The 68,995-nt window shown below is 60.8% G+C and overlaps 1 protein-coding gene across 1 annotated transcript; it reads left to right on the forward strand.

Annotated features, from left to right (window-relative positions):
- The first annotated feature begins 33,340 nt into the window (after window positions 1-33,340).
- Window positions 33,341-60,290, forward strand: CARD11 (caspase recruitment domain family member 11). The gene is made up of 23 exons (XM_090288676.1): window positions 33,341-33,553; window positions 35,159-35,296; window positions 36,261-36,586; window positions 39,378-39,557; window positions 40,349-40,501; window positions 40,906-41,031; window positions 41,548-41,745; window positions 42,982-43,158; window positions 43,903-43,954; window positions 45,502-45,587; window positions 46,567-46,667; window positions 47,595-47,647; window positions 49,288-49,420; window positions 49,879-50,080; window positions 50,327-50,453; window positions 52,574-52,814; window positions 53,316-53,412; window positions 53,674-53,769; window positions 55,181-55,316; window positions 56,135-56,314; window positions 56,828-56,952; window positions 58,137-58,252; window positions 59,622-60,290. The coding sequence occupies exons 1-23, from the start codon at window positions 33,355-33,357 to the stop codon at window positions 59,824-59,826; spliced, it is 3,447 nt and encodes a 1,148-aa protein (XP_090144802.1). The 5' UTR covers window positions 33,341-33,354; the 3' UTR covers window positions 59,827-60,290.
- Window positions 60,291-68,995: the final 8,705 nt, after the last annotated feature.

The raw sequence follows: 68,995 nt of genomic DNA on the forward strand, positions 1-68,995 counted from the left end.
TCCGACCACAGCCAGGTCCCAGTTAGAGAAACCCCGGGGCCTCGGCTCGCGCTGAAAAGCAAACCTGATCGGTGGACGAGAGGGTTTCCTGCATCGAGACACGCTTCCCGGGCCTGACGTGTTCCATGATGCAGCCCCTGCCCGCACCCCACCCGCCCTGGAGGCTCATAGAAGTGGAATCGCACGCGTGCTTCTCCCGTCTCAGGCTTGAGTTTCCTTCCCGTGGTGGGTGGCAGTCATTTTCGGGGGGTTTCATTGCTGCAATTTTGCGTTGTACGGATTTCCGGTTTATTTACCCACCCTACCGCTGGAGAGCGTGTGTGGTTCGCCGTGGGGGCTCTGCTGGCATGGCGGCTGCGGCTGTTCCTGGGGGGTCCGGGGTCAGGCCCCGCGTGCTCGTCGGAGGTCAGGCAGAAGCCCGGCCGGGCCAGCTCCGTTTGAGGTTCAGTAGATGCTCATCGTGTCCGTGGACAGATGTTGGTTACCGACACCGGTGCTTCGTCCCCTGCCCCTGAGGGAGGATGGTGCGGTTCACTGGCGTTTTCTCAGAAGAAACGGCCTGTTTCTTTGTTTTTGTTTGTTTGCTTGTTTATTTATTTATTTGTTTTTAGAGAGAGGGGAAAGGAGAAAGAGAGGGAGAGAAGCATCACTGTGTGGGTGCCTCTCACACGCCCCCAACTGGGGACCTGACGTGCAACCCAGTCATGTGCCCTGACTGGGGATCGAACCAGCGGCCTGTGTTTTTGAAGGGATTCGAGGAGTATGGTTCGTTCAGGGGAGAACGCTCGGGTGAATAGTAATGACACCTCACACTTCTCTCCCAGCCACCCCCTCTTCCATCCTCAGACGGTTTTTGAAAGCCGACTTGTTGGCCCCCTTGGGGCCTAGGGAGCAGAGCACCAGGGCACCCCTGCCTGCCGGTGAAAGATGGAGGCGCGCGGGGATCCTTCTCAGTCTTTGAAAGCACATCTCCCCCTACTCTCAGGGGAGGGCCTCCCCCAGGGCCCCGCAGACACGTGGGTGCAGCTCGGGGAGGCTGCAGGTCTCGAAGCAAGGTGGCTTTGGCCGGAGGGTGGGCTTCGGTAACTGCTCTGAGTCGGGAGACCCCCCACTGCAGCAGAGACGGGGGCTGCTCCCAGCCGAGAGCACTTGCTTTTCCTTCTCACGTTAGCGTAGTGAAGGCGTTAAAGCTGTGTCTCCAACTCCGGTCACATCGGAGGTCCTGGGCTTAGGGCTCCAACATGTGAACTTGGGGGGACACGGGCCAGCCCATCACAGCATCCCGGCTTTTCTCTGAGAATGTCATCTACCCCCTCGGGCCCCCCTTGACGGCCTCCACGGCCCAGCCCAGTGGCCCGCCCCTAGTCCTTACAGGACCTGACCTTGCAGCGTCACGGGGCACCGTCTGCCCCTCCCTCCTGCAGAAACATGGGGATCCCTCCCGCCTTTGTTTCTTCTCATATCTGTGCACACTCCCCCGGTCTCTCTTTTCTGACTCCCACGCGTCCTTGACCTCTCAGGTCAAAGCGCCTTGGGTCCCTTCTTTCTTTGCTCTCCTTCCCGGGTGACACCGTCCAGTCTCACTGCTTTGGAAGTCACCCCTGTTCTCATGACCCCCAGGTTTGTGTGTGTCCCCTGCCCAGACGCCCCTCTGGAACTCCAGGCTTTCATAGCCAACGGTCCTGACCCGTCTCCCAGGACACAGGCCACCCAAGGCCAAAGCGCTCTTCTCCACCCCTGCGTCCTCTCTTCCCTGCTGCCCGGAGCGCAGCTTCGAGCCGTGGCCGGCCCCTTGATGCCTGTCCCCCGAGTAAGACCGGGTTCTCGTGCTCAGCCCAGAAAGCCCACGGGCCCTGGCTCGGCGGGGAGGAGTCGCTGCGTCTTGCCGCGGGGACTTGCTTACCCTGCAGGTGGGGCACACGGGGAGGCATGGGCCTGTGTGGCCGCGTCCCTTCTCCCCTCTGATCACGGCTTCCTTGTCTGTGAGGCGTGACGCGGAGTTGGGGCAAACGGCAGGCGGCAAACTGGTTTTGTCCTGAGGGCCAGCCCCAGGCCGGAGGGATGCCGGCTGGGAGGAGAGGCCATGATCGACCGCCTGGGCCCGCCGTGGGCGTGGAGCTGAGCGCGGCAGCCTCGGCTCTGATCAGTCATCCCTCCCGTGCTGGGCAGGACCGAGAACCTTCTGCTTTAAAAACCCATGATTGCGCTGTGACCTTGAGCAAATCACTGCCCCAGGGTTTCATTTCTTCGGGAGCAGCTGGAGAGAAATAACTCCCGCTTCCTCCCGCACAAAATGGCTCTGGGGAGCAGAGGGGTTAGTGGGTGAAAAACTGCTTTGGAAATAACAAAATGTTTTATAAACGTGAGGTTTTATTGTTATTAATTGGCCTCGCCGGTCATGAATTCCCATTAGTCACGCCTTCCTCTGAAGCATCTCACGGGGCTGGGCCAAAGCTTTCCCTCCGCTCTGCCCTCCCTCGCGAGGCAATGGCGTCTGGCTGCTCTGGGGCCGGTGAGAAAGAGGGTCACGGTGGAGGCTGGGTGTGGGGTGCATTTTTTAATGACCGCCACCGGGCAGGGAAAAGGCCAGCGCGTCCCAGCCTGTCAGCGTGTGCACCTCGCAGCCTCTGCCATCGCCCTCACCACTCCGTGACGCCTCTGCCCGAGGGGTCGGGGGATATCTACCCAAAGGAAGTTTTCACCTCCCTTTCGGGGCTGTCCTTATTACCCACTGCCACGGAGTTCCGCGGATTCTCCGGGCGGGCGGTGAAGAGCGGCAGGTCCCCCAGAGTGCGGCTCAGTGCATTTCTGGTTACGTTCTGGGGCAGGTGCGTGGGAACCCAGTGGAGGTATCCAGATGCATCTATTTTTGTTACCTACTGAAAACAACCCCCGCGCCTCAACCGGGGAGTCTCCCTTCTTCCACCTGGAACGCTGTTAACACCCGTGTTTTCTGCCAAAGTCCCAAGCAGTCTGTTTGCAGCCTCCTCGCGACGTGAACTTTTCCCAGAGACCCAGGGGGGACATCTGTCCTCGTACGACTTGGTGGAAGCAACGCTGTGGGGCATTTCTTCTCGCCAGTGGTGTATTCTGAGTGGGATTCATGGCTCGGGCGCTTGTTTATTAGCGAGTATGTTTCATGGTAATGCACTTCATTTCCTCTTCTTTCACTCGGGGCTTTATTCCGCGGCCTTTGTCATGAACGATGTTTGGTGCAGGGTGAAATGAGAAGCATTTAAAACTCTTCTAAGACATAAAGGGTTTTTTTTATACTTTGATTGGTTTGGTTTGGTTTGGTTTGGTTTTTTTCCTAGTAGCAGAGGAATAAAGGACTTGAGTTTCCTGTAGGACTGGAAACAGTGAATCAGATATTTGTTTTGCTTCAAATCTGAAAATCTCAGGGAAGAGTTGAGCTCTGTGTTTTCGGGGTCTGGGGTGCAGCCCCTTGCAGACAGGGCATCCCACGGGAGAGGGGGCGGCCGCCCACGGCCACTGAGCTCAGAGGCGCGGAAGGGCTGCCTGAGTCAGAGCTCAGCGCAGGGCCCAGCGGGCTCTGACACCTCCCCCGTCACCTTTCCTGCTCACGGGCCTCTCCGTGACTCAACACCCGGTGTTACTCACAGAACGGCGGCGCAATGGGCGTGGGCTCTGCCTCCTGCCAGCCACACGACCTTGGACGGGCCGTTGAACTTGTCTGCTCCTTCCTCCTCACCTGTGAAGTGTGGATAACAGCCCTTCCCACGGGAAATTAAACTAGCTGCCATCCAGCGAGTGCCCAGCACGTGCCGTGAGCATGTCATTCAGGGACACACACACACAACAAGTAGTTAACACCCGTGTCCTGGGCACAGGCCGCTCGTTAGCACAGTGACCTAGAGCGAGTTCTGAAGGGTCCCCTCCAAATCTAAAATCTGGCGTGAACCCTCTGCCAAGCGTTTGCTTGTATTGCTTTGTCTGATCCCCGTACGTCAACATCCATCACAACCATTATCCGTGTATTCACGGATCCCACGTCTGCCGGTCACGGGCACTCCGCTAGGCACTGGGGCAGGAAGATGAAAAACCAGCTCCCCACCCCGGCGAGGCTATAGCCTGGTGAGGAGAGTCAGCTGCAAAGGGACGCGTTTGTGATCAGGGAGGCACGCAGTGAAGGCCGGAGGGACCCCCCGGAGCCCGGCAGCCGGAGGGAGGCTGGGAACTGAGCTGGGTTCCTTGCAGGCAGAGCAGAACGGAGGCCTTCTGAGCAGAGACACGGCACAGTGCCGAGCGTGGAGGCATGCTGTGTGTCCGTGTTGGCAGAAGTCCTGCAGGTGTGGGGCCGGGCGGAGGAGAGGCCCCCGAGAGCCCCCAGACGTGGCACGAAGGAGGCAGAGTCTGTCCTGAGGGTGAGGGCCAGCACTGGGGGTGTGAGCAGGACCTCCAGCCAGGACGGGGGTGTGGAGTGGGAAGATCGTGGACCGCAGTGAGGAGAGCCTACGGGAAACCCAAGGCAAGAGGCAGGGCCCTCCTTTCACGGGACACGGGCCAGGGCTGGTTTTACCATTTTAAACAAGCTTCATATTGAAGTGTAACACAGGGAAGCTCAGTGGCTTTTCAGTGTCACCTGCCCACAGATCAAGCAACATCACGTGGCCACTTAGGCAATGGGCGTGGCTAATCATCATAATGACTTCAACACAGAAGTCATTTCTGGTGTAAGGATGTCCCCAGTATTGCATGGGACATTCAGTATCGGAGGTTTAGTCAAAATGCCAACCTGAGTGGCCGGCCCGTGTTGTCTGGCCTCATCCCCGTGGTCACCTATGACCCTCGTTCTTCCGTGCTTTTATTGCCAGGAAGTCTGTTTTGTAAATATTTCACATCTTACCCACATGCCGGCCAGTGTCTGGTGAGGCTGCCACCCGTTGGGGCCCCTGTGAACAAGGCCGCGGTGAGCGTCCTTACGCTCACTGCTGGGAGACCCTTGTCTGTGACTCCACCCATGAGTACGCGCAGCTCCGCCAGACTCCGCCAGACTCCGCCAGACTCTGCCAGACTCCGCAGGGCCATATTCCGGGAACCTGCAGCGCTTCCACCCCAGCGGTGGCGGCGGCGGCGCGTTCCGGGCGCCCTGCGTCTTTGCCCGCAGCCGGTACTGTCTGTCCCCTCACTGTAGCCGCTCCGGCGGGCGGGCAGTCGGAACAAACAGCTCTGAGGGTCACGTCTGCATCTTGCCCGTGACTGGGCCGCGTACCCCCGCACGTGTTTGCTGGCCGTTTTGGATCTTCTCCAGGAAGCGCCTGTGCCGGTGTCCGGCCCGTTTTCCTCTGGGGTTGCCCGGTTTTCCCTGAATCGCAGCAGCTCTTTACTGTGATGGGTAGGAGTCCTTTGTCGGGCAGACGCCTGACGGGTACTTCTCTTCGCAGGCTCGCCTTTGAGCTTCCTTAACAGAGTCTGCGGAGGAACAGAAGTTTTCATTCTAAGATGCGTTTTCTTCCCTTACAGTTACCTCTTTAGTTTCTAAGTCCCGTTTAACAAAGACAGGCCCACCCCAAGGTTCGTGTTTCCTTCTGAAAGCTCGATGCTTTCACCGTTCACATGGAGACCTATACTTCATCTAGAATGGGTGTTTCCTTTTAAATCTACCTTCTTAAAGTATCATTTACATACGTGAAATGTACCCACTTTCAGTAATGTCGTCCCGTGGGTTCTGACAGGTGTACGTACCCGGGTAGCCACACCCCCGTCACTCTGGACTGTCTCCGCCCCCCAGGGACGTGGCCTCCCGCCCCTGGGATGCGGGCTGTGGGCCTCACCTGGGCGCTGGTGGAACTTGCAGGTTCTGGGCCACCCCCCCAGACCTGCTGAATTAGAATCTGCATTTTAACAGGGTCCCCAGGTACTTCCTAGCACACTGAAGGTGTAGATACAACCTGAGTTCCTTTGGAGGAAGACGACCAACCAAAAATGCTATAAATACTATAAATAGCATGGCCTGCAGTGAGGAAAGGAAGGATGGGTTATCGAGTCTGGGAAAATGTGGCAGCGGAAGGACTGAGCCGGGAACGGGCACCGAAGTCATCGCAGGGGCACGTGCCGCCGCCTCTGCCCCCCGTCCCCCTCGTGGCCTGAGGACGGTGTGCTGGGTCCTGGCCCTGCGCCCCAGCTGGTCCCCCACGTCTTTCCCCCAGGGGGTCCCCACAGTGCCCTCGCTGGCTGAACTCAGGCTCCAGTGACACCGTCACCAAAGGAGCCGGGTCACTTGGTCCAGGGCCCTAGTGGGACCCAGGACTGATGTGGGAAGAAACTCCACTCCCTCCTGTCCTCCTCCCAGACTCTCTGTCTCGCTCTTCCACTGTCCTGTTTGACCCGAAAGGTCGGAGGACCCCCCCACCCCCCACCCACCGTGCGTCCTGGTTTTACCTTTTTTGAAGACCCGCACCCTAAAACAACAAGGGAAGGCGGGTGTTCTCAGAGCGCAGCTTGCTGGGCCCCCCCCCCTTTCTCCTCCGTGGACCGGACGGGTCTCCTGTGTTCCCAGAGATGCTGTGAGCTTTCATTAAAGGGGCCGCAAGGTGGTGTGGGCACGGCCGGCGTGCCGTCGCTCAGGCTGCTGTCTTAAGTCACGGAAGCTGGGCACGCGGACAGACATCCCCGGGCGGGCTCTGGAGCCGAGTCCAAAAGCAGAGCCAGCCCCGAGGACCTGCCTGCGCCGGTGTGGGAGCCACGCCTGAGTGAAGCCCCTCGACAGGTGTCATGGGCTGAATTATTTCCCCAAAACTTCATATGTGCACGTCCTACCTCCCAGAATCTAAGAATGTGGCAGTACTCGGGGACAGTGTCTTTAAAGAGGCATTTAGCTAAAATGAGGTCATTGGAATGGCGTCCAAGCCCATGGGACTGGTGTGTTTATAAGAAGAGATTAGAACACAGACAGGCACAGAGGGACGACCATGTAAGGACACAGGGAGAAGGTCATCTAGAAGTCAAGGTCATCTAGAAGTCAAGGTCATGAGAGGCCTCAGGAGAACCCCACCGTCCTGACACCTTGAGCCTGGGGATTGAGAAAAAATACATTTCTGTGGCTGAGCCGCCTAGTTGGTGGTGTCGCGTGGGGCAGCCGGAGAGACCCACATAGGGTCCTACCTGCCCCCTGCCTGTGCTGGACATGCCCCCGCCCCCCGAAAGTGTGGAGAGGCGTTCAGTCCTGCGCCGACTGCGGGCGGGCCCCGGTCGAGCCGGAGGGCTGGCAGGAGCTGCATGCTGTCCCCGCTCTTCCTCGCTGCCCCTCCCACCGTGGCGGAGTGCCCCGTGGACATGGCGCTGACTCGTCTGTGGGGGGCTGGCTCGGCCCGGCCCACCGTGGGAACTGCCAGAGTTCATTTCAAAGTCAGAGGGAGAGGAGGCGGGAGCTGGCCGGGTCCCCGCTCCAGCGGCACTCAGGACCCAGCTCCGTGTCCTCCCGCCTGGCACACGTCCTTTATGACAGCTGGAGGCAGACGGAGGACGACCTGGGCGCGTGGCTCTGCCGTGGAGGGTCAGCACAAAGGAACGACCCCGCTGCGAGGCCCGCTGTCCCCGCGCCGGCCTGCTGCCTCTCACCGCAGACTTCCCGTTCCCCACCTAGAGGCAGAGGGGCCCGGGGGTCAGGACTGGGGCCCCCGCCCAAGGCCACCCTCGCTCCAGGGCCCGCATGCTGCAGACCAAATGCGTCAACCTCCCACGATGAGTGTGCGCTGAGCTGGGCCGTCACGTGACCAAGGCGACCTGCTCCCACCCCAAGGCGTCCGGCTGCCCTCCCTACCGTCATGTGGTGCCCCCGGTCCTGCGATCCCGCGCGAGCCCCACGTGCCCCCCTCTCAGGTCGATTCCCTCAGCACGCGTCTCCCTTCTGAACTCCTCTGCACTTCGTAAGGAAAGGCGAGGTCGTGGTGGGAACGCAAAAGGCTGCAGCCACCGAGGAGAGCGGCTTGGTGGCCCGGCGGACCCGCCCAGTGCGACCCAGCACTTCCACGCCTGAGGGAGTCCCGGGGGATGCGCAGCCAGGTGTTCAGACAGCGCTGGGACCCAGCTGTGCACAACGACGCTTTTCACTGCTCTGACTGTCCGTAGCTGTCCCTTCTGGAGGGCTGTCTGGAGTCTCTTACGGTGACAATGCCTTTGCCGGCTCCTTCCTGCCTGTCCCGCGGTTTGGCCCCCGAGCATCCGAGCCGGGCGGTGAGGGACACAGACTTTAGTGGGGGTGCTGGTCCCCTTTCGCCGCGTGAAAATCGCCATCGTCCCCTCTGGTGTCCCTTCAGTCCCCGTCTCCTGCTGACCCTTTTAGATTTGCTGCCGTTCCTGACACATCGGACCGACGTTTAAGATGCTTCCTCATCGGGGTCTGTGTCTCTCACCATCCTCAGCCCCCCGCCTTCCCTAGAATCGATCACGCTCTCTTCGTTCTGCTTTTCCCATAACGATTTGCTCGCCACTGCTCCTCATTGACCTCCTGCCTGGTTGCTCTGCTCATCATTGAAAGGGGGTTCCTGAAGCACCCGATAATTATCAGAGAGCAATTTCCCCTCCTAACCCCGTCCACGGCCGCATCAGATCCTCGGAGCCCTGCTGTTAGGCGCGTCTGTGTTTGTCATTGTTATACTTAACCGATGTATTGACCCTTTTATCAATACATAACGTCCTCTGTGCCATAGTAATTTCTGCTTAACACCTATTTTGTCTGATCAAGTGCAGCCACCCAGCCCTCCTGGTTGCTGTCTGCATGGAACGTCTGTCTCCGCTCTTTGTTCAGACCCCTTCGAACGACCCCCTCTTAACTTAGGCCCCCCATCAAAGGCCCGATCTTCAAGTACGTTCACGGTACATTCTGCGGGGCAGGGGTTGGGGTGTCAACCTGAATTGGGGGGACACATCCAGACCCCAGCAGGCAGGTGCCGTTGTTTCTGACATGGTTTCTTCACCTGGAGAGTTATTTCCTTTAGGCTGATGTACATAGTTTGGTGGCTGCTTCGTGGCAGGTCTGTGGATGATAAACATTTTGAGTCCTTACATGTGTAAATATATATATATATATGTTTTTCCCTTTTTACCCTGGAATCCCTGTTTAACTGAACATAGAATTTTAGTATAGGCTTCTCCGCCGGGCATGGCTGTTGGCCGGCCTGATCCCGTCTCTCCGGGGGCAGCAGGTCCTGCCAGCCTTCAGGATTTTCCCCGGGAGCCTGGTCGTCTCAAACTGGGTCCCAGTGTGAAGAGATGTGCTCTCTCCTCCGGCATTGTCCTGGAGCTCCGTGGGTCCTTTTCGGCGGGAGACTCCTGTCTCGTGTCTGGGTTCTGTCCTTCCGGACCACCCATAGAGAGGCATGTTGGAGCACCTAGACCAGCTTTCCGCTTCTCTTCCTCTTCTTCCATCCCGTCCAGCCTTCTCTCTGGATCCTGGGAGAATTCCCCAGCTCAGCAATCCGGTCAGGAGCTCCGTCCATGCGCACACTCGGCACGCCGCTGGTCGCGGTCCCAGGGACGTGGCAGATCTCTGCAGGCCGGGCGGTGTCTCCGGCGTCTTTCTGAGGACCTTCCATGTGCCAGCCAGTTCAAGTGACTTGCTCTGCTGCCCTGTGGACAGATCCCTGGTGGAGGGCCTGTTTGTTGCACTTGGTTGTTTCTCTCACGGGTCTGGTGTCTCTCGGTGAGGGGACAGAATCTGCCCTGGGCATTCCCTACAGCCCATCTGCCATGGCGGCCCCTGGTCCTGGCGGCCTTTTGAGAGGGAGAATTCTGGGTGTGCTGTCGAGAAAGAGGCTTTCCTTGGCGCAGAGGCCTCCCGTGCCCGCAGGTCTTGCCTGCACCCCCCGCCTTCACCCCGACGCTGCCCTGTCTCTCTGACCACCAGGCCGTGGTCACAGCTCCTGCCTGTGGGAACCCAGCCCGAGGTGTGCTGCTCCCGCCCCTGGTGGGCCTCTGGCTGCCACCCTAGCGTCATACCTGTGTCTGGCACTTTGAAGGCTGGAACTGGCCCTTTCTGTAGCTGTGTGTGTAGGCTTCTCTCTCTTTCAGTCTTAACAAAAGATCCCCCCGGGTTGGGGGCGGGGGGGGAGAATTGCCTCATGCCCAGTTGCCTTCCTTCTTATGAGCACCTTACATTACGGCTCTGAGCACCTGCGTCACATTATTGGGTCACGAGACTTTCTTTTCTCTTTCCTTCTTTCCCTCAGGCCTGGGCCACGCCGATTCTCCCCTCTCCTGTCCTTGCAGACTTTTCTTAAAGCAGATTTCAAGCACTTTCTTTCAATTTTTATTGAATTCCATCTGTGGTTTGGGCTTTACATTCTTGCCTGTCAAATCTCTTTGAATAATGATGAGGGCATTTATCATATTCACTATCTCTTCCAACTTCGTGGGACGTGACGTGCTGATAAGAGTCTCCTTTATGTCTTTGCTGACAACATCGCCAGGAATGGTGAGCGCAGCGGGCCCGGCCGAGGGCTCTTGGCCTCACGCTAGAGACCCGGCCCGGTTTGATTTATTTATTCAGCGAGCGCCACGGAAACAGCGCTGCCGCCGCCACCCTTCGGACGGTGAAGTTCCACAGCTTGCGAGTTCACCTGTCAGGAAAGACAGTCTCCCAAACCGGACCCTCTCGTCCGCGAGGAAGCGCACACACACAGCACGTACGCGGAGCCCCGCCCGGCCTCCGGGCTGCTCTGTCCCTCCACCTCCCCCGCCGGAGTTCCTGGGGCAGGGAACCGGGGTGGGGTCCTGGGGGCGGGGGTGCAGTTTTGCACATACCCTCGCTCTCACCAGGAGGCGTTTGCGTTCGACGCTTTGTGACTCTGACTCAGCACCTGGCGGGGGAGGAGAGGGGAGGTTTTGACCTCGAAGACAGAGAAGTCAGCACCCCACCTAAGTTGTCCAGCTGCTGTGGTGGGTCTGTCAGATGGTCGGACCCAAGCCCAGGCGCCTGCATGGCACATGCGCCCTGCCGGAGCGTGGCCCCACCCCCACCGCTGTCAGGAACGGGCTCCGAAAATGCCGCCCTCGGAAATTCCACCCGCCATGAATGGAGGGGAAATGAGCAACGTGGCCCCAAGCATGGATCACCCACCCCAAACGAAGAAAGGAGCTGGGCTGCAGGCATGACCGGCTCCTTCCCACACCCCCTCAATAGCCCCGAGCCCCCAGGTCACCAGGCGCAGCGCGCCGTTCACCGTGACGAGGGCTCGGCGAGGGAAGGACCGCATTCTTCCCGATGAGCAAGGCTTGGCCGCCTGCTTTTTCTCTGCATTGTCCTGGGAGGGCGTGACCCGATGCTCCAGACAAGTCCCCACTTTCAGGACAAGCACAGAAAGTCCCGCGGTGGACCCGAGACCACAGCCCCTCTCCCGGCTGAAGGACACAGGTCCTGAGACGGGGCTTCGCAAGGTATCGGGTCCTCCAAAGAGTCCGTGGGGTTTTTTCTGGAAAACAAAAGACACGGTTTTCATTTTCACCAATAACGTTACTGATTTGGATAGTTTGAGTATGTCGGCCACCTCCCGCATGGTAGAGTATTGAATGTTCTCAATTAATGTCTCGATTTGATCGCTATCAACTTCAGCTGGTCTTCCCGACCATGGAGCATCATCCAGAGAGGAATCTCCAGCACAAAACTTCGCAACCCATCTCTGACACATTCAATCAGTCACAGCCCCTTCTCCACACACCGCACAAATCTCTTTCTGCGTCTCAGCTGTTTCTACCTTTCTTGAAATAATAAAGCGTAATCTGCTGAAAATGTTGCCTGTCTTCTTCCATCCTCGATATTAAAATGGCTACACAAACATTCACCAATTTCGATAAGTTTTTTTTTTAACGCAAGCTGATAGGACAGCTGTTACAATACAGTCTAAAAAAATTGTTTCCAAGTGAAGTTAAAGACAGCTAAGCGCTACTAGAGCCGTCTTACGGGAAAAAACTACGGAGCTTTTTGGCCAACCCAGTATATGCCCGCGAGTTGCTTCGTGAAACAAGGGTTCGGTGCTTGGACGCCTGGGAAAGGCTGCCTGCTGCCCCCCACCCCCACCCCCGACGGGGAAGGGTGGTGTGGGAAGGCTCAGCGAGGTCCTGCAGGCTTCTGGTTGATCTCACCATGTCACACGCCCAGCACGGCACTTCTTTCTCCCTCTAGACACACTTGGAGGGGAATTCTGGCCATAGAAGCCTAAAATAAGTAAATGCACAGGCGTGGTGCGGAGGGACCGGGTCTGCATGGAGGCGAACGTGAACCGCGCCCTCGCCGCCGCCCTCAGGGTCCGCCCGGTAGTGCCGCACGCTGGGGCCGAGGGACGTCGCCGCGGGTCGTTCGTTTGTGCACCTGCCAACACGCCGGGCAGTTTGCCAGGTGCCATGGCGCTGCTCCGGGCATCACAGACGGGGTCCCTGGCCTCTGCCATCCTGCAGAGAAGCGACGAGGCTGTGACCTGGGGGCAGGGCTTCCTCACCTTGAGCTTGGATAGAAGCAATTACATCTTCATTCTCACAGTCACTAGTGAATACTTAGCATTCCCCTCGGATCAGGAATCCAGGTGACACGCCCCGGAGTGTCAGCAGCACCTGAACTCTGCCACCAACAGCAAGCACAGCTGTTTGTGTGGCTGCCGGTCTAATGGGTTCCGTATAACCCTTGTGTGTTGTTTCGTGTATTAAACACCGTGGTTCTGGAAATGGTCCCAGGTACCAGGTGGATTCAGGATTGTTAAGGAGCGCCGCCCCTCGGGGAAGGGCTCCCAGCACCAGAAACATCCCAGGTGCTTCCTATAGAGGACACAGGCCAGGGCGGGCTGAGAGCTGGCCGGTGAGGCCCAGGCGACCGTGAGGGGCCCGTGGGGGACGGTGCTCACGCTCGGAGCCGCCGCTGGGGAGAACGGAGCTCGTCGGGTCCGGCCCTTAGCTGGCCCCACACACTGTGAGTTGCCGTGGGTTGGACGGAGGGCAGAGGGACAGAGTTCTGGGGTCCTGGGGGAAAGGACAACTTCTTCTGAAGGAGAAGATCCTTCTGCCCTGCTCTGGCCAGGCGGGCTGGCCTCGGAGGAGGTACAGATGGAGAAGCTCAGGTACCTTATCTCTTCTGAGCCCATCTGGTGTAGGAGGGCACCCGGGGGCGTGGGGGAGCACTCACTGGTGCAGGGGAGCAGTAGGTGGAGTAGGGGCGCACCCGGCAGTGTGTGGGAGCCCCCGTAGGCGTGTAGGGAGCCCCCAGCGGCAAAGGGGAGCACCGGCGGCAAAGGGGAGCACTGGCGTCAGGGGGTGACAATGCTCCGTGCCCCTGCAGAGGGAACAGGCAGAGGATGGCACATGCCAAACGGCGCGTCAGCAGGACTGCGAGGCTCTTGGCTTCCTTGGCCTGTGGCACAGCCTAATGTCACTGAAATGTAGTTGGTGGTGTTTTTTATCACGGTTTTGCCTTCTTTTCCCCGTGGCTGCTAATATTTCGTGTCTCAGCTCCCCGCTGTCTGTTGTCACCCATTATCCATTACTGTCACCGCCCTGCCAGGATGTCCTTGGAGGGGACTCTTCATGGAGCTGTCTTGGTTAAAGAAATTCATTGTGATTGAACGGCAGCAAAGAATCAAAATCCAGATACCTGAAAGGGATGAATAATAACGAGGTATTAGAGCATATTGGCTATTTATTACCTGCAGAGAGCAGGAAAACATTAGCATGTAAAAAGCTGGAAATTAATCACGGCAGGGGGCAGGAAACCTGAAAAAGTCTCCTCTGTCTTTGTTACCTGTCTCGCGATCCTGATGCGTTCCCCAGTCCACACCTCCTCCCCTGAAAGGTTTGCCGCCAGAGAAGTGGCCACTCTCACGTCACCTGGTGTTAAGGGGGCAGCGGGGGAGTGAGAGTCCGCGAGCTGACTTAGATTCCACCAGGGCCACATGGCTCGCTCACTGCCACCTCACACAAGTCAGCTGGCGTCCGCAGCGCTGGGCCTCCAAACTGTCGGGTGCGTGGATTCTAAAATTTCCCTCAGAGCTGTCCTGGGGTTTCAATGAAATGCTGCCGCTTCGTGTCTGGTCTCGTGGCTGGTGGCAGCGGCTGGGGACCAGCGAAGGGGCCCCAGGCCTTGTCACCCAACATGCTATCAGGGGCCAGCATCGCATGAACAATGCAGAGTCCCAGGCCCTGCCCCTGCCCCCTGCATGAGAGGCTGCCATCAGCAGGGTCCCCGGGGAGACAACGGGCATTAATGTTTGAGGAGCCCGGACGCAGCGTGTTCTTGTACTTACAGGGAGGTTTCCAGGAGCCGGAGAAACGGCCGTGCTAAAACCAGGAAAGAGATTCAGTCCCGTTGAATGAATGTTGAATAGTTGCGCTGGAAGGTGCCCAGGAAGTCCTCGAATCCTCCTCCTTACAGATGAGGAAACCGGGGTCCTGACAGGTGAAGCATTTGCCCGAGGCCACGAGCTCATGTGTTGTTGCATAAAAGCCACCCCACAAGGTCACGCCCTGGAACCCCATCTATAAACGGTTTAGCGCACGACTCTGCAATTTGAGCTGAGCTCAGCTGCAAGAGTGCTCTCTGCGCCGGGGCCGTCAGCTGGGGTGGCCTCCCCCCGGGGCTCCGGGGGCCTCTCCCGGGAGGGCACACAGGCGCCGCTCTTTCTGTGGATCAAGTAGCTGCACACGCACGGGAGGAGATGCAGGCCCCACCTCCCGACGAGAGGCGCGGAGGAGAATGTGGGTCGTATTTTACAACCGCCATGGGTAGCCCCTGAGAGAACAGGGCTTTGAACGTAGATTTCTAGCACAGAGCTCTCCCTGCAATTCCAAGTTCAAACTCCCCTCTTGGTCTGTCCTTGGGGGGGGATTAGACCTGTGCGCTTGGTTCTGCATAGAAATAAAAATAACCCCGTCTTTCCACTTGATGGTGTGAGCTGAGCACCCAGGGCCTAGACCCTCCTCCTGACCCAGAGAGAGCTCTCAGGAGCTGTCCGGTGGGACGCTGGCTTCTCATAGCTGCCCTGCCCACCAGCCTGGTCACCTCAGGGCTGTCTCTCAGGGAACACAATTCCACGGTAAGGCTGGCACCAAACTCTCGGTCCTGCTCACCTGCTCATCTGCCTGACCCAGGGCCATGCCCCGCCCCCCACGCAGGCAGCCAAGGCAGCTCCTGGGCCTCTTGTCTTCCTTCTGCCCCAGAAATGCTTTTAACTGCCACAAAAACTCCACCAGCTGGGGGTATTATTGGTCCTCGTCCACACGGAAGCCATCTACAGATTATTTCTAGATTCCCAGCGCAGAGAAGCCGAGGCCGGGGCAGCTGGAGGGGCAGGGTGGGTGTGGAGTGTCGCATTTCGTGACGCGTTCGCCCATGGATGTCCGGTGTCTGGCAGAATAACTGGGCGCTTTCCAGCTCTTTCTAGTGGCGCTTCCTTCACCTTCTTTGCAGAGACTCTGGGCTCTTCCTCCCTCCGTTCTACCATGGAGAAGGACAGTTGTCGGGAGAAGACGGAGTGGCCCCTGACCAGGCCAGTGCTCAGCACCTTCCCACAGGCCCGAGGAGGGGACCTGTGGCCTCATGCGACTCTCTGCCTGAGTGAGGGGTCTCAGCACCCGTCCGGGTGGGCAGGGGAGGGGAGAGCTAACGGGGTGGCGGTGGGCCTTCTCCTCCTCCGCGTCTCCAGGCTGGCTTCCACAGCGACTTCATTAGCAGCAAGCTGCTAATTAAATTTCATATTTATGATCAGAAAATAAAATCATCGGACCCTTTTGAAATAGGGTTTTATGAGCTGTGGCTCCGCAGCTGAGTCAGCAGTCAGGGGCGCGCGGTGCTGAGAACGTGGGTTTCAAGGGGAAGATAAATAAGACAAACAGTGCCGGAGAAGGCGGGCTTCCGGCCTCGCAGGGGGCGGCCTCGGACAGGGAGCCCCGCCCGGCCCCCGAGTCCCACTCGGGTGTGTTCTGTGTCCAGGCTCCTGTGGGGACTGTTCTAGAAAAGCCACCCCTCCCACCGGCTCCGCCTCAGCCTCGCTCACTGGGTGCGTGTGCTGGAGACCCTGGGGTGCCCTGCCTCTGACATGTGACTTAGCCCTGCCACCTCCTCCGAGGGGCCTCAGAGCCGCCTTCCCTCCGGGACCTAAAGTGACCCCTCTTCTCGGTGGCTGCCCGTGCAACCCCGCTCCTCTGCCCTCCGAGGGTGGCGTCGCCCCCTGTGAGTGGCCCTGGACGAGCCCCGCGGGCCTCTCCTCACCCCGCCATGCAGGGTGCACCAGCGGGTCTCGGCGCCGGGCGGCACTGTAGAATCCCAGAGCTGGAAGGGACGGGGAACCTGCCTGGGTCTGGCACCGCTCACCCCCGCCCAGCACGTGGTTGGGCATCGTGCCCCTGTCACCACCCCCCATGACTGGGCAGCCCCCCTTCAGCTTGCTTTTGGCGAGTTTATGCTTCCTCACACCCGCACCGCCGCCTCTCCTGTCTGAGCCTGGGAGGATCCGCTTGCTGTGTGGGGAGAAGGACGTGGGGCGGGGAGGCGCGGGGAAGTGAGAAGACGGGGCGGGCCCGCTGCGCCCTCCTCTGTCCGCGTCTCTGCATTCCGTACCTGCGCCTCCCTCCTCTGCGCTGTGGAGGCCACGGGAGCCGTCCCGCAGGGTGGCCACAGCGGAAACAACAGGAGGGGAGGCAGAGAAAGGGCCGGCGAGGGCCCAGAGCGGCACGGGCCACACGTGGGAGCGGGGAGCCTGCCTGCCGTGCGTGTTGCCCCCCGGACTTCCGTCCCCCCAGCTGGCAGAGGTGGCGAAGCGTCTCCCCAGAGACCCCTACCCCCCGGGCCTGGAAGGCCGTCGCCTTGTGCTCCAAACACACAAGCCTGAGTCTTCCCACCGAACGCCCCTCCGTTCACCGGCCCCCGGATCCCCGAGGCAGCTCCCGACAAGGCGAAGCGCACACCGCCCAGGACGCAGCCCCCGGCTCCTCGCTGTTTACTCGGGAGAAATGACTTGTGCTCAGGCAACGATGGGAACAAGAAGGTCCCAGGAAATGAGTTTGGGAAACACCCCAAACGTCATCAACAGGCGGACGGGTAGACGACGCGGAGCAGGAGCGAGGCACAGGTGCCGACGCCCGCGGGTGCGCGCCCTGCTGGGCCCCGAGCGAGGAGCAGGCCTTGCCACCGCCGCCAAAGCGGATAGAAAGCACCGTCGCGGTGCCTCGGGTGGGGGACAGATGGCAAGGGCCCCGAGGGAACTTCCTGGGGTGACGGCCCTGCTGATTTCTTGGCTGGGGTCTCATTTCAGGGCTGTGTTCTTTTCAAAACCTATTGGGCTCTACACTTAAGGCTCACAGCTTGCTGATCACACTGAGAGTTTCGCAGAGAAGACGGGGAGATAGTTTGTTCCCTCACGGCGGCTGCAGGCTGGGGCAGAGGGGAGCTGGGCTGCAATGGTCGGTCTGGGCTGTGTGCGCAGGGCCGTGGAGCCCAGGGGGCGGAATTTGTGTCTGCTGAGCGGCATGGAGGGGACAGGCCGGCTCCCAGGAAAGGGGCGGGCTCATCTCTGTGGACCCCCAGGTGTGCAGGGCTCTCCACCTGCCCACCCACGGCCCCCACCCCCCCCTTCCCTGACAGCGTCTAGAGGGCAGGCCCGCCAGGGGCCCGGGGAGCTGCTCTCTCTGCAGACCAAGGGGCCCGAGGAGAAGCACAGTGGTGTGCGTGGCTCTGGGCACCTTGCTGAGAGGCTTCCAGAAGTATCTTCCAGGGATGTGTCAGGCCCCACACTTCCAGCCAATCAGCTGCCTCCCGGGAGCAGAGAAGCCAGTGGACCATGGTCTCGCGGGCACAGTGGTAGGGCCAGCTGGACGGGCAGATCGGGGGTGATGCGGAGCTCCTGCCCATCCCTCCCTCCCCTGCTGCCCCAATGACAGACAGGGCCCCCTTCTCCCCGCCTCTCCCCTCCATGGAAACTCACCCCCAGCCTCTGCTCAGCACCAAAATAAAAAGGGAAGTAGAGCGGCCCCCCAGCCCCCACCTCTGCCCCTGCTAAAAATAGAGGCGGCTTCTGAGTGGGGCGCGGAGGCCACCCCTCTGCAGCCTCGGCGTTTTCTGGGGCCTGCAGGCCGCGGGCTGGAGGACAGGGGCTGTGAGGAGCCCAGAGGGACCCCGGCCAGGCTCAGGGCGCAGCCAGTGTGCAAACGTGTGAGTATCTGTCCCAGGGGGCCTGTCCCCTTGCTCTGAGGCCAGCGTGCGCCGCACCAGGGACGCCACGTCCTCGTTCCCGGGGACCCGTCTGCAGCAGGTGGGCGGCCTTGGGACCCCCGCCACCGCTCTCCGCCGTCGGCCTCACCATGTGCTCTCATGGATTCACGCGTTCTTTTTCATTCTGTGGTTTCTTCAACGACACGGGTCCCCCCGACCGGGGCCGGCTGCCGAGTGAGTGCCGCAGCTTTGCCGGCACAGGGAGCGCTGCCGAGCTGAGGAGGGCTCTCGGCAGACGCCCGGCCTCGTTTGGACAGAAGGCTCCTGTTCTGGGAGCTGGTTTTTCTCCCTTCCTTCCGATGCTGAGGCTGAGGAGCAGGCTGGGGGCGCAGCGGGCGTTCCTGGGGGAGCAGTGAGGTGCCTGGGGCCTCAGCGGGAGGGAGAGGAAGTGGGTGCAGCGTCTGTGTCGGGAGCCAGGCCCCTGTGAGGCTCGCAGCCCACAGCCCTGCCCCGTCCGAGATTCCCACCCTCCTGGGAGCCCCTTCCTGTGAGCTCCCCGGAGGTTTGGTGAGCGTCGGTGTGTGAAGAAATAAGCCTGCTGTGAACCAGCCGGCAGGCTGACCACGGCCAGCACCCGCCCGCCGCCAAGTGGAATGAGGAGGTGCCTCGGAGACTCAGTAAGGCGTTCCCACGAGAGTGTGGAGGAAGCGTGAAAACATCCCAGATAACATGGTCTCGAGTTACTGGCACCAGGTCATAGAGAAACTGAAACGTGACTCCCCGCAGCCCCCAGCCCCGACAAGGTCACTAGAGGTGCGTCCCCCAGAGAGAGGCTGAAGGGAGAGGCGCGTCGCCGGGCTCCCCCCGCAAGGGAAGCTGCTGTTCACTGAGATGCTTTGTGACCCCCTCCAGTGACGTGGAAAATGTGAGTCCTCATGTGTTTTGCATCTCAGACTCTCTCACGGCTTCCCAGCAGGTGAGCCGGCCTTCGGGAAATTAGTCAAGTTCAGGTGCGAGGGGCTCCGGTCGGGAGCTGTCAGGGGGCGGGAGGACTGGCCGACAGACGCCGAGGCTGAGGCGGCAGGGCCCTGCTTTCTCTTTCACACGCCTGTGCCCGCCACCTCCCCTCCTGCTACGACGCCTCGGTGACTCACGTCACCTCTCTTCCCTTTTCTGGGCCGTGCACCTGTGCGTGCTAAATTAAACCCTGAGTTCCTGTTCCCTTTTCTCTGTCCTCTTGGCTGGCCCTGCCTCTGCCCAGCTGTGTCCTTGACCCAGCAGCTCGCAGAAGTCCCTCTCCTGACTCCCACGGCTCCCAGGACCCCTGGTTTGAAAGCCACTGGAGGCCCAGGGTGACATGGACATGGCTGCCCCCCAGGGCTCCGGTCCCCCTCAGCCTGTGTGGTCCTCCCCTGGACCTAGCTCTTCTTCACCGGAGCTGATGACGTGTCCCCACAGGGCTGCGTGCTGGTCGGGGCTCGTGCTGCCGCAGGACCTGGCATCACGCGTGTGCTGAGGACACTGTGGCTATTTCACTTATTTCTTGCTATAGACCGAGGGGACATCCGCGTAAAAGTCACCACTGTAAAGTGGACAATCAGTGCTTTCGCTGCATTGTGCCAACACCACCTCCACCCAGTTCAAAGCATTTCCGTCACCCCAAAAACACCTGGACACCGGAGCCGTCTCCCCCCACCCCCTCTCCGCAAGCCCCTGGCATTCACCTGTCTGCTTCCCGTCTCACGGATTTGCCTTTTCCGCGCGTTTCACAGAAGTGCAGTCCCACACGGTGTATGGCTGTGGTGTCTGGCTTCTCCTTCCCCGTCCCTTTTCCAAGGTTCCTCCACGTGTGCCAGGGCCTGCTCTTTTTCACGGTTGCATAGCATTCCGTCGTGTGGATGAGACGTCTCTATGGTCAGGTCACTGGCGTGGTGGGTGCAGGGCTGCAAGGACTGGGCAGGGAGGGTGGGGGCGTGGGGGCCTCGCTCGGCGCCCGGATACGGCAGAGATGCTGGAAGCAACCCCCGCCCACCCCGCAGGGCAGCTCCAGCCTGTCCTGGACACCGGGCTCCGGCCGCCCCCTTGAGCAGCACCCTGAGGGCATGAGCAGCCCTGGCCAGCCTTCCCAAGCTGCCGTCGTGGCTCTGCTCCTGAGGACATTATTACAATTAATTACAGCTGGCCCTTGATTATCTGAAGTAATAAGGAGCAGAGCTCATGGAAATGAGGGGTGGCGGGGGTGGCCGGGAAGGAGGGGCCGTTCGTGGGAACGCTGTCCATGCTGCGGGTCACTATGAGCAGAGGCCCACGCAGTGTCTCCCGCCCCCTGCTCTGTCTCCCGTCGGAAGCCTGACGTTTAATTGAACGCATGAACCTATTTTCCCAACGTAGTGGGTGCTCCGTGAGCGCGGGCAAAGTAACCCATTCCCTCGCCGTCCCGTTGACAGGCAGAGCCCTCCAGGGCACAAAGCCTGACCAGTGTGAGTCTCCCTCCCGGGCCACCTCATCTGGCTGGGAATGTCACTGCTACAGGAATCGTGGCAGTAAGAACTTCGGACCTGGGCACGCTGCGTTTTCCTTCTAAAATGTCTCCAGTGGATGGTGACGTGGCCACAAGACATGCAGGAGGAGCGATGAGGCAGACCGGGTGTCTAGACCCCCCACAAGCGGGCCGTCGGTCCCGAAAGCCTGAGAGACGGTTGTCCCGATACGTCGCTTTCCTGAAGAAGAGTGAGACACGGTGATACTTCCCCACCTGGCTGAAAGTGAAAATCGCCTTGGACCCCGCGGTCTCCGTCGCTGGTGTCTGGGTGGTTTGTTTCCTCATGGGAAGCAGGGCCGCGTGCGGTCTAGCGCAGTCCTAGGTTCAGTGACGGGACCTGCACCCGGTGACGGTGGCTGTGTCCCTGCAGGTCAGGAATCGCAGGGACGTGTGTTCCGGCCTTCTAGTCCGTGACTGATTGAGAGAGCAAGGTCAGTGCTCAGACACAAAGTGCCTGTCCACGTTCACAGACCACAGCGGGGGCTCAGAGAGGCGGAACAGCGTGCCCGAGGCCACCCCGCGGGGAGTGGCGGCACTGGCGTCCCCGCCCGGACTCTCACCCCAGGGCCGGGTCCTGTCCCCGAGAGCACAGAGGAAGCCGTGTGTGCGGGCTCTTTGTGCAGACGGTTTGGGGTAGGACTCTGATTGGAGCAGAATTCCTGCAACCCTTCCGCTACAGCCCCAGTCTTGTAGGGGGCCAGCGTCACTGCACCCCAACAAGCTCAGCGCATGGTGACCTCTCGAGGGCAGGAGCTCCCTGTTCCCTGCGTGGGGTGCCCTGCTCATGGGTTCCCAGCCCCCACCCCCCAACTCTCTAAGTTGACAGAGACGACCCATCTTAACAAAGTAACCGTCCCCCGGCCCTCTGCCGCCTGGAAGTCTGTGCAGTGACCTGACGCACGAAAAAGCACAGCTGTGACCTCAGGCCCCGGGCACCTCGGGGTGACATAGAGGCTGGACTGCTGCTTCCCATACCAGCGTCTCCGCTAGACCCGAAGGCCTTTGGAGAAAGGGGCCACCCTGTGCCCCCGGGAAGCCAGCGCCCCCAGCCCCCTCCTCAGGCTCTGCCACTGCCCTGGGGCACGTCCCCCACGTCACCTGTCTCCGCGGACCATGATGGGAGAACTCGGAAGCTGGAGGCAGGAACACCCCGGCCCCGCACCACCCCCCGTTTCTGTGTAAGAAAACCTGAATCTGCGTGTTCCAGCTACTAGCCTTCAGGTCTGTTGGAATCTAACGTCGGCAGAGTTATTTTCAGATGCACAGAAGTGTGTTTGGAAGTGTTACTACGTTTCCCTGTGTCCACGGCATGCGATGAAACGGGCAGCCCCACACCTAGAAATGGACATGGAATTGATCCCTCAGCACCTGCTGGCGTCTTACGAACACAGAAGGGAGAGGCCAGGGCTTGTTCTGCGTGCAGTTTGCCCACCGGGACCAGCTCTGGCCCCAGAGGTGACTTCATCGGAGCGGCAGGGGCGACCCAAGTGACCCGCTCTGCGTCCCCCAGCAAACTGCCCCCGACAGACGGCTGGGCTCACTCTGACCTGCGTTGTCTGAGCAAAGGCCGGCCTCTGCAATCCAGGCCGGGCGTCACCGGGGCTGCTTCCCCTGCCCTCCCTGCCCCTCAGGTCCGCCCTCCCTACCTCCCGTCCTCTGCTCCGGACACCCTAGGCTCGTCGCTGTGTCTGGTCCTCGAGGGTCCTTCTCTTTTCTCTCCTGAACCTTCTCGTGGTCCCTGTCTTCGTTTCTGCTACTCCTTGTCCTCTGTGGCTAGTAATGTGGTTGAATTGAGTGAGCGAGTGGGTGATGGACAGATGGACGGACGAGGGAGGGGGCGATGAGCAGGGGTCCCAGTCTCCTGCTGCAGGTCCGCTCTCAAGTACCCTCGTTACCAGACTTGGCAGGCGTTTCCCGGCTAAACAGCCCGAGGCCTGGGCCTGCCCAGCCTGTGGTTTGACCTTGGCTCCTGCTCCCATGGGCAGGTGCCAGCAAGAAGATAAAGAGGAAGGTTTAGGTCAGAGTGCGGCTCCCCAGACCCTTCCAGTTCCCGTTCCTGGCTGCTCCCCGAGTGGAGCTCCTATTTGAGGACGTTCATGGCCTTTCCTAGGAAATGCGGGGGCCTGACCTTTTCACTTAGAAGTTCCCCCAGGAGCAGAATTCTGCCTGTCATTGCTCCAGATCAGGGCATGGCTGCCCACATCCAGGTTCCAAACCGCCTCCCCTGTTCCCAAACCACACAGTGACTCGGCTTCCTGCCACCTCTCCTGCGCTAGACTCTCACTTCTCTGCCATCTGTGTGCCCAGGTGCACGCGTGGCCGCTGTGGGGTTGCTTCTGTACAGGAGAAGCCCCAGTCTCCAGGCCGGACTCCACGGGGAGATTCTGTGGATGTGGGGAGGGTCACCACGGGCTGGGCAGTGCGCAAGAGAGCCACCCACAGATGAGTGTGACGTGCCCCCTCTCGGGGACCCACAGCGGGGGTGGAAATGCGGAATGGCCAGGTTCGGTGGCCGGACAAGACTGTCAGAGCGCCAGCCGGTGCGGCCGGGTTTCCTGCTCTTACTGCGTTCTTCTGGCTGATTGATTACCGCGTACATTCCGACAATGGGGTGTTTTGTCACACAGCCTGAGGTCACTAGAGCTGGCCATCCCGCAGCTATTTACTGAAAACACGCACGGGCAGCAGAGCTCAGTGGTGGACCGTCTCATGACTGGCATGACAAATTCACTGAGGGACCGTGGACTCCCATCCAAATAGTACCAAGGTGGCTGAGGCTTTGGAAACTATGCTAATGAAAGGAATCTCCTCGGGCCCAAGGATGAGGCAAAGGACTGTCTTCAAAAGCCCGGAGAGCGCCTGACTGGGAACCAGCTAGTGCTCACGGTGACATCACAGTCCCCGCGGGGAAGGCCTCGGTGCTGACCAGGCTTCCGAGGCAGCCGCAGGACAGAAGAGCGTTTCCTCCGAATCCAGGCCGGGGGGTGGGGGTGAGGCTTCCCGTGGCCGGCCGCAGCTCCGCACTGCTCCCCGGGGGTGGGAGGGACAGTGTCCCTCTGGGACCTGGGTCTGGCAGAGTGACTGCCAGCGAGCTGTGTGCCGGGCGGAGCAAAGACTCCGAAGAAGCCAGTGGGATGAACTGATACACATTTCAGAGCGATTTAAACCCGTTGTTCCTAATTGTACTTTTTTTAAACGCTCTCTGCAGCGGCAACAGAAAAAATGAGAGCCACAGGGGAGAGCCATCTCTTTGAGTGACACAAGGGGTGTGCACCCTCCCAGAAAGTCTTTGCTTGGGTGCAAGTCGGAAGACACTAGGGAATAAGCGTGGCCGTGTGTCAGGGCCTGGGGGGCCGGGGGAGGGGGTGATGTGGCCCAGCCCTTGGTCTCTGGATTCAGTAATTGGGCCGTGCCCATCACCCACCTCTGGATCATCCTGACTTCCGACTGATGCTGCTTGTTTTTCTAAAGATAGCACGTCAAGACATTTTTATTCCACAGAAACTATCGGTCCTTTGCCCAGGTCACTGAAAGTAGTGGGTGGTGCCCCTCGAGGGTTCTGGGATAAATATTGTAGGGAGTCTGGTGCCTGGGGAGGCTGCCAGGTGGCACATGCGGATGTTGGCCAAGCAGCTTGGCTGTAACCGGGGATGGGGGCGTTTGGGAGCGCCGGGAAGAACGGGGGCTAAGATAGAAGAGGCAGATGCCAGCGGGTGTGGAAGGAGCTGGGGGGTGAGCGAGACGCAAACGGCAGCTGTGCGCTCAGGATCCGAGGCCGGACCACGGCGGGAGCTGAGGCCCGTCGCCCTGCCTGCGCACTGCAAGCCTGGAACGGCTAAGCACACAGACGGTGCTATCGTCTGTTAGTGACCATTTCCTGCGCTGCGCTTCCAGCCCCATGGCGTGGCCAGCCCCGGAGGCACACTGTTTGTTTCTGTCCCCGCCGCGGTCCATTCGCTGGTAGCCCTTGGTATACTGATCAGCTGCTTGGCCTGGTTTTGTGCCCTGGAAAAGGAACAAGAACACAGGGGGACAGATGAGGCAGCAGCTGCTCAGGTGTCAGGGTGCAGGTTTCTGCAGCTGGGACCCAGATGACTCTTAGACCTCGTGGGTCTTATTTGTCACGTATACCCATTAGCGTGGCCTTCCTAACTGCAAAAAATGGAAAAGAAAACCAGTATTTCATACATACAAGGGATTTTATTCTTCTGGGGACCAAGGACTCGAGGGTCAGCTGGGACCCAGCATCCTCGTAGCGCCCCAGGCAGCTGTGCTTAGAGGGTAGTCTTTGTCTTCATGCTCACAAGATAGCTGCTGTGCTTCAGGACATTGCATCCACGTTCCAGGTTGTAAGACAGGGACAAATAAGCTTTTCTCACCTGATTCTGCTCCCAATCTAGGGGTCTTACCAGAAACTCCCACCAGCATCGCATTGGCCAGGACTGTGTCACATGGCCACCCTAGCTGCAAGGGAGGCTGGAAACACCGTTTTCCAGATGGGCTCTGTTAAGGAGTAAGAGGGAATGGATACTAGGTTGGCAGCTGGCAGTGCCTGCCACTCGGCTATGAATTTAAAATGGTAATTGCTGCTTTCAAAATATGTATCCATGAAGCTCTCCTGATTGCCGTACACATGGTAATTGATGGGAAACGTTATCATCTCAATATTTCGGTTGAATGAGCTGAGCTAGACAGAGGTGAAAAAGTTAACAGGCTGTCAGGAAAGAATCCTGCAGGGGAGTTTTCCAGCTGCCTCTCCAAGTGTCCTTTCTGGAGCAACAAAGGGGGGGTGGGGAGGAGACCCCGGAAGGGATGACTCTGGTTCTTGTCGGTGCGGTTTTAATTCCCGGGGTATAAGCCCTGGATGGCCGGGCTGCTGGGGTGTGTCCCCCCCTCGCCTCAGTCCTGCCTCACAGGCCCCAGATCATTCTTTTAAGTCATCTTTTTCCCTTTCTTTTTGCCAGAACTCTTTTCAATTAACCGGAGGTTTCATTGGAATAATGAAACGTTCCATCCCCAGCTGCTGGCTCCACTCGCCCAGGCAAGTCAGTCAACCGCAGCGTGTGTATGTAACAGCTGACCCCGTTCTGGTCCCAGAGCATGTGCTCTTGGGACAACTCTTTGAGGGAAGAGGTGTCTGTCACACGAGGGCAGTTTGGATGCCAAGGGCTCAGCATTCTCTGGACTGGAAGTCATTGGAAGTCGTCACTGTTTGTTTTGCTTAGGATTTGACTTTTATCCATTCCCTCAACAACTGTATATCGAACAGCTACTATGAGGGGCGTGCGGTGGGTGCGTAGCTGGGCCTCTCAGCGCCTGGGGCGGCCGTGTTAAACGAGATGAACCCCAGGGTGTCTGCCTACAGCAACTACCGAGCACCTTCTCGGAGAGAGCTGTGGGAGGGTACGCCCAGCACAACGAGGGAATAAATCAGTAAAGGGGCAGGGATGAGACGCTAACGCTTAGTAAATGCTGTCTGTGAGGACGGCTAGTGAACTTCGGGTCTGATGACGCGGGGTCCGCGAGGGCTGAGCTAGAATCTCTGCTCAGCCACTTCGCGGCTGTGGGCTCTCACCCCACTCTCGGATCCGACCTCCTCCTCATAAAGCAGGAACCGTCAGGCCTGGGAAGGCTGAGGGAGGTGACATCTGCGCAGGGCCCCGCGGGCAGCGAGCGCCTCTGGCTTACGAAGCAGGGAGCTGCCTGACGGGCGTCCCAAAAGGCAGCTGCAGTGAGTACGCAGAGAAGGGGGGCACTAGTCCTTCAGGCGTTAAGGCGTGTATTTCCAAGTATTATGCTAACTGCTGCTAATATTGTTACCATGATAATGCGTATGTTGTGCAAAGCTCACAAGTCAGTAGGCTCGTAATCAAACCATCCACCCCCACCTGCCCTTCGGCACCCCCAGTCCTGATCCCCAGAGGCAGCTCCTCTGAGTCTTCTTCGTTATTGTTTTTCCCCCGTTATTAACCTCCTTATTCCTAAGTAATATGCCTGCATTGACACGTGTCGACACGTCTGTTCTAAGACGTTATCTGTCAGCATACCGGCAGGTAGATGGGAACTTACCTGTCCCCTAGCACCCCACTGCGTTCACTGTCCCCTCCGTTCTCCCAGTACATTTAGGTCACCGTTTTTGTGTGACACTTTTTTTTTTTTTTAATCCTCATTCAAGGACACACTCATTGATCTATAGAGAGAGGAAAAGGGGGCGGGAGGAGAGAAACATCAACATGGGAGAGAAACATCGATGGGTTGCCTCCCACACCTGCCCCAACTGGGGACCGAACCCACAACCCAGGCCCGTGCTCTGACTGGGAATCAAACCCGGGACCTTTCGGTTTAAGGGATGATGCGCCTACCAACTGAGCCCCACAGGCCGGGCTGTGTCACATTTTCGCGACTCGGTAAATACTGTTTGTGTTGAGGCAAGCGGTGTGCTGTGGCTGTGCCTCCTTTCCTGTCCTTTTGCTCTTTCCTGGAGATAGTGTTGCTTCCGTTTTGCTTTTCATGTGCTGAGTTTTCGATGTACCGGTCCTTACTTTTTCCCTCTGACTCTCAGACCCATCCCCTGCTTAACAATGTTATTTCCTACGTTAGCAGACATCTGAGCTAACCGTTCAGCGTCTGCGCCCTGGCACCTCCCCCTAGCGGGCCCTCCACGGTCCCGCCATGACCTTGGCAGCTGCTCTTTGCTGCAGCCCTGTCCTCCTGGAACTTCCCTGACACTTCGTCCCATTGGCAGCTCTGTGTCCCGGGCCCCACCCCTTCTTCTTTACTGTGTGACTCCCTCATTTTGCTGGAGCGTACCCTCAAGTAGCTCCCTAAGAAAGGCTCCTGGGGAATAAATGGTGAGCGCGCTTGCCTTTCCGAAAATGATATTGTATTTCCACACATAGTAGTTCGGGTGGGTTTACAGTTTGAGGTTTAAAGGTATTTTTCATCAAAAAATGGGAAGGGATTGCCTTACTGCCTCCCAGCTCCTGGTGTGGCTGCTGGAAGGCCTGAGGCCAAACTTGCTTCCGGTCCTCGGCAGGGGACCTGGTGTTTTCCCTCTGAAGCTTCTGGGGTCTCCTATCCACTGGTGGCCTGAAATTTCATAGTGTTCTGAGAAGGTTCTTGTCCCCCGATGGTGCTCAAAGACTCTTTAAATCTGAAGATTCGCACACAGTCTTACATTGGGAGAATCCTCTAATATTATTTCTCTGACAATTTTATCCCTTCATGTATATTATATCCTGAAAAAATACACAAGAAGGAACTATAACCTCTGTAATCTCTTTCTAGGATTTCTATTTATCAGATATTAGACCCTATAAGCTGACCTTACCCCTCCTTCCTATCTTCCTTCTCTGAACTTTTCTATTAACTTCTTGGGAGATTTCTTCATTATCTTCCAACCCTTCCATTAATTACACATTTCTGCTGCCTTATTTTAATTGCCAAGAATTCATTCTCTGTTCCCTTTTTATAGCATTGTTTTATAGGGGCAATATCTTAACTAATCTCTTAATGGATCTGAATGATCAAACTGTGATTTCTAGCGTCTTATCTCACTCCGGGCACTTCTCTCTGCAGTGTCCCTGGGCCCAATTCTCTGGTTTGGCGGCTTCCTTTCTCCCGGACACGGTCCTCACACATCACGTCAGGATGTTTACTTGCAAGTGGGGGCGACCCAGACAGTGCGGACCAGTTCTGCTTGTCAGCTAATGGGCGTCCTGCAGATGAACGGGCTTCACGGGCTGCGTCTGACTCCCACACGAATCACTCACTGAGCCATCGATCCCTTTTCTGAGAAGCAATAGTTCTTTTCAGCCCTGAGCCGATATCTGCCACGTTAGCGCTGGTTTTCACTTCTGTCTTAAGCTTGCGTGTTAAAGCGATATTTCAGGGAGCTTTTGTGCACGCGCTTTCTGGTTGGAGGCATTTAAAAGGCAGGCTTGTTTAAAAAGGCAATTCTAGGATCTGTGCAATAGTGATCAAGAGGCAGCCAGGGAACCTTGGGTCCCCATCCCGCCTTCCTTGCTAATTCTGTGACTTGGACGTCTGCCAGGCTTGGTTTCCTGGGCTGTGATGAGGACAATCACACTCAGGAGGCGGCCACTCATCTCGGGGAGCCCCTGAGCTTTGTTACTGACGCTCAGTGAAGGGCCTGGCACAGGCACCATGGTCTGAAGGCGTCGGGGATGATGTATCAGCCGACTGACTGTTAAATACCTATAAGTCAGTTTCTCGGGAGACGTAGCCTGTACATTTTCCCCAACCTCAAGTTCTTGGGGGATGTGATCAAAATTCTAAGGGCAGGAAGCAGAAGCGCGGCCTCACTCCCGGCTGTCCTGCGCCCGGCTTTCCCGGCCTTCATCGGCACGTGGGTGGTCAGACCAGGCTTTCAAACCCCTTCCCCTCTCTTGCAATCAAAACCTCTCTCACAGTTACATTTTCAAAAGCCCTTTCTTCTGATTGTGAAAGAAACACATGTTCCCTCTTTCTTTAAAATGCAAATACAGGAAAGTATTACTTGCCTTTGCTGCGTGGCCTGCGGGCGGTCCTGCTGATGTGGCCGGGCACGCAGCCCGGAGACCAGCCCCCAGACCCCCGTGGAGCCCGCAGCAGGTGGCCACTCCTGTCCCTCCCGCGGCCAAGGTGCAGGGAGGCCATGGGGCACAGAGGAGATGGCAAAGCATGCCGCTGCCCCTGGCTGGGCGAGGGCCGTGACGGCCCCCTGCTATCCACGCTGACACCCCACGAGAACAGCTCCTGTCAGCTCTGGGAGGGCCGGTGTCACCTGCAATTAATCCTCAAACCCCAAAATCAGGTTCCTGATTAAACCGTGGCACCTGGGGTCCCCGTCACTCCCGAGTGGAGCACCTGCCCAAGGACGTGGCTGCTGTCGGGACAGGCGCCAGGCCTCGGCCCCCCCTGCCCCCGCCGCAGCCTCCCATTGTCCAGAGGACAGCGGCCCTTCCCTGAGAACCCACAGCCCCGGCCGAGCTCCTGGAGCCGCCAAGCTGCACAGGGACGGCCTTGCCAGTCAGCATGAGGACGCCGCCTCGGGAACGTCACCGAGTGTGCTGTGGCGTGTTTCTGCCCCAACCCGAGACACAGTTCACAGCGAAGGGCGCCCCTCCGGCCTCAGGGGCGTGGCCGCTGCCTCTGACCTCACGTGTCGGGCGCTGATGAGGGCGTCTCCACTTGGCCCACACTCCTCCCGGTGCTAGGGGTGCGCTCCCCCCACCACGAGGAACCCCAAGGGGACCTTTGCCCTTGCCTCAATCCCAGAGGTCGCAGACCCTGGGGCCCGTGGCCTCCCCGGCTGCCACAGGTTGGAACCAAGGCCCTTCCCCCAGCAGCTGCCGGGCAGAGTCCATCACACACGTCACTGTCACCCGGAGAGATGCGCTCCTCGGGGTCACGGTGACCTTGGTGGCTCTCTTGCTCACCAACCCCCACCTCTGCGCCTATCAGGTGACCTTCCCTTTTGCAGATCCCGGCCACCGCAACCCCAGGTCCAGGAGGGGTCGGGCTCAGGGAGGACCAAGCCCCAGCCAGGAGGAGTGATGCTCAGACCTCGGTGACAGGAGAGAGCTGCCGTCCTGAGCACCGACCACATGCCAGGTAAGTCACCTATGCTGTCTCTTTCATGTTGAACGCAGACCAAGGGAGGGTCGCCTGAGACACGGCGGGCAGCGGTGAGGGGCGGTCCCAGCAGAGGGGTGCAGGAGCAGGCTCTGAAGCCAGCAGGAGTTTGGTGGGTGGTCAGAGAGGGCCAGCACGCTGGGGACACAGTCAGGATGAGACCGTGGGGACTGGCAGGAGGCACGCCACACAGGGCCTTGGGGTCAAGGGGAAGGTTTTGAGCTTTGTAGTAACAGCAATGGGGAGCCACATAGTAGATGTTTCAAGTGAATGAGTGACAAGCGAGACCAGCAGCCACCACGGAGGGGTTCCGTGGGCAGGTGGTCTCCTCGTCCTGTGAAGGGGTGAGCAAAATGGCCCTTCCTGGAAGGCCTGGCCCAGGAACCTGGAACGTGCTTTTCCTCCTGTGTTAGAGAGCGTGTGGTCCAGGGTTTGACTCAAGACCACGCCAGACCACGCTGAGGGATGGGCCCCATTGCCACCAGCTCTGGTTAAGCCTGGGGTGGGTGGGGAAGGACCATCCAACGTGGATGTTGACTCTTTGGAAACAGCAAAGGCAGGTGCGCTTTCCTTGTGAGTGGGAGTGGGCACCTGCCCACTGTTGGAGTGGGCACCGGAGGCGGGCGCGTCACGTGGCGTGAACCGCAGACCCCCCAGCAGCACAGGGGCCCATGCGGCGTTTGAGAAAGGGCTCATGGGGGCGGGGCCTGTTTGTGAAGCCAGGTTGTTGTCGGTGCAAAGGCTGCCGGACTGACCGGGACGAAAGCCTCCGTTGTAACCACTTTAAATCAGTTGTCACTCAACTCAAGCAAAGCAGCTCACATTAATCAGGAGATTATTGGAGGTCAGCAGCAAGAGCCGGACACCACGGGCTGGGGCCAGAACCCACGCGTGGTCGAGGCTTACGGGGACGGGAACTGGGGAGAAAGACCCGGAGAGACGCCCCTGCCACTTCCCACGGGCGTCACCAGCGGGCCGGTTCCCTGCCCCGCTGCCCCGGCCTCTGCTCTGGCGCGACCCAGCTGAACCTCCATGCCGTCCAGGTGCCCCCCTCCACTCGGCTCCCCACAGCACCCCCCCTCCAACCGCTGTCTCAGCCCGTAGGACACCCAGGAGGAGGTGCAACCCCGCGGACTGGCGCCCCTGGGGCAGGGCAGGTGGCCGGACCAGAGGGTTTATTCGGCACACGCGAGATGTCAGCGCTGTCTGCGCCTGCTGAGGGCGAGCCAGGAGGGGGGCGGGCCCTGGGGCCCGTGTGTCGCCGGCGTAGACGTGGCTTTCAGCTGAATTCTCACAAGCCTCCCCCTGCAGATGCCACGCCCCACGGGCCACCCACCCTCCCCCCGGGTGGCAGTAAGTCAGCGATCCTCCCAGCCACCTCCACAGGCTCAGTGATTTGCAGGAATAATTCACGCAGCTCAGCAGAGCACTACGCTTACGGTTGCACCTTATTTTAAAGAACGCAAAGGAAGAGCCATGTGGGCAGTTTCCTCGGACAAGGTCTGGAAGGGTCCCGAGGGCAGGAGCCTCTCTCCCCATGGAGGTGGGGACCCCCTCAGAGCATGGGCCTGTAGTCACGGACTGGGAAGCTCCGGGAACCCCATGGTTTAGGGAGTTTTATGGACGTTTCATTGCCTGGGCGTGACTGATTCAATCCGTCACCATTGGCGTTGGAGCTTCTCCCCCCGCCCCAGGGGTCAGGTGTGGGGCTGAAAGTCACCTCCAATCACGGGCTCGGGGTCCCTGGCCGGCAGCCCCCACCCTGAAGCTCTCTGGGGGCCGCTTAGCGAAGAGTCACCTCATAACCACACTCAGCACAGGGAGGTTCCCCGAGCTGGAGGGGCAAAGGCCCAGCGCGTTTGGTATTACACTGCATGTCTGTATTCTGAAAGTTCCTTTTTTAAAAACCAACATGTCTCGAGATGTTTTTGTCCCCCACACCCCTTAAAATATCACTCTGTGGTACAGAAGGACCGGGGACCACCCGCTGCTGGGTTATCAGGTTGTTTCCTGTTAGAAATAGCGCTCCATGTTCAAAAAAAAAATCGAGGGAAATGAATACATAATTTTGGTACATTTTTACCATGGAATAGGTGCCACAGTTAAAAATTAATAACACACTGAAATTCAGAGCCTGTCGCAATGACAACTGAGTGAAAGGACGTTCCTCAAGGATGTTATTTGAGGACCTGCTGCCTGTTAAGGGGCCAGAAGGGGCAGTTCTATAGCAGGGAGATCAGCGGTCGCCTACGGCTTGGGGGGCGTGAGCGTCAGAGGGGACAGGCCAGACCACTGAAGGCACGGAGCTTCTTTTGGGGGTGATGAAAACGTTCTACAGTTAATTAGGGGGATCGCTGGGCAAGTCTGTGAATGTACTAAACACCTTGGAATTGTATAAAAAGATGAATTGTCTGGTACGTAAATTATACCGCATTAAAGCTGTTTTAAAATGAACACATAAAATTTATATACATCAACCAAAATAAATCAAAAAAAAAAAAACGTGGAGAGAACAAAGCAAGCAGAAAAGAAAGTAGGAAGCCCGCCATCCGGCCTCACCAACATGAAATTGTCAAGCAGAAAATAACAGCACGTGTTGTTCTTGGGAAGGTAAATCCTTAGCAAGGTATAAAAACTTGGATTGGAGGGGATACTCCAACTGGGACATTTTCTCTCCCTGTAATTTCTGTAACGTGTTACGGCTTAAGCACCCACGGGTGGGGGTTAGTGAGTACACAGGAGAACACACGCAGTGGCGGGCAGAAATAGCGGTGCACTTGTACGTGAACCACAGTGCCAGTGATGCTGCTGGGGTAACCAGACCCGCCCTCTCCCCCACGAACGACGGTAAGCCTGCCGTTGGCCCCCCGCCGGTGTGTCTGGGGCCCTGCCCCTTCCCCCCTCAGTGGGGAGAACGCCACCAGACTCCCTCCCCCGCACCACTCTACCCTGTCCCGCCCTCGAGGCGGCCCCCGCGGAGGCTCCCGGCGGACATCCCGGGCTTCTGTGCGCAGGAGGGGCGCCCGAGATGGACGACTACATGGACACGCTGAAGGATGAGGAGGACGCGCTGTGGGAGAACGTGGAGTGCAATCGGCACATGCTGAGCCGCTACATCAACCCCGCCAAGCTCACGCCCTACCTGCGCCAGTGCAAGGTCATCGACGAGCAGGATGAGGACGAAGTGCTCAACGCTCCCATGCTGCCCTCCAAGATCAACCGGGCAGGTAACCGGGGGGCTGCTCTGCAGGAGGGGGCGGGCGGCCGCGGGAGGTGGCGGCAGGGACTCCCCCAGGGAGCTGCACCAGCGTGAAGTGTCTCTGTCATGAAGCACCCAGCTGGGGCCCACAGACCCCTGCCCAGCCCTGTCCCCCCGCCAAGCTACGCATGGAACAGAGAGGGTCCACGAACTCGGATGGGGGGACATTATGCGCCCTTCACTCGCCTCACCTGAGAGGTAGCATCCCCTTCAAGTATGAGTGTAGGTTAGGCCACAAATCAAGTGATTAGCGGTCACTGACTTTGTCAACAATAAAAATTACAGATCTCTCTACATCACACTGCTGCTGTCACGGAGCTCCCCAAATACCATTTACACTCATCTCTCCCTCGAAATTAGAGTGGTTATTAGATTTGCCAAGAGATTGTGTTACTTCATGCATAAGTAAAGAAGCCCATTTATTACCGAATCATAAATTTAATATTTGGTAACTGTATTTTATTATAATTGATTCCCTTTGTAATCCAATGCATTTTACTGTTTAAAAATGGCCTTCGGAGGAGGGGTCAGACTGCCCTAGGGGTCCCTGACACTTCATTACATTTGTTAAAGGTAATGAGTGTGGTTTGTGAAAGGTGTTTCGGTTTTATGGACGTGTATGTGGGTGTGTGTGTGGGTGTGTGGATACACATTTGTCTATTTGTGTGTGGGCACAAGGTCACAGAGTAAGACGGCTTTCTGTGGCTCCCAGTTTAAAGGGTTTGAGAATCCCTTTCCCACAGTGTGAACTGGTGACAAGCAGCCTGCCTGCTGTGAGCCCCCTTTGTGTGCACAACAGACATCCCTAATCACGGTCTGCTCCCCTGCTGAGCTCGGGGGGAACTCCACACCCCTCCCCATGCAGCGCCCGGAGCCGCGCTGCCAACCAATCAGTTGACACAGATGATTAAAGTCCCTTCTGACGGCCATCCGAGGGAGAAGGCAGTTTGGGGCCTCCAGGGCAGACGTGTCTGAAAATAAAGTGTTTAAGGAAGGGTCAGGAACTGTAAACATTAAGTGGAACCAGTCGAGGGGAAAAGAAAACTGCTGGGCAAATTTATTTAGGTTAGAGATGTTTCCAGGCCATCGGATGATCCCGAGGAAGAGCGGGGAGCTAGGCCCGCTGCCTAGGACCTCTCCTCGCTCCCCACACAAATATTTGTCTTTCCGCTCTGAATCCGGAGACGCGCGCTTCACTGTGTAACTGCTGTCGCGCTCCGAGCCCCCTTCCGTCACGGAGGAGCTCACGCCGAGTGGTTCGTTCTGACCCTGGTCAATTGGGAGGCTCTTGGAAACCGTTAGTTTCCTGGGATGTAACGTCATTTATCCCGGTTCTACCACTTTCTCAGACAAAGGGAGGCCGACACCCGCTGAGTCTCTGCTGAGGGCCTGACACTTTGATTTGCGTTATCCGGGCTCCGAGATACAAGTTTGGAGTGACAGAACATGGTGGCACTGCTGCCACCTTAGAGTTATGGAGGGGTGTGCCTCCAGGGCGAGGCTAGATGTGGAGGTGTGCATCCAGGGACACCTGCTTCTCTCTTTCCTCTGAGTGACGTGGCCCCCTCCCCAGGCCGGCTGTTGGACATTCTACACACCAAGGGCCAGCGGGGCTACGTGGTCTTCCTGGAGAGCCTGGAATTTTATTACCCAGAACTGTACAAGCTGGTGACGGGGAAGGAGCCCACGCGGAGGTTCTCCACCATTGTGGGTGAGTGGCTTTGCCCCGGAGAGCGCCTGGACTGTGGGAGGAGGTGTGTGTGTGTGTCTGTGTGTGTGTGTGTGTGTGTGTGTGAGTGTCCGCTGGTGGCACAGTTCTAAACCTAGGAAGCTGTGACAGGACAGTGCCCCCGTGCCACGTGTGGGCTGTCACCTCTGCCTGCTGATGGAAGGGGCAAAGGGAAGCAAGAACCGAGGGGGGGTGTCCCCGGAGCATCCCCCACGCACGGCGGCAGGGGAGCAGGTGCCCTCTGCACCTTGTTCTCGCCCACTCGTGCCGGCACCCCTGAGCCAGTGCCCTCGGTCATCTGCCTTAACCCCCCTTCCTGAGTGTCCTCACATAGGCTCCTCTCCGTCTGCACCGGCCCGGTCCGGTCCCTGCACCCCTCGGCCCCACACCAACCCCTGCTCTGCTCCAGGGCTGTCTCCGCGCCGCCCGCGACCCTCCCCGGCTTCCGCCTCTCACTTCTGCTGGAAGACCCGGTCTTTAATGCAGCCCAGCCCCTGGGCCTCTCCCTGGGCTCCAGACACTTGCGCCGGCCTTGGGTTCCCGAGATGGGCCAGGTCCCTCCCTCCTGCCACGGGGCCTCGGCGGTGCCCCAGCTCCCAAAGGCTTTCCTCTGGTACAGCCCTCGGCGCAACTCCCAGGAGCCCCTCTGAGCCAGTCCCTCTGCCCGCGGGGCTGCACCCCGCGTCCCACTGCGGTCCCTCGGCGCCCGATCCCTGTCACTCCGCCACGTCCTCTCGTCTGCACGTGTTTGTATGTGATCATTCGCTTTCCTAACGTCCGTCCCCCTTATCCGACCAGAAGCTCTGCCGGGACGAGGGCGCGCTGTCACCCCTGAGTCCCGGTGCCTCGTGGGCGGTGGGAGCTCGGGAGGGCACGTGAATGGGAGCATGGGCGCGCCCACGCGCGCCCCAGGCCTGACCCCGCCCCGCGCCGCCCCGCCCCGCAGTGGAGGAGGGCCACGAGGGCCTCACGCACTTCCTCATGAACGAGGTCATCAAGCTGCAGCAGCAGATGAAGGCCAAGGACCTGCAGCGCTGCGAGCTGCTGGCCCGGTCACGGCAGCTGGAGGACGAGAAGAAGCAGCTGACGCTGACGCAGGTGGAGCTGCTGACCTTCCAGGACCGCTACTACAAGATGAAGGAGGAGCGCGACAGCTACAACGACGAGCTGGTCAAGGTGAAGGACGACAACTACAACCTGGCCATGCGCTACGCGCAGCTCAGCGAGGAGAAGAACATGGCGGTCATGCGGAGCCGGGACCTGCAGCTGGAGGTGAGGGCCGCCGGGGCTCGAGGGCGGGCGGTGTCGCCGGGCTGGCGCGGGGCCGGGAGGGCACGCGCCTGGGCGGCCAGGATCCCCGGAGCGCGCGCACCCGCCCGGGGGAGCTCAGCGCAGGTCTGGGGCGCGGCTGCGCGTGGGCTTGTGTGCGCGTGCGCACGGGGCGGGCCTTTCGCCGACGGGAGCAGGACCCGGCTCCCCAGGCACGTGTGCAGCCGGGCGCCCGTGAACCCAGTGCTGCTTGCATCCTGCTCGGCCGCCCAGACCCACCCCGTGCACGTGCAGACGTGTGCACGTGGTCCCTGTGGGGCATCGTCCTGCTCAGGGGCCCAGATGCGCTTTGCACGTGTGCACACGGGCGCACCCAGACGGCGGACCTGGCCGGTGAGCTGGTCCATGAAGGAGCGGGGGGCCCAGGCGAGGGCTCCTGGGAGAGTCCGGGAGGAGCCGCGCACAGCGCTGATCGGCGGAGGCCTGAGGGCCTCGGGCGGGACTCTGCCCTTCACGTGTGTGTGCCCAAAGCTCAGCATGGCCCCGTGGGACGGCCAAATCCCTTACCAGGGGACAGCCCACCGCCCAAACACGTGATGTCTTTCGTGAGTGTATTGCCCGCTGGAGACAGGGAAGGGCGTCTGCTGAACTCACTCATTCCTTTCACACACTGAGCGCCCCGGCGCCAGGCTCTTTCCCTGGGACACGTCCCCAAGGCCAAGGCCCAGCTGTCCGGAGCTCACATTCCAACCAGGAAACGCACAGATAAAGGCCTGGTAGGACTGGGTGCTGCTACGAGGAGGAAGACAGAGTGTGAGGTCAGGAGCGGGGGCTGCCGTTTCCAGTAGGCTGGTCGGGAAGGCCCATGAGGAGGGGACACCTGAGCAGAGGTCGGAGGAAAGGGACAGGCCAGCCGCGCCAGGCTCAGGGGCGGAGCGCAGGGCCACTGCAAAGGCCCCAAACAGGGGGCACGCCTGGTGTTTTTCCGGAGCCAAATGAGCAAGTGGCACAAAAGGAGGCGGGAGAGACAGCCAGGCCCAGGTCGTGGGGACGTGGTCAGAACTTGGCGATCCGTTCCAGGAGTGATGGAAAGCCGCCGACAGATTGAGAGCTGAGCGGTGACAACTGATTTATACCTAGGAGGATCACTCTGGCTACTGGGTGGAAAATAGACTCGGAATATTTATGAAGCGCCTGGTGTGTGTAGGGCACTGTGCTCAGCACTGCAGGGGACACAGGGATAAATAACCTGACTCCTGCTCGGGTCAGATGCCACTGAGCTCAAGCAGACAGATCAGTAAACAATGCACTACGATTCAAGTGAACTGAGTCCGTGGCCTGGTGGCCCGTAGAGCATTTCTGTTCAGAGCAGGAGTTTTCAAATCCCAGAGGTCTGAGTTCAACTCGGGCTTTGGGCTTTGGACTTTACCACGTAGTCAACTCTTGTCCTGTTTCCTCATCGTCAGTGGCAGTAGTGAAAAGGATAGCCATGCCCTCGGTTGTTGGGACAGTGCCCCGTGCCTCTCCGGAGCAGTGGCTGGCCCAGCAAGCACCCACCATGCCAGTGCTCCAGGCCCGCCTGGGTGCCTCTGGGATCCAGACCCAGCCTGGGCACTTGGGTTGATCTTCCAAGATGCCAACGAGGATTTTTTTTCCACGATCTCACTAAGGAGTGATTTTTGTGCTGTTTTACCCAGGATTTGGGGAGGTTAACCTGTGGCAGGGACTTAGGAGTCTCTATTTTAGCACCTCCTCTCGTACTGTATTTCCGTGCAGGTATATTAAGGGTGGGAACGCGGGTCTAGAGCTGAAAGGACCACCGGCCAGCGGAGTCCGTCGGTCATTTCTCAGCCTGGGCTGCTTCCCTGCCTGCCTTGTTCTGTTTCCCCCCGGGCCGTGGGGGCGCAGCAGCCCTTCCCTTACTAAAGCCACCACCCTCCACCTGCCAGATACCATGAGCCCAGTCTCTCCGTAAGCCTGGACTTGAAAAAGGGCACCCACCCCTCTAGGGTCCCCTTCCTTGCAGCCCTTGAAAAGTCCCCTCATGTTGGGTGTCTAACCAAGGCTGGTGGGTTTGGGGAAGGAGACACGCTCGGGCCCAAAGGTCTAAGAAGTGTCCTGGCCCCAGCCTGACACCCACCTCTTGAGGGCACCCAGCACAGTCCAGCTGTCCCGTTTTCAAGTGTCACAGCTGCCTCCTGCAGGCTCTTTGGCCCTGAGGCTCCAGAGGGCCGCAAGCTGTCCTGTTAGCAGGAACGCCAATTGCTCAAACAAAACCTGGTGTGAGACCCACGAGGACGAAACCTGCACAAGCAGGACTGCTTGGGGGGTGGCATCGGGGGGGGCCCAGAACCCTGAGCCTTGACCACGTCTTCCCTCCCATCCATGACACGGTGGCTCTTCTGGGGAATCCTTGAGTTCTAAGGACCAGAGATGGCAAGCCCTCACAGAAGGGCATCGGAATGGGTCACACACCTTGGGGACAGCAGTTGGGTACCTTTTGTCCTCACCTGTAGCCTGTTTCACCCCACAAAGCTATCCCAGAATTTTCTAAAGGAAGTAGAGAGCCTTTGCAACTGTTCTAAATGCACAAGTCAGAAGCTGTTCATCAGTCCGGAGGCGGTGCCATGTTCTACTGGGAAAGGAGTCCTTGGGCCCTTCTCTGCCCCGCCTGGAAGGCGAGGGGACCTCGCGCAGCTCATGCCCGCAGTGCAGGGGGACCTGGGGAAGCGTCACCTCCTCCCAGTGCCTCCTGCCAACCGCCCTGTCCCCATGGCACCCCCGGGTGTTTCAGTTCGACCAGCTGAAGCACCGGCTGAATAAGATGGAAGAGGAGTGCAAGCTGGAGCGGAACCAGTCTCTGAAGCTGAAGAATGACATCGAGAGCCGGCCCAGGAAGGAGCAGGTGCTGGAGCTGGAGCGGGAGAACGAGATGCTGAAGACCAAGATCCAGGAGCTGCAGTCCATCATACAGGTGAGGGCGGCAGGGCGGGGCTCCGGGAGGGCCACCTGGGGCACCGGTGCTTCCTCCTGGTCAGACCCCAGGCGACCACACCACCCCCTCTGCACACACGTGACACCGTGTGCCACAGTACCTGTGAAGAGCTTCCTTAGCTAACACGCTCACGGAAATCACCCACACAGACACTGGCGCCCAGGCGCCGTGAGGGGAATCACCCCCAGGAGGGCTGCTTGTCCTTAAAGATCCCGACAAACTCAGCAGACAGACCTCAAGTGCCTCCCTGCTTTGGTCATTACAGAGTCACAGTGGGGACAGAGGAAGTCCCTGTGCAGTGGCCGCCAGGGTCACGCATCTAAGGGAAAGATAAAAGGTGGCCCCCCTTCCCACCCCTGGGCCTGGCAGCCTGGTTTCAAAGGCTCAGATGCAGAGCAGAGGCTGCACCCCAGTGTAGCCGGGGCAGCTTAGTTGATATTTCAGGGGAAGCATCCAGAAGACAGAACAGCCCTGTCTTAGTTGTCACCTGTGAAGTGTGTTGAGGAGCAGCTTTGCGGGGCTCTGATGAGAGCTGGGGCGGAACGGGGACCTCGGGGTGTTCCCGAGCACAGGCGGGTTTCACGCTGCCTTCCAGGCGATGACATTCTTCAATAATAAGCTGCTTCAGGAGCCCGGGAGATAGACTCACGTCTGCTTCCCTGGCACAACGCCTTCTGGTCTCTCGGGGCTGTTGCTGGCCTTTTGGCCCCCTGCCTTGCAGTCCCCGTGGCTCCCAGCCCCGCCCATGACCCTGTCCTGTCCCCGCCCAGGCCGGGAAGCGCAGCCTGCCAGACTCAGACAAGGCCATCCTGGACATCCTGGAGCATGACCGCAAGGAGGCCCTGGAGGACCGGCAGGAGCTCGTCAACAGGATCTACAACCTGCAGGAGGAGGTCCGCCAGGCGGAGGAGCTGCGCGACAAGGTGGGCACCCACGGCGGGGGGTGGTGTCCCCCAGCGGCTGCCCTTGCTAGCCCCCCACCCCCAGGAGCCCCGGGACCTCCCGACCCCACAGTCCCCTCCTGACCCCTGGGGAGAACCCCGTCCACGTCCAACCTCAGCGCCCTCGCCATCGTTTGCAAGTTTACCGTGTCCGCTCAGCACCTGCCGCCCCCTCCTGACCGCGGCCACGGGAGGGCACGCCCAGTAATGCACTGACCCCCACTATGCTCCCTCGCGCACAGTAGGTCTAAGCACATCTCAGCTCATTGACTGGCCTACTGCCGTGGTGGCTGCTGGTCAGACAGTGGCTCTTGGGATGGGCCGGCCTGGCCGCTGGTGGCTCAGGGGGCTGCTGACCCCGCCCTGTGCCCCCGTCCTGCCCACAGTACCTGGAGGAGAAGGAAGACCTGGAGCTGAAGTGCTCGACCCTGGGCAAGGACTGTGAGATGTACAAGCACCGCATGAACACGGTCATGCTGCAGCTGGAGGAGGTGGAGCGGGAGCGCGACCAGGTGCGTCCGCCCGGCCGACAGCGTGGGGACTGACGGACGCCAGGGCGCGCAGCAGGCCCCGTCCCGCCGCCGGGCTCAGCAGGAGCTGCTCCTGAGTCCGGCTCTCTTGAGTATTGTGGGGCCTGAGCCGGTCCGAGCAGGGTCCCTCTATGCCTGGTCTCTAGAGTAGGACAGCCACGTTCAGGCCCGGTCACTCAGGTGTGTGACTGCAGGCTCGCGGGCACCCGGCAGCCTCAGGGCTGTCACCTGTACATGGGGATCGTGCCCGCACGGCCTTATAGGGACAGGGAGTGGGCCCCAGGAGACAGCGCCTCCACGCTCATCGCACAGCTCCTGGCTCAGAGCCAGGGCGGGACAGGAGGCCCCTGGGACACATACTGATGGGGAAGGTCCCCACTGATGCCCAGGCGCTGGGCCCGAGGAGGGAGCAGCAGGCGATGCAGCCGACGCCGGGGCTGGGCCGCGGGCGTCGGGGAGACCGGGAGGACGCCAGCGGCCGTGTCCTCCTGCCGGCAGGCCTTCCACTCCCGGGACGAGGCGCAGACGCAGTACTCCCAGTGCTTGATCGAGAAGGACAAGTACAGGAAGCAGATCCGCGAGCTGGAGGAGCAGATCGACGAGATGCGGGTGGAGATGGTCCGGCGCGAGGCCTGCATTGTCAACCTGGAGAGCAAGCTCCGGCGCCTGTCCCGGGACAGCGGCGGCCTGGACCAGGTGGGACTGGGCTGGGCGGGGCCCCTCCCCCTGAGCCGGTGCCCTGCCTACACGGGCGGTGGCTGAGAGGCGCGCCTTTTCCTCGCGTCTCGGGAACATCCCATCCCGTGTCCTTGAACCTCCGTGCGTCTGTGTGGGGACGCATAGGACCCAGTAATGCTGATGTTAGAAGCCGCAGGGCAAAACCCTGACGCGGCTCTTCACCGAGTGGCTCCGGCCCCTCGGCTGACTGCCCCGGCGCTCCCACGCCATCTGGACCGTCACCGGGCCCGCCGGGCCTGCCCCTGTGGTCCTCACCAGTGCCCGTCACTGTGGGCAGGTGGCGGCGCCGAGAGCGGGTCCCAGCGGGGCCCCAGGCACCCAGACACGCAGGGGCGCTGCCATCAGAGCCGGGGGCGTCCCCGCAGCCCTGGGCCTCGGTGCTGCCGGGCGCCGGGCAGTGGCAAGCCCTGCTCCCTCCCGGCTGACGTGTGGCTTCCTGGGCGAGGCCTCCTGTGTTAAGGAAACGGGGGGCTTCTGTTACGCACTCAACCTGCCCAGCATTTTGTACTTAAGCAGGGGCTCCTGGGCGGCCCCCTGTCTGTCCCACACGAGAGATGGGGCCACGGGGACAGCAGGAGCAAAGGCCCGGGGGAGGGGCACCCCTGGCATGCTGCCGGCAGCACAGCTGGCAGCTTTGTCGCCGTAGAGGGGGAGAGGGGCGCAGCGGGGGCAGAGCAGCGTGTGGTTCCAGGCCCTCTGCTGCCCGCTAACCCCGGGACCGTGAGGGGCTCCGTGCGGAGAAGCGGCTCCGGCTCTGGAGGCGGCGTAGCCTGAGGGTGTCGCGTGGCGTGGGGGTCGGCAGAAGCGTTGCGGTGCCCTCGCCCCTCAGCCTCAGGAGTGCAGAGCACGGAGGACAGCACCTGGCGCGGCGTGGGCCTCAGCCGGGCGTTCTGCAGACCTTTGTATTTGTAGCTCAGGCAGGGGCCGGAGGCTGGGGGTGGGTGGCGGCCAGGGCCAGCGGGGCGGCCGTCCCTCCCCTGCTCTGGGCCCTGGGGGGAGGCCGACGGGCGCACGCTCCCGAGGAGGAGAGGGCGCCGGGCCGGCAGGTGGGCACAGAGCCAGGAGGACACGCGGGCCGTCCTGAGCTCCGAGCGCGGGTGCCCGAGGGAGCGACGGCACCACCGCAGAGGGGTCTTCACTGGCCGGTGGCCACTGCCCGCGCTCCCTCACGGCCCGGCTGCCCTTTGTCCCCAGAGCCTGCCCAGGAACCTGCCGGTGACCATCATTGCCCAGAACTTCAGGGACGCCGGCCCCAGGACCAACGGGCAGGAAGCCGACGACTCCTCCACCTCCGAGGACTCGCCGGAAGACAGCAGATACTTCCTGCCGTACCACCCGCCCAAGCGCCGGATGAACCTGAAGGGCGTCCAGGTGCTTGTGCGGCAGGGGGCGCGGGGTGGGGCCCCTCCGGACGCAGCAGGCCGGTGCCACCAGCGCGGGCCCAGACCCCAGGCGGCCGCGCAGACGGACCCCGTGCCTGCGCTCGCGTTCCCGTGTGTTCCCACCAGGCCTCTTGCTTTCCTAAGTGTCGTAGGAAGGGCGTTGCTTCCAGCCTCGTCTGCGTGCCGACCGCCGTCCGCCCCGCTCGGGGTCTCTGCGCTCCGTGGCGAAGGCCCAGCCCTCGGTGCAGGGGGGTCGTGTGAGTGAGGGAGCAAGTGTGTGAGCGAGTGGGGTGATCTCGCGTAACAAGCCATGACCAGCAGGGCCTGCTGACATCCCGGCTGTCCCCACCGCCCCCCTGCACACGTGGAACCAGAGGCAGCAGGTCCGAGGCCAGCGGGGACTCCGCGGCTGGTGCCCCGCGTGGCCCAGGCAACTGCCTGAAAGCCTCGTCCTTTCCTGAAAGTGCCCTGCGCCGGGCGCCAGTCCTGCTCAGCCTGGCACCCCCGCACACTCCCTCCTCTCTGCCACGCGGGCTCCTGTCCCCTCTGAGCCACATCTCGGGGCCTCCCCAGGGACAGGTTGTCTGTGCCAGCAGCTGTCTCGTCAGCCCCGGAGCCGAGCCGCAGACGGGCGTCGTGCACCCCGCTTGTGTTCCTCCGCCGCACTGGTGACGTGTGTCTCCGGCCTGGTTTGATTTGTGTCTTCTGTCTCCCCCGCTCCCCTCTCTTTCAGCTGCAGAGAGCCAAGTCCCCCATCAGCCTGAAGCGAGCATCAGACTTTCAAGGTCAGTGAGACGCCCGGGTCCCCATCCTGTCTGTCACTTGGATGCTCGCCATCCGTCTGTTTCTCCCACGGTGGCGGCCACTCCTGCGAGGCAAACCTGGGACAGGCCTGGGGGCCCCAGGCGGCGGGGTGTCTATCCAGAGTAATTGATGTTCGCCGCCACCACGAGGGCCTGAGCCGCCCCTGCAGCCACGCCACGTCCGCGGTGCCCCTGCCCACCACCCCTTTCTGTTGTGTGCCTGGGGCCCCCGGTACTCTGCCCCTGGCTCGTCAGCTGGGGGGCTGCTCCGCCTTCCCCCCAGTTAGGGCCGGGCCCTCGTGGGCACGTGGGGGATGGTCCATCCATGGGCCCCTGGTCCTCCGAGACTCCGTGTTCACAGTCCTCTCCCTGGTCCTCACTGGGCTCTGGAGTGGCGACTGGATAGTGAGGGTTTCCCGGGTGAACAAAGCACCTACTGGGTACCCAGTACCAGCAGGTCCAAGTGGACGTTCCGGAGCCCGTGTGCTCAGGGCCTTTGGTGAGAGGTGGCAGGTCCTGGGGGTGCCCTGGAGAGAGCTCGGGGGGGGGGGGGCTGGAGAGGGGCCTGTCGAGGAAAGGGCATTCGGCTGGGCCCGGAAGAGGGAGACACGGTCCCCAGAGGGGCCCCCAGACAGAGTCGGGAGCAGAGGTGGGGTGTGGGGCCCAGCACTGCCACGCTGGAGCTTGGAGTGGACAGTGCTGGGAATGACGGCTGAGGCCGGCAGGACAGACGGCTGGGCCAAGGGCAGGGACCCCATACCTCAGAGGGGCTGTGCCAGGGGCGGGTCGCGGGGGTTCAGGTCGGCGCTTAGACTGTTCTCTGGGGGCCTGGTGGAGGGCGGGGGGCACCTGTTCCATCCCCTCGTGGTCAGATCAGGTGTCTCAGGGCCTTCTTCACCAGAAGGGAGGTACAAAGGGCCTGGGGCCCTTGGGAGCAGACAGGGTGTCGGCCCCAGGAGAGGGAAAGGTTCAGGGCGGGGCAGGGGGCTTCTTGCTTCCTCACCAAGGCTTAGCAGCTTCAGTGCCCGGTGCTGCGGGCCAAGGAAGTGCACCTTATGGCTCATCCCCTCAAGAAGCCTGTAGACGGGGGTGCATGCGTGCGTCTGTCTGTCTGCCCACACCCGGCAAGGGGTGGGTACACGGGTGGGAAAGCCAGCCACTTCTCTGCTGCAGGATAGGGCCCCAGAGAGCCCCTGAAGGAGCGGCAGGGTGCCCCCATCGGCCCCAGGCCCTGGGGTAACGGGAGGGACACTGCCACTCTGGGGTGTCCTCCTGGGGAGTGCTGGCTGGGACCTTGTCTGAGGTCCCCCTGGGCCTGGCTGGGGGCCAAGACGAGTCAGTGACCCAGACTTCCCTGCAGGAGCCTCCGTGGGATGGAGTAATGAGAGGAGAGAGCAAGCCCCCAGGGGAGAGAGGAGCGGAGCCCCCAGACAGGACAGACCCCCACACACACACTCAGTGCTGAAGGGGCTCCCTATTCCCCTCCCCTCCTCTTTCCCTCTCTGTCTCCCCTGCCACGATGGGGACAGGGAGGGGTCAGGAAGAAGAAGGCATGATGGACGCCAGCCCCAGCTCCTCCCGATCCCTGCCCATCACCACCTCATTCCCCAAGATGGTAAGCGGGTGTTGCCTCCCCTCCCCTCCAACCCGCCTCAGGCCCTCTCCCTGCTTTCCTCCCGCAAGCAAGTGCAATCCGGGGCTGCAGCACAGGCCCCCCTTGTGTTTATTTAAAGACACATCCAGGCCTCTTGATGTATTTACACCTCTTGCCTCCTCTTCTCCCAATTTAACACTTGGTGGGAGGAGGAGATGGGCCTCCCAGGAGCTGTAGCGCACAGGCCGCGGAAATCCTGCCGCAACTTCTCAGCCCCCGGCAACTCTGGTGCCTTGGGGGCCGGGTGGGGGGAGAGGTGGGCAGGGCGCCAAACAGCTAGAGCCCCTGGCACCCCCGAGCCAGGGCTTGGTGCTCCCCCCAGCCCCAGCCCACCTGGGCAGGGCCAGCCAGGGTCTCCACCACCGTCCAGCGCCACGCCCCAGCCAGGCAGCAGGCGGCTCAGAATGGGCAAGTCTAACCCCACGGGAAACCCTGGAAGCCTGTCAGCTCTGCTTCCAAAACCAGGCCCTGGGGGCCGGGAGAGGAGGGAGCCGGGATCTGATAACTGAGGAGCTTGTCTGATTGCAGCTCTCGGGGGTGAAATGCAGCTCCTCTGGAAGGCAGCCCTTGCCAGGAACCAGCAGGCCTGGTGTGAAGGGAACCCCAATTGCCCCTGCGCATACCAGGCCCGCGGGTCTTCACCTGCTTTAGAGCAGCTGCCCACGGCTGGTGCAGCGGGGTACCAGGTGCCACCTTGGTTCCCAAGCCTCAGCCACTCCCTGCTGCATCCTTGTCCCCACCCCTCCCGAGGCCAGCAGATGCGCACCCAGCTCAGCCACCCCAGCAGGGTCCCCGCTGAGGCCCTGCCAACCCCCACGCCCGCGTCGGAGGCGGGCCGCGTCTGCGTTAATGTAGCCCCTGTGTGTATAACACCGATGCACGCGGGGGCAGGGACATAGGGATGCCCGCCCCCGTGACACGCGTGCATGTGCGTCTGCAGCAGCCCCACCGGAGCCGCTCCAGCATCATGTCCATCACCGCCGAGCCCCCCGGGAACGACTCCATCGTCCGGCGCTACAAGGAAGACGCGCCTCACCGGAGGTGGGTGGCCGGTGCCTGCGTGCGCTGCTCTGCGCTGGCCCCTCCCAGGCCTTGGGCCACCCGCCGTGCAGAGGGTGGCAGCGTGGCACCTGTTCTACGGACAAGGAGGCTGAGGCTCAGAGAAGGGCACGGCTTCCCCACGGCCACCCCGCTAGCTCTCCGGTGACAAACCTGCGTCACTTCCCCGTGCCACCCAGAAGTCAGCCCCTCTGCCCCGTAGCTCCAGGGTTTGGCTTTTTCTGCCAAAGAGTGAGGGACCCGGCTCCTGGTCCCTGTCTCCCTCCCTCACCTCTTGGAAGCCGTCCGTGCCCCAGCGAGGAAAGCCACAGGCGGGGCCCCCTGGGCAGCAGGTGTCTCCCATCAGCGGGTGTTCGGCTTATCAACTCAAAGTCTGAGATCGCTGGGTGCTTCCGGAGGTCTCAGCGTAGCCGGTGGGGCTGGATCCTTGCCTCCGATCCTGCCCGGGGCTGGCTTGGGCCCGTTACTCTGTGACAAGAACCACACACTTGAGCAACGTGGAGCGTGGGGACACCTTGCTCCCCCCCTCCCCCAGCCTGGCTGAGGGTGCTCAGCTGCTTCCGGCCCCTCCGAGTCCCGGTGGACCTCAGGTCCATGGTGTCACGCAGAGTGATAGGGGAAGAGCAGGTAGCACCTCGGGGACGCTGCTCACCTGCCTGTCATGCCCGACCTCACTCCCCGAATGTGGCCTTTGCCGGCTGTCGGGGACACCTGCCCACCCCGCAAAGCGTTCAACCTCATGCAGCCCTCCCATGGCCCCTCACCCCTTCCCCTCCACCCACCATCCTCCCTATCCATCCTGAACCAAGGCCGGAACGTTCCAGAACCTTCCCCTTCTGAACACCTGCGCGCACAGCATGGGAGCCCTGGGGCCCACGCCCTCTCCGTCCCCTCCCTCGTGTCTTGCAGTGCCGTAGAAGAGGACAATGACAGTGTCGGCTTCGACGCCTTGGACCTCGATGGTAGGTGCCCGGGTTTGCAGGCACCACAGCCGCCTGCCACTCAGCCAGGGCAGGCCCACGTCGCTCGCGCCCTCTGCTCCAGCACGGCCTGCCCGGCTGGAGCCCCACGCACAGTAGGTCCTCGGGAACGGGATGGGTTCTGAGAGCGGGGCCTGGCCGCTGTCTGTGCTCCCAGAACTAGGCCTCCCTCCGGGTAGGCTGCCGAGAGGACCTGTCCTTGGTTTGTAGGTGACAGGGGCTCCCGGTGCCTCTGCAGAAATGCTGTTGTCCTCATTTTCCAGAAGGAGAAACAGTCCTAGATGAAGGCCCGGGAGGGGGAAGGCGGCCTAGGAGCAGGGAGACCTCTAAGAGCCCACTTGTTAAGCTGCTAGCCACCCGAACAAGACTAGTAGGAATAAGGAGGGAAGTCGGGGATGGAGGTGGGCGGCGAGTAAGGGGCTTTCTTATCCTCTGAAAGGAGGCACAGGTCAGGCGATCACCAGGTAGACCAAGGGCGCACAGTAGGCCTAGACTGGCTGCCTGGACAGAGCTAGTGGGACCAGGGATACTGCCTTGGCCAGGTGGTGGTGCAGAGAGCCGGGAATGGATGCAGCAGCGCCGCGCCTCACGCCACGAGGCCAGGTGCAGCCCCACGCGCTTTGAACCCCACACCTCGCGGGGCCCTGGTGCAGGAGCACAGGACAGACACTCATGGCCCTGAGTCCTTGAGTGGCAGATTGTGGTCCAACCATGGGCCAGTGGGGAAGACCAGTGCAGAGCCCAGACCTGGAGCCCCGACTGGTGGGCGGGAGAGGAGCAGGAAGGGTCCGGGCCTCTGGAGGTGACTCGCCCCTTGGGCAGGGGTCGTGCCCCCAAGCTGCCGCACGGAGACCGGCCCCCAGCTGTGCCTCCACCCCTGACCAGCTCCGGTTGCCAGCAGAGAAAACGAAAGATGAGTGGCCCTCCTTAATTCGGGACCATCAGAAGCTATCAGGTGTTAAAGGGAAGTTAGCACCTAAGGGAGGCTGGGTAACGAGAAGGATTGCAGGAGTTTGGGAGAGGGCAGGCTGGAGAGAGTTCTGGGCAGCAGTCCAAGCGGTTCTGCAGCGTCGGGACAAACTCCCTTTGCGAGGAGCCTCTGCCGTCAGCCCGGGACAGGGTGGGCCGGGCCACCACCCAAGTGGCACTGAGGGGCCTTTCCCCTGGGTCCTCGGTCCCGCTGAGCTGGGAACGGGGCTTCTACGAGGGTCCAGGCTTTGCCCTCCCTGCCCCAGCCCTGTCGGCCGAGAAGCGAGTAGGTGGTAGTGAGGCCTCAGGTGGACACAAAATGAAACCACGGAGCCCAGTTCAGAACTAGCAGCTGCTAATGGAGGCCGCCTTTTCCTGATGCAAAATCAGGTCCTTAGAAACCAGGTCACTGGTGAGCTTCCTAGGAAGAGGGGCTTCCTGGGGGTGGGGGTCTGGATCCTCTGCCTCCGGGCGCCTCCGGGGCGCTGACCGATGCAGCCCCCTCTCCAAGCATCCTCACCCAGGGGAGGAACTTCCCAGGACAGGCCCAGGGCCCAACCCGACCTCGCTCAGCCATCCTAGCAAGGCCAGGGGCCTCCCTCTCTGCTCCCCTTGCCACTCCTGGGTTCTGAGGGGTCCCTGTTCCTTTGCAGATGACAGTCACGAGCGGTATTCCTTTGGACCCCCGTCTATCCACTCCTCCTCCTCCTCCCACCAGTCGGAGGGCTTGGACGCGTATGAGCTGGAGCAGGTCAATCTCATGTTCAGGAAGTTCTCCCTCGAAAGGTACTGTGGTCACGGGGAAGGGGATGTTGCACGGGGCAGAGACAGGGTGAAGCCCATTTGCCCCCCCTAAGTCCCCCACGAGGGGACCATCCATGTCACCCCTGAAATCAGGAATCCCAGTCCGGGAATCTTAGCATCCCCAAACCAGAAACCCCCTCCCGTGACCCCGATCAGGCCAGGGAGGGCAGGGCCTGCACTGCTGGGCAGAGGCAGCCGGGGCCCCACCCGTGGCCTCCCGTCTCACAGCAGCAGCGCCTCCCTTGGCCCCTGCCTGTGGCCGGAGCTCGGCCCAGCTTCCCACCTGGGTCTGCCCAGCAGGAGCCGCGAGCCAGCCCCCTCGGAGGCTGCAGTGGCGGCGCCCTCAGCACCCGCCCACCCAGGAGCCTGCGCCCTCCGGCGCGTCCTGGCTCAGACGTCCCCGTTCTGGCCGCCGACTCCTGTTTTCTTCCCCGACCCAGACCCTTCCGGCCATCCGTCACGTCTGGGGGGCACGTGCGGGGCCCCGGGCCCTCGGTGCAGCACGCCACGCTGAGCGGCGACAGCATCACCTCGCAGCTCACCCTGCTCGGGGGCAACGCCCGCGGGAGCTTCGTGCGCGCCGTCAAGCCGGGCTCCCAGGCGGAGAAGGCCGGCTTGCACGAGGGCCTGCAGCTGCTGCTGGTGAGGGGCCGGGCGGGCCGGCTTCAGCATGGGTGCCTCTCCAGGCCCTTCCTAAGCCGCACCTGCACACCAGTGCTCCGGGTGGTCGTCGGGGGTAGCCAGGCCCAGGGAGTGGGGGGCGCCCTGCCCTCCACAGCGCGGAGCTGGCCAGTATTGGGGAGCTAGGCTTGTTTCCTCGAGGGCAGTCCCACCCGGCAGCCCCGTGGGCGGCGGGGCCTGAGAGGAACAGGTGTCTCTGCCGTCCAGCTGGAAGGCTGCATCAAAGGCGAGAGGCAGAGCGTCCCCTTGGACTCGTGCACGAAGGAGGAGACCCACTGGACACTCCAGCGGTGCTGCGGCCCCGTCACACTGCACTACAGAGTCAACCAGGAAGGTGAGGCCGTGGCCGCAGGGCCCCGTCCCCTCGGGTGTTCAGTGGAGCAAGGGGCCAGGCCCAGCCCTGTGGGGAGGATCTGACGGGGCAGGTGTGGGGCAGTGGGCAGGGGACGGCAGACGAATAGGAGCACACGCGTGTATATATCCATGTGCCCTGGCACACCGCAGGCTGCCTGCCCAGCTCATGTTGGAGACCGCAGGCCCGGCCACACGCGGACCACTGGACCTGGCTAGAGGGGCAGGGCGCCCTGCCAGGCCCGGCTCACCCCTCTTCCGGCCAGGCTGAAGCTGGCTTCCTCTGCCGGGCTTCCCAGCCCTGAGGTCGGCATCAGCTCTGGCATGAGCTAGGCCATGGAGCCACAGCAAGAGCCAGGCCTGGTGCAGTGGCCCCCGGGTCCACGACAGCCAGGCTCACGCACGCCCCCCCCCCCCCCCCCCACGGGCCTGGCCCCCAGCAGCCTCCTCCAGTCCCCACTCTCGGCCAGGACCCCCGGGCACGGGCACCGGGCTCTGCCTGCCATTCCCCACAGCTCACCTTCTCCTTCTCACCTCGGATTTTTCCTGCGTGATTATCTCTGCAGCTGGTCTTATTTTTAACCACCAGGGCTCATGAATGTTTCAACAGAGCATAAATAGCCGCTTTCCTCTAGTCAAGGCCCCTGCCTGCCCGCCTGCCCACCCACGATCCTTCCCGGCAGTGCCCGGTCGGGCAGAGGATGGTAACGATGCTCTGTCCCCAAGCGAGGGACCCTCCTCCTTTCACCAGGCCTGGCTTCTCGGCCCAGCAGGAAGCCCCTGGGCAGTGCCCCCAGAGCTGTGCAGCAGAACAGCCCCGTGGTCTGGAATTCAGCAAAGGGAAGTCTCTCCAGAGGCCCCGTTTGTAGGGTCTCTCCACCCGGGCAGCAGAGAGCGGCGGAGAGCTCAGATAGCAGTTGGCATTCACATGACCCAGTGGGCAGGACTGGCCAGGAGTCCCCTGTTTCTCCATGAACCTGATCAGACAACCCTGCTGGCTCACATGTCCTAGCACATACGGGGCGGACATTGACGAGCGCTTTCCAGGCCTGGCTGTCAGGACCGCGGGACATCACTCTGTCCGTTCAGCTCCCTGCACATGGGGCTGATTAGGGGATTGAAATGATGGATTATGTCACTTGTGGCATTTACTGTGTTCGTGGTTCATCCCCTGCTTCCTTCCGAAGGGGTTTATAAAAACTTACACTAAAAAGCAATGATGTTAAGTAAGGTTAAAATAGCACATGCTATCCATGGTCCTGCCGCTTCCAGGGCCTGCTCATGCTAATACATGCATGGTCAGTGGCCTGATGATTCCACTTCTGTGATTGTATACAAGAGAAATGAGCACATGAGTCCACCAAGGAAGCGTAGTACAAGGTTTATAGCAGAGTTACCTGTAACAGCCAAAAACAGCACCAATGGGCACACAAGAGAAAGGAGCAATCAACCCCGTGAGGAATAGTATACAGCGATGAAAAAGCACACCGTGCTACATTGCAGCATTGTGGGCGGGCCTCACAGACATAACGCTGAGCAACAGCAGCTGGACAGGGTGGAGCACCTGCCATTTGCTCCCATGTGAATGAAGTGGGACACGGCGGGTCTCTGGATCGGAGTCAGGGGAGCAGCCCCCATGAAGGGCATCAACAGAAGGGGCACAAGAGAGGGCTTTGGGTGGTACTCGCCCGGTTGTGTCCACTTGTGCAAATTCGTCAGGCTGAACCCTTAAGGACGATGCTGTTTCCCGTATGTACATTATGTGTTGATGAAAGGGAAGAAAATAAAACACGGGCACCGTGTAATGGTGGGGAACATGGGGAGGTTGTAGCCAAGATCCTAGATTTGTTGCAAGTCGGCAGAAAATTTAGCTCTGAGCTTCCTGGCAGCCAGGGCAATGAGGGAAACCCATACGTGACCCAGCTACTCATTCTCTGGGAGGACGGGCGTTTCCTGGGCCACCGGCTCCAAGGGCCATCCCAGGTGTGTTAGGGCGTGTTGCCTGGGGGGCCAGTGAGTGAATTTGCCCCTGGTGGCATCTCAGCGGCGCACCACCACCCCCACACCAGCTGGGGCCACGTTTACCCCGTCTGCGTCCCACAGGGTACCGGAAGCTGCTGAAGGACATGGAGGAGGGCCTCATCACCTCCGGGGACTCCTTCTACATCCGGCTGAACCTGAACATCTCCAGCCAGCTGGACGCCTGCTCCATGTCCCTGAAGTGTGACGATGTCGTGCACGTGCGTGACACCATGTACCAGGACCGGCACGAGTGGCTGTGTGCACGGCTCGACCCTTTCACAGACCACGACCTAGACGTGGGCACCATACCCAGCTACAGCCGGTGAGGCCCGGACCGGGCGGGCAGGAGCTGGGCAGCTCAGCCAAGGGGCCCACTCTGGAGCCCTGGCCCGTTAAACAGTGAGGCCCCCATTCCTGCCTCCTCCTGGAAACCCCCCTGCCTCCCCAGGGACGCTGCTGTCTCCCTAGATCCCAGCACACCCTCTCGGTCATTCTGGGACCGCTGGGCTCTTGACCTTGTGGTCGCCAGTCCTTTGCAACCTCAGTCCGTAATTCCACCGCAGCAGCCAGTCGCCGCCAGGGGCTGAGCGCCGGCCTCCCCCAGTTGGACGCACAGAAAAGTGTCTATAAAAACTCTGACGCCACTGCTCAGCCGTTCTGTGGGGGCGGCTGCAGGAGACTCAGCCTCCAGGGGAAGAGCCCGAGGCTCACAGAGGTTGCATGACTTCGCCTTGGCACCTCCCTGATGGCACCGTGTCCTCGGCGGGTCCCCGAGGCCTCAGAGCTCGCAGCCCTGAGCCCCCGCCCCTTCTCCCCTCCACAGAGCACAGCAACTCCTCCTGGTCAAGCTGCAGCGTCTGATGCACAGGGGCAGCCGGGAGGAGGCGGACACCGCCCACCACACCCTGCGGGCACTGCGAGTACGTCCCCGGCGCCCTGCCTTCCTGGTCCTGGGAGGGGTCACAGATGGTGGCCGTTATGGGCTGGAGGCCACAGCAGTGGTCTCCAGGGGAACGAGTCTCGGCTTGCCCTGAGCAGCTCCCTGCCCGGGCGTGGAGGCCGTGACAGCCATTCCTCCCCTGTTAGCACGAGGGGGCTTGGGGACACGGCCCCGGTTCTCAGTGGACCTCATGTGTCCTGCCCAGCCCAGGGGGTCGGACTGATGGGTAAACTGATTTCAGAACACCCTGCAGCCAGAAGAGCCACTGTCCACCAGTGACCCCAGGGTCAGCCCCCGCCTCTCAAGAGCAAGTTTCCTCTTCGGCCAGCTCCTTCAGGTGAGGCCCTCCCAGCACCCCGACACTCCTCTCCCGTCCGTGACTGCCCTGTTCCCTCCCACCGAGAAGAGAGGCCGTGTCAAAGCAACAGCAGCGTCACCTCCCCCATCCCGGTTCATCCTCACAGCAAAGGGTCAGATCGGGAGACACCCTGCGCCTATTCAAAGCAGACCCTGCTTCCCTCAAAGACTTGAGGAAGCTTATGGCTAAAAGAAGCTTAACCCAGCTGGTAAAATATTAATAGAAAACCCAGAAACTGTGAATCAGGAAAGGAAAACCAACATTTCAGCTATCTGGGTCGCTTGAGTCCCTCCAATTGAGAATTCAATTTATCCCTGAACATCCTGGCAGTCCAGGAGAAAAGGGAAACCCAGCAGTCTTCAAATCTTTTCTAACCACCAAAATGTTTTAGTTCTTTGGCACCAAAATACTTTTCCCTTGTACTTAATTCTAAGAGGACTTTTTTTTCATAGATCATTTTCCAAGGAACATTGAGTGGCAGAGTGGGTGGCATCAAGCAGTGATTTCACAGAAATACTGCGAGGGCGGCCAGCGCGCCGTCTCTGTCACCAGGGGACAGAGGCTGAGGGGCTCACGCTGAGCTGTGGCCCCAGGAGGATGCCCTTCTGTAGGCACCATGCTAACGAGCTCCCAGGGGAGCAAGAGTGCTGCTCCCCAGCTCTGTGGTGTTGGGACAGAGGAAATCCAGGCATGCGGTGTGACCCCAAAACCCAGGCAGATGCAAGCAGGTAGCAGAAGGGACCCTGATGAGGTCTGAGTGTCCCAAAGGCAGGACCGCGGGAGAACACACACTACTGCCCACGTGCCACGCACGCTGAAAGCCGAGGGTCCGTTAACCGCAGGGTAGCCCAGGGCATGGTGCGGGCACCTGGGTTCTGGGCCCACCTCGGGGCATCCCTTCCTGCCCCCAGGACTCACCTCTGAATCATGGCAGGAACCAGGCGCTGCCCTAGGAGCGCCGAGGAGGGCAGGGCAAGGGGTGTAGAGAGCCGTGTGCCGGGAGGTGAAGTCCTGCCCTCGCCCACCAGGTGGGCAGTCTGGGCTGTCCCGCCAGCAGGGGCTTGCAGCTGGGCGCTCCTGGTCCCTCCTGCCTGCGGAGGCCACACCCCTGGGTCCCCCGCAGTGTGGGCAGGGCTGCAGGAAGAACCACAAGACCTGAGGGCTGGGAGAGGAAGAGAGTGGGCGTCTGTCCACGTGGTTAGCTAACGGCACCCAGTCACCAAGGACCTGCAGGCCTGCTGGATGCCTCGTGCTCTCCCAGCGGACCTGGAGACCCAGGCCCTGGGCAGAGCTGGGCCCTGGACAGAGGTCTGCTGGGGCCCGGCTGGGGCGGCTCGGTCGGGTCAGACACAGCGCGGGCACAGCAGCCGCCCCTCCCACTGTCCTGCAGTTCGTCAGCAGGTCGGAGAACAAGTACAAGAGGATGAACAGCAACGAGCGGGTGCGCATCGTGCCGGGGAGCCCGCGGGGCGGCCTGGCCCGGCCCTCGCTGGACGCCACCAAGCTCTTGACTGACAGGCAGGAAGGTATATAGCGCTGGCCATCTCCCCCCACTCCCCCCGCAGACCCAGCGGTCTCGGGTCCCCACAAAGGGGGCTGCGACGTCTGCTTCCTCCAAATGGGGGTGCCACCCGGGGAGGATCTGCCTGGCCTCTGCTGGGGGGGACACAGCCCGCCAGGCTCCCCCTGACTAACGCCCGCAACTGTTGGTTTGAGCCCAGACGCCCATGTTAATTGGAGCTGTTTGCAGTGGAGTGTTTGCTTATTGATTTCTCTCCGTGCCGCGTGCTCTTGCCATTTATCAAGCCAGCGAGGGGCCACCAGGCCACAGTCCCCTGTGCAGGGCCCTGCTGATGGCCAGAGGAGGGCCTGGGCTTAGGGAGTTTAACCAGTCAGGCCAGGGGACAAAGTATGTGACAAGCCTCTGGTTTCTGGGAAGGCGACTCCCCCAGCTGCCTGGGGCTCCCACACCCCAGCCATGGAGAGCTGGGAAGGTGGCAGCGAGGCCCTGTCACTCCCGGCCTCTGTCCCAGTGACTCCTGAAGTAAGCCCCAAGCCCCTCCTGGCCAGCCCTGCCCCTGTGGGCTCCCACTGTCCCCTCGCTCCCCAGCGTCTGCCCTTCCTCTGCCAAGATGGCTCCTGCACCAGCTCCTCACCTTCCCGGGTGGCCCGGGGGCGTCCCGGTCCCTCGAGCTCCCCCTCGGCAGCTGTCTCCCCGAGCCAGTCCCCAGGGCTCCATTCTGCCCAGAAAGCCCCCGTGGGGCAAAGGGCGCCCAGGGCTCCGTGCCCATCCCCAGGCTGGGCAGGCAGGGCCTCACGGCAGCCCCTTTCTGTCCCCGCGCAGAGCTGGACCCCGAGAGCGAACTCAGCAAGCACTTCAGCCTGATCCCCTACAGCCTGGTGCGCGCCTTCCGCTGCGAGCGCCGCCGGCCTGTGCTCTTCACGCCCACCATGCTGGCCAAGGCGCTGGTGCAGAAGCTGCTCAACTCGGGCGGCGCCATGGAGTTCACCATGTGCAAGCCCGGTGAGCGTGCCCGCCCGAGACCCTCGCCTCCATGGTCCCAGCCCTGCACGGGGCTGCAGAGCCAGAGGCGCAGCAGGGCGCTCAGCAGCACTTCCTCCCGGCCTGGGTGACGGATGGGAGCCCTGAGTGCCCGTGCCTGCCTCTCCACACTCACGGTGGCCCAGAGCCGGACGGCAGGCCTTCCCGTCCCCATTCTGTGTACACGGCGCGTGGTGGGGTGAGGGTCACAGAGTCAGCCAGGAGGCTCAGCCAGTCGGCATTACGACCCTGGCCTGCGAGCCTTACGCTGAGAGGCCAGGCCACGGGTCCTTGTAAGCAGCTGTTCGTGAGCCGCTGAGAGGCGTGCCCCCGGGAAGCCTCACAGTCCGTTGCAGGAGAGGGGATTTACTTAAACGCGGCGGGAAGGGGATCGGGAATGGAGTCTGTCCCGCCCGGAGGAGGAGGCAGAGTCTGGACAGGACGGCGACCCCCCTTCACCTGGTGCCTCCCTCGGGCCGGGCCCTCTCTCTGCAGACGTCGTCACGAGAGACGAGTTCCTCAGGAAGCAGAAGTCGGAGACCATCATCTACTTCCGAGAAAAGAACCCCAACACCTTCGAGTGCATCGTCCCCGCCAACATCGAGGCCGTGGCGGCCAAGGTAAAGTGCGGCTGGGGGGCTGGATGGGCGACCCCTGCCCAGTCCTCTCTGCGCGGCCCGCTTGGCCCCAGGCCAGCGCTCAATCCCCGCGGGCGGCCCCACGCCCCGCCCTCGCAGGCGCCCCTGCTGCTGTCCTAGTTTGGTGGTTCAGGGCCGTGTGTGTTTGGCTGTGATGACAAGGACCAGCCATAGAGAGCACGTCAGGGCGAGAGCCTGGGAGGACACGTGGGTGACAGAGGTCGCGGTTGCCCGGAGAGGGAAAATGGAGCATCAGCAGAGTTGTGGCTGCGCGCAGCTCAGTCTCCTGGCGCAGGCGCCGTGACCCTCGCTGGCCCTCAACTCCGAGTTCCCTCCCGGTCCAGGGCTTTGTGAACACACAGCTGCCGACATTGGGCAGTGACCTTGGGGCCAGCAGGCGCCCAGCATGGTCACTCACGGGCAGAGGCATCCGCCGGAGCTGTGTGGGCCTCAAGCCTGGGCTGTAGCAGGTTAGAGGGTCGGCGGGCTGGAGCCGCCCCTCATGTCAGCTGAGAAGGTGACACCATCTGTCCGGCGGGTGTGTCTGTGGAAAGGACAGGCAGTGGCTGCGCTGGAGGGAGGGGAGCGGCAACGGGAAGGAACGCGGGCGGCGCTGGGACAGGTCCTTTGGGCCCCTGAGCGGCGCTATGAGCCCCCCGGCATGTGCGGTTCTGTCCCTCGCGGCGCTGCCGCCGGCCTGGGAGCACATGCGGTGCTCTGTATGCCTGTCGTTCCGACGCAGAGGCTGCTTGTTTCTCAAGTGATGCCTTCAGCCAAGCAGGGTCTGACCCTTTTCAGAAATGATGAGCTCGTGGGCACCGGGGGACCTGGCAGACACCCCCGGAACGTCCACCTGCCTCACCTCTCCCGTGTCCTCTACCCCTTGCCTCGTCCCGAGTGCCTTCCAGGCCTCATGAGTAGCTGGTGTCCGTGACGCCAGTTTCACGCTGATTGGGACTCGCTCACGCTGCTGCTCCACCCCGGCCCAGGGCCCGTCTCTGCAGAACGGAGAGGACCCAGGGCCACCGACTGGGGCCTTCTCTCGAGGAGGTTGGGTGTTCCCTCGGGGCAGTTCTCTGGCTCAGCGGGGGCTCTGTCCCAGGCCCCACGCAGGCGGCAGGAGCAGGGGGCGGGGCCGCCACTGACCGCCGCCGCTGCACCCGCAGAACAAGCACTGCCTGCTGGAGGCCGGCATCAGCTGCACCCGGGACCTGATCAAGGCCAGGATCTACCCGATCGTGCTGTTCATCCGCGTGTCGGAGAAGAACATCAAGAAGTTCAGGTAGGGCTCTGGGACCTCCCCAGTGCCCTAGAGCGCCCCCTCTTCTCCCACCCGCACCAAGCTTCTGGGGCTCCCCCCAAGGACCGCTGGCGGGGTGGTCTGGCAGGGGACAGGGAAAGGTCAGGTTCGGACCCGTCCAAGGCTGTGCCCTTGTTGAAGGCTTAGCTAGGGCGTCCGATAGAAGAGGACTCGGGATGCTGCTCAGGTGCGGGGCCCCGTCGGCCGGTGCCATCTTCCCCGGGCCCACGTCTCCTCGCCCGTGACGGCGCCTGAGACCAAGCGCGGAGGCCACCGCACTCTGTCACCTCATGTTGACAGAGCGCCTGCTAAAGGCCAGGACCTGGGGGCCCATGAGTGAGCACAGGAGACCCAAGTCCCCACCTGACCACGGCACACACAGCGGGGCGGCCAGTACCCGCACAGAAGCCAGCGCGCGTGGGCGAGGGGGGCAGCCGCCAGGACGCTTGCCGGTGGGAACGCAAATGGCGCCGCTGCGGGGAGACCAGGATGCAGCTCCTCAAAGGCTAAGCTCAGGCTCACCCTCGGATCCAGCCGCCCCTCCTGGTCTCCCCCAGAGGCACTGAGAGCAGGGACTCAACCAGCTGCGTGCCCACCCGCGTCCTCTGCCGCGCTGTTCACCACGGCCAGCCTGGTGTCTGCTGACGGGCCGTGGATGAGCAGAAGGGGCTCACGTACACGTTAGACTATTAATCGGCCTTGAAAGGGAAGGGAACTCTGACACATAAAACACAGAGGACACCCTGCTCAGTGAACTCACCCAGAGATGGGACCAAACTGGGTGATCCCACTTTCACGAGGGCCCTAGAGGAATCAGATTCACAGCAACGGGAACGAGGAGGGAGGGGACTGGAGGGGGCGCCGGCGAGCGTTTAATGGGGACAGAGCCTCATCTGGGGAGATGAGAACGTCCTGGAGATGACGGTGGGGATGGGTGCACAACAATGGACATAAACTTGCCCCTGAACTGTACGCTTCAGAATGGTTAGGTTTTACGTTATGCGTACTTTACCACAATGCAAAAGTAAAAAGGAAGATTTTTTTTTTAAATCCCCACCTCTTGGGATTTCCATAATGAACAGAATACAGGACTCAGTGTTAGTGTGCTGGAAGGCGGTAGCCACTGTGGAGAGACAGCTCAGGGCAGGGGTGGTCAGCAGGGTCCTCCAGGTGGCCCACGGAGGAGGGGCGTGGCCCACATCGGGGGCGTGGCCCGAGGAGGGGCGTGGCCTGCACGGGGTTGGGGGGTGAGGCCCGGCGGTACAGGGGACACACACCCTGGGGACCAGCCAGCCCTGCCACAGCCCACAGCCCACAGCCCGCGTGCCTCTGCCTCGCCCTGTGCCCGCAGGAAGATGCTGCCCCGGCCGGAGACAGAGGAGGAGTTCCTGCGTCTGTGCCGGCTGAAGGAGAAGGAGCTGGAGGCCCTGCCGTGCCTGTACGCCACCGTGGAGACCGACATGTGGGGCAGCGTGGAGGAGCTGCTCCGCGTCCTCAAGGACAAGATCGGCGAGGAGCAGCGGAAGACCGTCTGGGTGGACGAGGACCAGCTGTGAGGCGGGCCTCCCTGAGTCTGCGGGACCTCACCCGGCAGTGCTGTCAGGGGAGGGCCATCCTGTGGCCCGCAGAGCCGTCCCGGCCTGGGGGCTCCGTCCTACCCAGTTAGGGCCCCTCCGAGGAGCCCTGCGGGACAGACACCTCGGGAGGGAGCAGGGGCAGCACGTCCTGCCAGGCTGATGCCGCTGAGTGGTCCAGAGCTGCTGGCGCTGGCGGGGAGGCAGGGCCCCCCCGGGGACACAGAGCCGGGCCGAGGCCGGCAGCCCCTCGGGAGCAGAGCAGCAGCTGAATGTAACGCGTGGAACAGGTGTGCTACCTGTGGTGCCGGGGCCCTGCAGGCCAGGCCCCCGCCTGCCCTCGGGGCACACGGTCCGCACGTCCCCGGGCAGGACGGAGCGGGAGGGGAAGTGCGCCACACCATTACTTTTCTTGCATTAAAATTTCTCCACTTCTTTGTTTTCAACCATCTTTTTAATTTAATAGTTTGCAGAGGCTTTCAGCCCTTGTCTTCCTAACCTGCAAACCACAGCAACCTTCATGTCACGCGGGGTGAAAGTTGGGGGGCTGTCCATCGCCATTCTCCCAGGACAGGCCCCACTGACACTCGGGTTTGGGGCTCATTCTAAGATGCGTCCTGATTTGGACAATCAATGATAGCCACCCTGGGAGACGCCCATCCTTGGGAGGTCTCGCTGCCCATACCCCTGCGTCCCCAGCCCCGACTCCGGCCCTGAGGCCCGGCGCCCCCTGCTCAGCTCTTCCCACGCGTGTCCTGTCTCTGTGTCGTGTTCCTACCTGCAGCTTCACTTCAGCCTTCAGCTCAGGAGGGAGCCTCCAGGGTGAAGCCCTCTCTGGGTTTGCTCCCACGACCCACAAGCAGGGGGTGCTGCAGGAATGCTATGCTTCCCTCCACAGCAGATGGCTGAGGCGTTATGGGTTCTAGAACCATGGTTCGCCCTGACCCCCTTGATGCAGACTTTGACTGTGGACCCCCACAGGGCACAGGCAGGCCAGGCCAGCGCCAGTTTGGCACCATGCGGAGCGTTCAGCAGTTGGTAGGTGGTGGCCTGGGGTTCAGACCCAGGCCTGTGTGTCTGTGGAACCTATGGGTGCAGCCGCTAGCTGACAATCTAATATCCGCACTCCTTTCCCTACTAACAGAATCCTGGTTTTCATGCTGGGAAACTCAGCTGAAAGGTCATACTCCCCGCCTCCCTTGCAGCTACGGTAATCAGGCAAATGTAAGGCGCAGCCTGGGGAAGAGACGACACAAGCCAACAGCCTTCCCCCAGCTCCCGGCCTGGAATATGGGCCTGAGGGCTGGAGCTCCAGCAGGCCTCTTGGGTCTGTAGGTGACGTGGAGGATGGAAACCCCGTGCAGAGGATGATGGGACAGAAAGACAGAGTCGCCGATGGCACTTTGGAGCCCAGGACTGCTGTTTCGGTGTCTTTTACACAAGACTAGATTTCTTATCTTGTCTTAACTGGCTGTTATTTCCATTCTCCATTATGTGCAGCCTCGAGGAATCCCTAACTAATACAGGAGCCATCCTTTCTTATAGCTTCAGACACACCAGGGGCATGAGCTGATCATCTGCTAGGTTTTGCCACATAGTTCAGATATGAATTATGAATAAATGAGCTTTAGTATATATCTTCTTTTTTAAAAAAAGGAAAGAAATACTGTGCCTCCTGGAGCATCTTCTAGCATTCAATCCTTACGGGTCGAATTAGCACAGAGTCCTGGGAGGTATGAGTGACCTTGGGGGCCCAGGATGGGGGCTGGTCCTTTCCTCCCCTGTGACCCATCTCTAGACCCCCCACTCCCCACTGCCATCGGAGGTTTGAGGGTGCTGGGAGGGCGATGCCTTTGAAAGCAAAAGGCGGTCCTCGGACAGCCAGTTAATGATGCTTCTGTCTCCAGAGCAGCGCAGAAGCTGCAGCCGCGCCGGGTCTGAGCGGCTCGGGCTCCTGGGCCCGGCGGCAGTAATTTAGGGCCATGCTGGCTGCCACCCGAGAGGCGCGGCTGGCAGGGCTTTCGCTTCCATCTTTTTAGAGCTTCCAGTTAAACAGTAAATTTTCCACACACCAAGGCAGTCGCACTTCCACTTGGAAACCGTGCTTCCTTGTCAAGTCCTTAGAGCCGAGGGGACAGACGTGACTGGAAAGGGGTCCAGAGAGAGAGACCTGCTGATTTATTCATACTTATTTATTTAACTTCTGAGTTCTCCAGTCGGTGTGCAGAAGAACCCAACTGGGGTCTCGCCTATAATTTGGGGGCTGGGGTGGAGAAGGGATGCAGAGAGGCCATGCCTGGGGGAGAGCTGGAAAGAATTGGCGGGGTTTCTTCCCCTTGTAATTTTAACCAGGCTCCGGGTGCAGCGTTGTCCAGCTGTTCATAGGATGGAGCCGGGGGGGTAGGGGGGTCAGGAATGAGGGGCTGAGTTCTGGGTCTCTCCTTGGGGGAGCTGATGGAGTCTGCGGGAGGCTGGAGTTTGGCACCCTGGGAATTTGTCCACCTGAGGATTTCAAAGGGGACCCCTAACGTCACCTGGTCAAACTCCGGGCTCTGGAGTGTCAGCTGCCAAGAGCCGGGCGACAGCAGCCCTGAGTCCACTCGGAGAGGAGCGCAGGCTGGGCAGGGGGGGATTGAGCCCACCTGCAACGGCCATGCCAGTGATCACAGCGGAGCTGCAGTCACGTGTGTCCTCGGGAGCCATCCCAGGGCTTGGGGAGCTGTCCTGAGCAATGCCGTGGGCCTGCAGCCCGCACAGCGAGCACAGTGGGCCAGGCCGATCACAGTGGCGACAAATGCTCGGTTTGCCTCCGAGGCCACCGGGTGCAACTCAGAGCCCCGGAAATCCTGCTGTATGTGTGGACCCGCAGTCTTCTGGGGAAAAGTCCCGCTTTCTCAGGTTCCCAAAGGGTCTGAGGAGCCCCCAAAGACAAAGGACCGTTGCTCTAGGGTTGAGCAAATATGGACGACTATTTTTTGAGCTTCTGCTTGGTGCCAAGCTCTTTGTAAATGTTCTTTTACTCACTGATTCCCAAAAGTCTTCTCCATTTTATATAGGAGAAAACAGACTCAGAGAGGCTTCGAAACTTGATCAAGGTCACACGGCTGGTAAGCTGGAACCCGACCCAGGCCTGGTGGGCTGGCCAGCTGCAGGCTCTTCCTTCGCGGGGCCTGACGTGCTGCTTGGGACCCTAGTGGTGCCTGTCCAGCTGCTCTGCTGCTCTTCCAGTGACGGGAGAAGCGTCCAGGGCAGTAACTGGCTTGGGGCCGGGTCACAGGATGACCACATAGGGAGGAAGTGGGATTCCTCTCCTGGATGAAGGCAGCCAGCTCACGCCCCGGCAGCACCTCCTGAGCAGGCCTGGGTTTCTACCTAACCAGGCCACACGTGGGGATGGGGGGCGACATGGGAGGGGACCGTCTTCAAACCCTGGCATCGTGCCAGCATGCTGCCCTCAAAAGCCACCGCATCTGCTGGCCTTGTTTTCCTGCATGTGTATCTGGGTCAGTGTCCCCTCCCAGCCCAGCCCTGCAGCCCCTCCCAGATGTGTCCTTGCCAAGGTCCACCAGGACGCTGGGCTGCTTGGTGGGGAGATGGGCTCCCAGCACCCACCCCAGCCCCTGTCACCACCCAGAATGTTCCACCAGGGCCCCAGCAACTTCCGAAAGCCTTGCCCTGAGTTCTGAGGGCCAGGACCAGAGAATTCTCCAGAAGGGGCAGGGCCACACCAGCTGGGCTGAACCCTGGCTTTGTAGTTTCAATGTTAAACCCCAAGAACCCAAACTGACAGCACCTAGAAGGACCCTGCCCCCGGCCCCCCACTGCCCTCGCACCCGCTCCCGCCCAGGCCAGCCAGGCTAGTCCCCACCTGTCACCTCCCAGGCCAGCTGCAGGGAACAAGGAACCTTAGAGAGGGGAGAGGCTTTGAGAAGAGGGAGTGGCTCTCCTTCATTTGGGGTTTTTTTTAAAGATTTTATTTATTTGCTTTTAGGAGAGGGGAAGGGAGGGAGAAAGAGAGGGAGGGAAACATCAATCAGTTGCCTCTCGCACACCCCAAAACGGGGACCTGGCCCGCAACCCAGGCATGTGTCCCGCCTGACTGGGAATCCAACTGGTGACCTTTTGGTTTGCAGGCCGGTGCTCCATTACTGAACCCCACCAGCCAAGGGCTCCCCTTTGTTTTTAATCTGGAATGTCGTTTTTAATAGAGCAAGCATTAACAGAGTTCAGAAGTCACACATTTAAAAAGGCCATCCATTTAAAATTCTCGCCTCTGCCCGTGCCCATCCCTGAAATACACAGGAGCCACACTGTGAGTTGCCGCGCGGACCCTCCCCGGGCCTCTGTGCACAGACAAGCGGTGGAGATGCTGCCCTCTGTCGCGCGGCAGCGAGCCCGTTAGCCACACTGCTGCCTACGTGGCTTTGCTTTTAACCTGAAGCAGGCATCTGAGGCCTCCGCCCTCCCCTCGGCAGCGGTGCCCCTGTGGGCAGTGCTGGATCCCCCCCGCCGCTGGGGAGCAGTCCCTGTCTCTTGCCCTGCACCCCTCAATCCAGCCACCAAGGGGTGATGCGGGCAGAGCTGCAGTCCTCCAGGGCCTGCTCCCTGCGGTCAGGGCCTGAATATACGTCACCCCAGAACCACCTGATGATGGGCAGGGGCAGGTTTAACGGCGGGCGCACCGGGCGCGTGCCCTGGGCCCCGACTTCCAAAGGGCCCCACAAAACCCCGACTTTACACTTTTTTCTAATGACACCAAGTTTGGTTTCATTCCTACGCTGCATAAAATATGGTTAACATGTATTTTTATTTTCCCTGTCTCTCTCTTTTTTAAGGGGCCCAATATTGACTTCTGCGCCCGGGGTCTCAGCCAACCTTAATCTGCCTCTGATGTCCCCGGCAATGGCCTGGACTTGCTGGAGCCGGGCGTGTGGCAGGTTTGGGGGGGATCCCCACGTGTCTGCTGTTCTGGTTATCTGTTATTGCGTAACAAACTACCCCAGTACTTAGTGGCTTCACAGAGCACCCACCTTCTAGAAGTCTCTAGTGCCTCAGGAGGGCAGACAGGGCTCAGCCGGGCAGCAAGGCTGGCCACGTGGGGTCCTCCACCACCCCTGGGACGTTCACAGCTGCAGGTGAGCTTCAGTCACACCTGTGCTCTGGCCCGAGCCTGGCACGTGGCCCCCAGCATGGCAGCCTCGGGGAGGGGGCCTCTTACATGGGAACTCGGGGCTCCTAGAGACAGTGAGGGGTCCTGGACGACACCGTGAAGCGGGAAGGCCACCCCTGACCCGAGGGGAAGGGGCCAAACCCTGCCTGTGGTCGGTGAGTCACAGAGGAGTTGCAGCCTCGTTTACTCGGCCCGGAACTGCTGGGTGAAGACGACCGCAGAACCCTCAGCGAGCGGCAGAGCCCGCGGGACGCTCTGTGCCGATCTCGCCCTGGTCCCCCTGCGGCTGCTCAGGGCAAACAGGTGACAAGTGACCCCACAGTGCGGGAGAGGCTAGGCCTGCTGGGCCCCTGTCTGGACCTGGACTGCCGGCCTCCCTCGGGGCAGGAGGGGCTAAGCCGTGTTTCTGCTGCTCAGTGGGAAAGGGGGAGCCCAGGAGGGCAGGGGACGCAGCTCCATCCATCCCCTCACCCACCAAACAACCCCGAGAACAGAAAATGCTCTGGAAGCTGGAGAGCAGCGATGTGCACCCTCTTTCCTCTCACGGCACACACAGACTAATTAATAAAATCTGCGTACGCCAAAATACAGCTTCTGCCAGTCTGCCCAAAAATAGACATAACTTTGAGCCATTCACCCGTGACGGTGCTATCGTGTGGGCTGCTGTTACTGTTTGTACGGCACAGTCCCGGGAAAGGGCGGTCCGTGCGCCTGACTCGGTGGACCAGCATTGCATGTTTTAAAACTTCTTGCGGCACGCCACCTGAAAACCACCGCTGTAGAGGACACAAGTCTCCGCCCAGCTACACTGTACAACCCGGTCGCCATTGGCCACAATGGCTAATTAAATGTAACCGGTGAAAATTAAACAAAAAATTCAATTCCTCAGTCACAAAAAGGGTTTTCTCAAATGTTCAATACCCTCCCGGGGCTCGCGGCTCCTGTGTTAGACGGAGCAGACCGGAGTCCGTTCTGTTGGGCAGCACAGTGGTGGTTCCTGCCATGTCTCTGGCACAGGGCTGGGTCTAAGTACCCAGCGATGTGTCAGCCCCAGTCCCTCTCCCCCGGCGCAGGCAGCCTGCCGGGATGGACATGTAATTAAGCAAGTCATGGCATTGCTATTGGAGCTGCCCAGCGGCCAGCAAGAGTGTGAGTCGTGGAGGGGGCCAGAGGAATGCACTCGGGACAGGTGGGGACCATGGCACATTGGAAGCACATAATCCGTGTAAAAGCGGCAGCTGGAGCTCAGCCCCAGCTGCTTGGTACCATGGAGGAAGCAAGCCCTGGCTGGTCAGCTCTTCTGATTGTTCGAGAGAACTGTAGGCTTTCCTCTTCAGGCTGGTCACCTCCTCCGTACAGAATGGCTGCCATAGCACCAAGCATCACATCCCCATAGGCTGGTGCCCAAAGCAAGGAGGAAGGAGGGTCACTTCCTTATCATGGCGGAACATCTCAGTCCAAAGAGTCCTTCCCTTCCTTCTCATTGGCCAATACTGAGCACACACCGCCTTGGGGCCGCGCCCATTGTTACTCAGACATAGAAAACATACATGTTCTTTATGAAGGCAAACATGTGTCACAGGGGGGCTTGTTTAGATGGCATGGTCTCTTGGGAGAGGTGGCATGTGAGCAGGGGCCTCAGGGGACTGTCAGCATATCGCCGTGCAAAGGTGTGGAGTGTAACATGCAAGCAGTGAGAACAGCAGGTGCAAAGGTCCTGAGGCAGATACAGCAGCCTGTGCCGAGGAGCCCAGGTGAAAAGAAGCAAGGGGTTTTGCTGTGAAGGGTAGACTCCACCCCCTGAGCTTCTGACTCCACCCCTCAGTGCTCCCTCCCCCCCCCCCCCCCCCGAGTTGGCCCCTACCATTCCCAAACTTGGAGGCATTGGGGCAAGAACTATGGTAGGCGTTTGGGGGAAGTTTTCCAAAAGACGAAGCAGCAGCTGCGACATGAGCAGTTGTTGAGGGCGGAGAAAGATTGTATTTTACAGTGTTCACTCCGTAACATTTAAGAAACACATGTCTTGGAATTCCATTTTTGATTTCTGGACTGTGTTCCTTAGCTTGCGCTGCTTTTGAGAGACTGCCCTTGGGTCACATCTTCAGTGGGGCTGAGAACTTCTGGGGCCAGAAAGCTCTTTCGCGGTCAGAAAACAAGGCGTCCTCGGTGTGCTGGCCCCAGGGGGCATCTCTTCCCACTCAGTAACCTTGGTGACAGCCTGACCAAAGCGTGGGGGAGTGGGGGCTTGACTCCTTGGGAACTGGCGAAAGCTGTGAGTCGGGGCTCTCCCCCGGAGCGTGGTTATGGAAGCTTCCAGCAGCCCTGCGTAACCCCGCCCCCCAACAGCAGGCCTGTGGTCCTGGCACCTCAGTCTTTTTGCTCTTCAGGTCTCTCGCTCTCTCTCTCCCTCTCCCTCCTCAAGCTGCTCATTTATATTTGGTTTCCACGCCCACGTGACTCGCAGCTCAGTGCCCCAGAGCCAGGCTCCCCCGCTCCCCCGCAGAGGGGGCTGTTTGGAGCGACCTGTGTCAGGCATCCACGCTGGTTTGACCAGCTGCGCACCCAGGGGGGCTGGGACGGGGACCGGCCCGGCCTGGAGAGAGGTCCTGGGTGAGGGCAGCCACGTACGCCCACGCCTGAGAGCCCCCAAGGCCCCCCGCTCTGTGATTCCAGCTTTCCTCCTGGCTGAGCCTTCGGAAAAGGGAAACATCCCAGAGAGACAGCAGAGGGAGAAACCTCGCCTTGGCAGGTGGAGGCGCAGCTGCCGCTCCGAGAGAGAAAGGGCAGAGCGCACCCCTCCCTCCCCACCTGACCTTTCCTGGGCGCTGCCTCACTTGTCTCCTGACCCGACTGTTTCACTGAATTTTTACGCCTTAAAAAAACAGTCATACGCCCAAAGTGGACATCACTTAAATCCTGGCTGGCGCATGGGGGTCTGCACCTAAGGGGTCCGAGTCCTCCGTCCATGCAGGCCTGGGCCGAGGGAACCGCTGGCTGCCCCGGCAGCTCCTGCCCTCTGCCCACGCAGCACCGGCCTCTTGTCAGCAGAGCCTCCGCCTCAGCACAGGTCCAGGCTCCCGGGCACCCCCGAGGGCCACCGCAGGGGAGCTGGGCAGGGATCAACCCCTGGGGGCCCTCGACCTCAGACCCCAAAGAACACCCTACGGAGTAATCACGTGTCATCTCCTAACGGGGCACCCATTGGAGCCACTGGCAGATATCGCCCCATTAAATAGACTGGGACGCTGAGGCTCGGCGGGGCTCATTGCTGGGAAGGGGCAGAGCTGAGACTTGGGGGTGGGAGGAACCTCTGATGCTTCTCCAAGCAGCTTCGGGCTTCTCTGGCGCAGCTCACCCGGAGCTCACTTCAGCCTCCCTTGTAGGGGTAGAGGTCAAGGTCAGACCAAGTCCCGAAGGCTGAAGGGGAGAGGTCCATGCGAGAGGCCTCAGGTCTGGATGCAGGTGGGGCCGGCTCGGCTCTCCCTGTCCCTCCCCCAGCCTCTCCCTGGCTGACGGGGTCCCCTCATACCCTCCACGGCCTCTGGCGCCAGCCAAGCCCTTCCCGGGCACAGCCATCCAGAGCGCGCGGGCTGGTGGCAGGAAGTCTGGGGCCACCACGGCGAGCAGGGGAGGGGCGTGGGGGAGAGAGAGGCTTTGGCTTCCTGGTTTGCTTGGATGATGCTAAAATTAGCCCCCGGTGAGTGGGGGGGCGAGGGCTCGGGCCGCTTGGAACCCCAGCTGCCCGACTGCAGTGGTTCTGGGAGTTTCCGAGCCGCCCTGCTGCCTGGAAATGAGCCGCGCAGAGGAACCACTTTCTCTCCTGCCACACGCCGCGTCCGGCTCCGACGTTCTGAACGACGCTGCGTGTCTCCCCAGCGCTCATGCGGCCACTGCATGTGACTGTGTGTGTGAGGCTGTGGGGGAGTGTATGCATGCGTGTACAGGCATGTGGGGGTCGGGGAGGACAGAGAGGAAGAAAGA

This window comes from Furipterus horrens, unplaced genomic scaffold (assembly GCF_987537825.1).
Source record: "Furipterus horrens unplaced genomic scaffold, mFurHor1.1.pri manual_scaffold_10, whole genome shotgun sequence".
NCBI classification, from domain to species: domain Eukaryota; kingdom Metazoa; phylum Chordata; class Mammalia; order Chiroptera; family Furipteridae; genus Furipterus; species Furipterus horrens.

Excerpts from the sequence above, each read along its gene's own strand:
- CARD11 (XM_090288676.1), top strand. The coding sequence starts at position 33,355 with ATGGACGACTACATGGACACGCTGAAGGATGAGGAGGACGCGCTGTGG. Across the intron at positions 35,297-36,260 it reads GAGGTTCTCCACCATTGTGG|TGGAGGAGGGCCACGAGGGC; the intron begins GTGAGTGGCTTT and ends CCCGCCCCGCAG. Across the intron at positions 56,953-58,136 it reads TCGAGGCCGTGGCGGCCAAG|AACAAGCACTGCCTGCTGGA; the intron begins GTAAAGTGCGGC and ends CTGCACCCGCAG.